The 70,108-nt window shown below is 50.5% G+C and overlaps 2 protein-coding genes across 2 annotated transcripts; one reads left to right on the plus strand and one right to left on the minus strand.

Annotated features, from left to right (window-relative positions):
- Positions 1-14,019: 14,019 nt before the first annotated feature.
- Positions 14,020-32,381, plus strand: STRIP1 (striatin interacting protein 1). Its single transcript, XM_059927456.1, has 21 exons — positions 14,020-14,216; positions 16,683-16,752; positions 17,479-17,553; positions 18,022-18,156; positions 18,254-18,374; positions 19,155-19,223; positions 20,227-20,333; positions 20,442-20,569; positions 21,824-22,006; positions 22,396-22,613; positions 23,931-23,996; positions 24,098-24,161; positions 25,300-25,371; positions 25,860-25,934; positions 26,132-26,229; positions 27,529-27,655; positions 27,868-27,968; positions 28,730-28,796; positions 29,339-29,443; positions 30,090-30,294; positions 31,483-32,381. The coding sequence occupies exons 1-21, from the start codon at positions 14,037-14,039 to the stop codon at positions 31,728-31,730; spliced, it is 2,514 nt and encodes an 837-aa protein (XP_059783439.1). The 5' UTR covers positions 14,020-14,036; the 3' UTR covers positions 31,731-32,381.
- A 4,940-nt stretch (positions 32,382-37,321) lies between these two features.
- Positions 37,322-46,835, minus strand: ALX3 (ALX homeobox 3). The gene is made up of 4 exons (XM_059900867.1): positions 46,559-46,835; positions 41,043-41,359; positions 38,039-38,167; positions 37,322-37,630 (listed from the first exon to the last, which is right to left on the minus strand). The coding sequence occupies exons 1-4, from the start codon at positions 46,833-46,835 to the stop codon at positions 37,322-37,324; spliced, it is 1,032 nt and encodes a 343-aa protein (XP_059756850.1).
- Positions 46,836-70,108: the final 23,273 nt, after the last annotated feature.

Below are 70,108 nucleotides of genomic sequence, written 5' to 3' on the forward strand. Positions count from 1 at the left end.
CTCCCGTTTACCATTGCAACAAAAAGAATAAAATATCTAGGAATAAACCTACCTAAGGAGACAAAAGACCTGTATGCAGAAAATTATAAGACACTGATGAAAGAAATTAAAGATGATACAAATAGATGGAGAGATATACCATGTTCTTGGATTGGAAGAATCAACATTGTGAAAATTACTCTACTACCCAAAGCAATCTACAGATTCAATGCAATCCCTATCAAACTACCACAGGCATTTTTCACAGAACTAGAACAAAAAATTTCACAATTTGTATGGAGACACAAAAGACCCCGAATAGCCAAAGCAATCTTGAGAACGAAAAATGGAGCTGGAGGAATCAGGCTCCCTGACTTCAGACTATATTACAACGCTACAGTAATCAAGACAGTTTGGTACTGGCACAAAAACAGAAATATAGATCAATGGAACAGGATAGAAAGCCCAGAGATAAACCCACGCACATATGGTCACCTTATCTTTGATAAAGGAGGCAAGCATATACAGTGGAGAAAAGACAGTCTCTTCAATAAGTGGTGCTGGGAAAATTGGACAGGTACATGTAAAAGTATGAAACTAGAACACTCCTTGACACCATACACAAAAATAAACTCAAAATGGATTAAAGACCTAAATGTTAAGCCAGACACTATCAAACTCTTAGAGGAAAACATAGGCAGAACACTCTATGACATAAATCGCAGTAAGATCCTTTTTGACCCAGCTCCTAGAGAAATGGAAATAAAAACACAAAGAAACAAATGGGACCTAATGAAACTTAAAAGCTTTTGCACAGCAAATGAAACCATAAACAAGACGAAAAGACAACCCTCAGAATGGGAGAAAATATTTGCAAATGAAGCAACTGACAAAGGATTAATCTCCAAGATTTACAAGCAGCTCATGCAGCTCAATAACAAAAAAACAAACAACCCAATCCAAAAATGGGCAGAAGACCTAAATAGACATTTCTCCAAAGAAGATATACAGATGGCCAACAGACACATGAAAGAATGCTCAACATCCTTAATCATTAGAGAAATGCAAATCAAAACTACAATGAGGTATCATCTCACACCGGTCAGAATGGCCATCATCAAAAAATCTAGAAACAATAAATGCTGGAGAGGGTGTGGAGAAAAGGGAACTCTCTTGCACTGTTGGTGGGAATGTAAATTGATACAGCCACTATGGAGAACAGTATGGAAGTTCCTTAAAAAACTAAAAATAGAACTACCATACGACCCAGCAATCCCACTACTGGGCATATACCCTGAGAAAACCATAATTCAAAAAGAGTCATGTACCAAAATGTTCATTGCAGCTCTATTTACAATAGCCAGGACATGGAAGCAACCTAAGTGTCCATCATCAGATGAATGGATAAAGAAGATGTGGCACATATATACAATGGAATATTACTCAGCCATAAAAAGAAATGAAATGGAGGTATTTGTAATGAGGTGGATGGAGTTAGAGTCTGTCATACAGAGTGAAGTAAGTCAGAAAGAGAAAAACAAATACAGTATGCTAACACATATATATGGAATCTAAGGGGAAAAAAAAAAAAGGCCATGAAGAACCTAGTGGCAAGATGGGAATAAAGACACAGACCTACTAAAGAATGGACTTGAGGATATGGGGAGGGGGAGGGGTGAGATGTGACAGGGTGAGAGAGTGTCATGGACATATATACACTACCAAACGTAAAATAGATAGCTAGTGGGAAGCAACCGCATAGCACAGAGAGATCAGCTCGGTGCTTTGTGACCACCTAGAGGGGTGGGATAGGGAGGGTGGGAGGGAGGGAGATGCAAGAGGGAAGAGATATGGGAACATATGTATATGTATAACTGATTCACTTTGTTTTAAAGCAGAAACTAACACACCATTGTAAAGCAATTATACTTCAATAAAGATGTTAAAAAAAAAAAAAATGAGTCAAGAGACTTCCCTGTTGGCGCAGTGGTTAGGAATCCGCCTGCCAATGCAGGGGACACAGGTTTGAGCCCTGGTCCAGGAAAATCCCACAGCCGCGAAGCAGCTAAGCCTGTGCACCACAACTACTGAGCCTGTGCTCTCGAGTCTGCGAGCCACAACTACTGAGCCTACGTGCCATAACTAGTGAAGCCCGCGCACCTAGAGCCCGTGCTCCGCAACAAGAGAAGCCACCGCAGTGAGAAGCCCGCGCACCACAACAAAGAGTAGCCCCTGCTCACCACAACTAGAAAAAGCCTGCGCACAGCAAGGAAGACCCAACACAGCCAAAAATAAATAAATAAAATAAATTAATTAAAAATAAAAATAAGTCAAAAAAGGGGAAGTTTGCCACAAATATGACAAAATTTTCATTATCAATATAAAAATTCAAAAACTGATTTAAAATATACTAAGTTGCCAATAGAAAAATGGGCAATGGATATAGACAAGTCATAGAAGATAGTTAGTAGGTAACTAATAAACATATATTCCAAGTTTAATATCAAGAAAAATCCAAGAAGTGGAAACCAAAAATATTGGCATGGTATGAAAAAGCACTCACGTGCTGCTCATGGAAATGTAAATCGGGGTCACCTTTCTGGAAAAAATTTGGCAATATGCTTTGATCTAATAATTACATTAGGAAATTATTTCAAAATTCAGAGAAAGATTTGTGTAGGAAAATGACATGACATTATTTTCTTTCTGCACAGAAAAATACTGGATAAAAATGTTCTTTATGTTAACAGCAGTTGTCTCTGGGTGGTAGACTACGGATGATGTTTACTTTCTTCTTTATAACAGCAAATTAACTTTAGTCCAAAAAAAATTAAAGTTACTTTTCAGAATTCCTTTAAACAAATATCACCCAGCTCTTTTTATAGAAACAAATAATAAGTGTTTGCTATTTCTAGTCCAAATGGACAGGGCTCCTATTTTAATTCTGGATATTTACCTCCCACTCACCAAAAACCCCCATAGGAGCACAACCAGAAAGGCACTCTAGTCAGAGAGAGATCTAAGTTCAAATCCTAGAAACACCATTTACGGCTGTGTTACTTTGGGCAACTTTTCTAAATCTCAGTGCATTCTTAAATAAGATTACACAATTTTAGAGATTAAGATAGCTACAATACCACAGAGGGCAGCTCAGAAAGGGTATAAAGATGAAGGTGCAATTTTGCAGGGAGGGAATAGGCTGGGACTATAAAATGAAATTATAAGAATACAGTTTGGGATTCATCCCAAAGAAAGTCATGGTGACATATGATCTGACATGATAAGCATGAGACTAAAAGAGTAAGTTTTTCTTCATTCTTCTGTACTGAACACTTCCTATGTGTTGTACACTAGGGACACAGCAGTGAACAGTATAAGCAGCAAAACAGTATAAACAAGATCCCTGATTCCTGACCACACATTCTATGGTGTCAGGGATGGAGGGTAAGGTGGGGGTGGAAGCCAGGCAGAAATAGACAAATCCGATTAGTGGTATGTGCCATAAATTTAAAAAGGTAATAAGATAGATGGGGGAAGGGTGCTTTTTAAATAGGGTGGTCAGGGAAGGCTCCCTGCAAAAGGTGAGCTGAGACTTGAAGGAAGAGGAGCCACGGAAGATCTTGGGTCTGAGGGCAGAGCAAGTGCAAAGTCAAAGATGGGAACAAACCTGACAGTGTTCACAGACAGCAAGACCACTGTATAAGGAGATGAGACTGAAGTTAGGAGGGATCAGATTTTATGGGGCTGTATGATGAAAAGGAATTTGGATTTTATTTTCATTGTGATAAGAACCCATTGATGTTTTCAGCAGAGTAGCATGATCTGGTTGCGTTTTAAAAATTACTTCGGGGAGTTCCCTGATCGTCTAGTGGTTAGGATTCGGTGCTTTCACTGCAGAGGCCCAGGTTCAATCCCTGGTCAGGGAACTGAGATCCCGCAAGCTGTGCGGCACAGCCAAAATAAGAAAATAAAAATACAAATTACTTTGACTGATCTGTGGTGAAAGAATTCTAGTAACAGGTTGCTACATACCTTGAACTAGTTAGGGGTGATAGCACTAGTGGTGGCAGAATCAAGCAGAATTCCCACAGAGGTTGATTTCAGCTCTTTCTTTCAAACAAAGCATAAAGGTCTCTTGTAAAACCGTCCCTGGTTCTCCCAGCTCCACTGTGCCACCACTGAACTTCATACACAATCCTAATCAAGTACTGCAATGATGTATTTACATAGCTGTCTTTCCTGATGGACACATTCTAGGAATGGAGGCAGGAAGCATGTTTTATTTATCTTTGATATACCTAGCCAAGTGCCTGGCACATAAAGAGTGCTCCTTAAACATCTGCTGATTGCAGTAGCGAACAAATACATTTAAAACATTCGAAGCCATTTGTATTAGTCTCCTAGGGCTGCTGTAACAAAGTACCACCAGCTGGGTGGCTTAAAACAACAGATATTTATTCTCTCTCAGTTCTGGAGGCTAGAAGTCCAAAATCAAGGTGTTGGCAGGGCTGTGCTCCTTCTGAATGAAGGCTTTAGGGAAGAATCCTTCCTTGCATCTCGGTAGTTTCTGGTATATCTCAGCAATCTTTGGGGTTCCTGGCTTGTACCTGCATCACTCCAATCTCTGCTCCCTCTTCAAATGGCCTTCTTTCTTGTGTGTGTCAGAGGCTCTGTGTGTCCTCTCCTCTTCTTAGACAGACTTCAGTCATTGGACTTAGGGCTTGCCCTAATCCATATGACCTCATCTTGATTGTATTTGCAAAGATCCTCATTCCAAATAAGGTCACCTTCTGAGGTTCCAAGTAGACATGAATTTTTGGTGGACACTATTCAGCCCATTACAGCTTTCAACACCAAAATGGATTGCCTTCTAAAGTGGAAATCTTCTCATTCCAAAAATGGTCAAGCAAAAACTGAGTAGCCAAAATCAGGATGTTCAACAGAAGAGACTTCTGGATTGCCCAGTGTGTCCTTTAACCTCCTTGGTTTCAGTTTACTTATCTGGATGTTGAGGGGGCTGACTTCCACAGACTCTTCTAACATTGATGTTCTATGATTCCAGGTCATAAATATTATAGCAGAAAGCTTATCTTCTCAGCTCTGAAATAGGCAAAATATTTTTTGTAAACCATCTGCCTCCAAACTCACTTCATTTTTCCATTAAAAATGCAGTGCATTCCTCCACTATAATTCCATTTTAATAAACCACTTTGAATACCTACTATGTGTCAGTGAATAACTCTTTCTGACCAACGTATAATAAATTATTAGCTAACTAGACCTAAGTTTCTTCATAATTTTATTTCTACTTAAATGATATTCCACCTGAGAATGTAAGTTACTTTTTTTTTAACATCTTTATTGGAGCATAATTGCTTCACAATGGTGTGTCAGTTTCTGCTTTATAACAGAGTGAATCAGCTATACATATACATATATCCCCATATCTCACCCCTCTTGCGTCTCCCTCCCACCCTCCCTATCCCACCCCTCTAGGTGGTCACAAAGCACCGAGCTGATCTCCCTGTGCTATGCGGCTGCTTCCCACTAGCTATATATTTTACATTTGGTAGTGTATATATGTCCATGCCACTCTCTCACTTCGTCCCAGCTTACCCTTCCCCCTCCCCGTGTCCTCAAGTCCATTGTCTACGTCTGCATCTTTATTCCTGTCCTGCCCCTATGTTCTTCAGAACCTTTTTTTTTACCGTTAGCATACGGTATTTGTTTTTCTCTTTCAGCTCCAGCTCTATGCTTTTCGGCTGCCCCAATCCACGGCAGCTCTCACAGCTGTGTGGCTGACAGGGTCTTGGTGCTCTGACTGGGTGTCAGGCCTGTGCCTCTGAGGTGGGAGAGCCAAGTTCAGGACATTGGTCCACCAGAGACCTCCCGGCTCCACGTAATATCAAATGGCAAAAGCTCTCCCAGAGATCTCCATCTCAACACTAAAACCCAGCTCCACTCAACAAACAGAAAGCTACAGTACTGGACACCCTATGCCAAACAACTAGCAAGACAGGAACACAACCCCACCCATTAGCAGAGAGGCTGCCTAAAATCATAATAAGGTCACAGACACCCCAAAACACACCACCAGACGTGGTCCTGCCCACCAGAAAGACAAGATCCAGCCTCATCTACCAGAACATAGGCACCAGTCCCCTCCACCAGGAATCCTACACAACTCACTGAACCAACCTTAGCCACTGGGGGTAGACACCAAAAACAATGGGAACTACGAATGTGCAGCCTGCGAAAAGGAGACCCCAAACACAGAAGTTTAGCAAAATGAAAAGAGAGAGAAACACAGCAGATGAAGGAGCAAGGTAAAAACCCGCCAGACGAAACAAATGAAGAGGAAATAGGCAGTCTACCCGAAAAAGAATTCAGGGTAATGATAGTAAAGATGATCCAAAATCTTGGAAATAGAATGAAGAAAATACAAGAAACGTTTAACAAGGACCTAGAAGAACTAAAGAGCAAACAAACAATGATGAACAACACAATAAATGAAATTTAAAATTCTCTAAGAGGAATCAATAGCAGAATAACTGAGGCAGAAGGACGCAAAGTGACCTGGAAGATAAAATAGTGGAAATAACTACCACAGAGTAGAATAAAGAAAAAAGAATGAAAAGAATTGAGGACAGTCTCAGAGACCTCTGGGATAACATTAAATGCACAAACATTCGAATTATAGGGGTCCCAGAAGAAGAAGAGAAAAAGAAAGGGACTGAGAAAATATTTGAAGAGATTATAGTTGAAAACTTCCCTAATATGGGAAAGGAAATAGTTAATCAACTCCAGGAAGTGCAGAGAGTCCCCTACAGGAAAAATCCAAGGAGAAACACGCCAAGACACACGTTAATCAAACAATCAAAAATTAAATACAAAGAAAAAATATTAAAAGCAGCAAGGGAAAAACAACAAATAACATACAAGGGAATCCCCATAAGGTTAACAGCTGATCTTTCAGCAGAAACTCTGCAAGCCAGAAGGGAGTGGCAGGACATATTTAAAGTGACGAAAGGGAAAAATCTACAACCAAGATTACTCTACCCAGCAAGGATCTCATTCAGATTCGACAGAGAAATTAAAACCTTTACAGACAAGCAAAAGCTAAGAGAATTCAGCACCACCAAACCAGCTTTACAACAAATGCTAAAGGAACTTCTCTAGGCAGGAAACACAAGGGAAGGAAAAGACCTACAATAACAAACCCAAAACAATTAAGAAAATGGTAATAGGAACATACATATTGATAACTACCTTAAATGTAAATGGATTAAATGCTCCCACCAAAAGACATAGACTGGCTGAATGGATACAAAAATAAGACCTGTATATATGCTGTCTACAAGAGACCCACTTCAGACCTAGGGACACATACAGACTGAAAATAAGGGGATGGAAAAAGATATTCCATGCAAATGGCAATCAAAAGAAAGCTGGAGTAGCAATTCTCATATCAGAAAAAATAGACTTTAAAATAAAGACTAATACAAGAGACAAAGAAGGACACTACATAATGATCAAAGGATCAATCCAAGAAGAAGATACAACAATTGTAAATATTTATGCACCCAACATAGGAGCACCTCAATACATAAGGCAAATGCTAACAGCCATAAAAGGGGAAATCGACAGTAACACAATCACAGTAGGGGACTTTAACACACCACTTTCACCAATGGACAGATCATCCAAAATGAGAATTCATAAGGAAACACAAGCTTTAAATGATACATTAAACAAGACGGACTTAATTGATATTTATAGGACATTCTATCCAAAAACAACAGAATACACTTTCTTCTCAAGTGCTCATGGAACATTCTGCAGGATGATCATATCTTGGGTCACAAATCAAGCCTCAGTAAATTTAAGAAAACTGAAATCATATCAAGTATCTTTTCTAACCACAATGCTATGAGACTAGATATCAATTACAGGAAAAACTCTGTAAAAAATACAAACACATAGAGGCTAAACAATACACTACTAAATAACTAAGAGATCACTGAAGAAATCAAAGAGGAAATAAAAAATACCTAGAAACAAATGACAATGGAAACACGACAACCCAAAACCTATGGGATGCAGCAAAAGCAGTTCTAAGAGGGAAATTTATAGCAATACAATCCTATCTCAAGAAACAAGAAACATCTCAAATGAACAACCTAACCTTACACCTAAAGCAATTCGTGTAATTAAACACCTAAAGAAAGAAGAACAAAAGAGAAAGAAGAACAAAAAAACCCCAAAGTTAGCAGAAGGAAAGAAATCATAAAGATCAGATCAGAAATAAATGAAAAAGAAATGAAGGAAACAATAGCAAAAATCAATGAAACTAAAAGCTGGTTCTTTGAGAAGATAAACAAAACTGATAAACCATTAGCCAGACTCATCAAGAAAAAAAGGGAGAAGACTCAAATCAACAGAATTAGAAATGAAAAAGGAGAAGTAACACATGACACTGCAGAAATACAAAGGATCATGAGGGATTACTATAAGCAACTATATGCCAATAAAATGGACAACCTGGAAGAAATGGACAAATTCTTAGAAAAGCACAACGCTCCAAGACTGAACCAGGAAGAAATAGAAAATATAAACAGACCAATCACAAGCACTGAAATTGAGACTGTGATTAAAAATCTTCCAACAAACAAAAGCCCAGGACCAGATGGCTTCACAGGAGAATTCTATCAAACAATTAGAGAAGAGCTAACACCTATCCTTCTCAAACTCTTCCAAAATATAGCAGAGGGAGGAACACTCTCAAACTCTTTCTACAAGGCCACCATCACCCTGATACCAAAACCAGACAAAGATGTCACAGAGAAAGAAAACTACAGGCCAATATCACTGGTGAACATAGATGCAAAAATCCTCAATAAAATACTAGCAAACAGAATCCAACAGCACATTAAAAGGATCATACACCATGATCAAGTGGGGTTTATCCCAGGAATGCAAGGATTCTTCAATATATGCAAATCAATCAATGTGATAAACCATATTAACAAATTGAAGGAGAAAACCATATGATCATCTCAACAGAGGCAGAGAAAGCTTTCGACAAAAATCAACACCCATTTATGATAAAAACCCTCCAGAATGTAGGCATAGAGGGAACTTACCTCAACATAATAAAGGCCATATATGACAAACCCACAGCCAACATCATTCTCAATGGTGAAAAATTGAAACCATTTCCTCTAAGAGCAGGAACAAGACAAGGTTGTCCACTCTCACCACTATTATTCAACATAGTTTTGGAAGTTTTAGCCACAGCAATCAAAGAAGAAAAGGAAATACAAGGAATCCAAACCAGAAAAGAAGAAGTAAAGCTGTCACTGTTTGCAGATGACATGATACTATACATAGAGAATCATAAAAATGCCACCAGAAAACTACTAGAGCTAATCAATGAATTTGGTAAACTAGCAGGATAAAAAATTTATGCACAGAAATCTCTTGCATTCCTATACACTAATGATGAAAAATCTGAAAAAGAAATTAAGGAAACACTCCCATTTACCACTGCAACAAAAAGAATAAAATACCTAGGAATAAGCCCACCTAAGGAGACAAAAGACCTGCATGCAGAAAACTGTAAGACACTGATGAAAGAAATTAAAGATGATACAAAGAGATGGAGAGATATACCATGTTCTTGGATTGGAAGAGTCAACATTGTGAAAATGACTCTACTACCCAAAGCAATCTACAGATTCAATGCAATCCCTATCAAACTACCAGTGGCATTCTTCACAGAACTAGAACAAAAAATTTCACAATTTGTATGGAAAAACAAAAGACCCTGAATAGCCAAAGCAATCTTGAGAAAGAAAAACGGAGCTGGAGGAATCAGGCTCCTGGACTTCAGACTATACTACCAAGCTACAGTAATCAAGACAGTATGGTACTGGCACAAAAACAGAAATATAGATCAATGGAACAGGATAGAAAGCCCAGAAATAAACCCACGCACATATAGTCACCTTATTTTTGATAAAGGAGGCAAGAATATACAATGGAGAAAAGACAGCCTCTTCAATAAGTGGTGCTGGGAAAACTGGACAGCTACGTGTAAAAGAATGAAATTAGAACACTCCCTAACACCACACACGAAAATAAACTCAAAATGGACTAAAGACCTAAATGTAACACCAGACACTATAAAACTCTTAGAGGAAAACATAGGCAGAACACTCTATGATATAAATCACAGCAAGATCCTTTTTGACCCACCTCCTAGAGAAATGGAAATAAAAACAAAAATAAACAAATGGGACCTAATGAAACTTCAAAGCTTTTGCACAGCAAAGGAAACCATAAACAAGACGAAAAGACAACCCTCAGAATGGGAGAAAATATTTGCCAATGAAGCAACTGACAAAGGATTAATCTCCAAAATTTACAAGCAGCTCATGCAGCTCAATATCAAAACAACAAACAACCCAATACAAAAGTGGGCAGAAGACCTAAATAGACATTTCTCCAAAGAAGATATACAGATTGCCAACAAACACATGAAAGGATGCTCAACATCACTAATCATTAGAGAAATGCAAATCAAAACTACAATGAGGTATCACCTCACACCAGTCAGAATGGCCATCATCAAAAAATCTACAAACAATAAATGCTGGAGAGGGTTGGAGAAAAGTGAACCCTCTTGCACTGTTGGTGGGAATGTAAATTGATACAGCCACTATGGAGAACAGTATGGAAGTTCCTTAAAAAACTAAAAATAGAACTACCATACGACCCAACAATCCCACTACTTGGCATATACCCTGAGAAAACCATAATTCAAAAAGAGTCATGTACCACAATATTCATTGCAGTTCTATTTACAATAGCTAGGACATGGAAGCAACCTAAGTGTCCATCATCGGATGAATGGATAAAGAAGATGTGGCACATATATACAATGAAATATTACTCAGCCATAAAGAGAAATGAAATTGAGTTATTTGTAGTGAGGTGGATGGATCTAGACTCTGTCATACAGAGTGAAGTAAGTCAGAAAGAGGATGGCTGAGGACGTGTTCTCTACCGTGTTTTTAGTACAGCTCCTGCAATGCTGTTGTGGCTCAAATATGAAATTTCATTTCCTCTGGTCTCTTTTTTGTTTTTTGTGTTTTGGCTACGAGGCTTGTGGTATCCTAGTTCCCCTACCAGGGATCGAACCTGGGTCCCCTGCAGTGCAAGCGCAAAGTCCTAAGCACTGGACCACCAGGGAATTCCCTTCCTCTGTTGTCTCTCTCTCTGTTTTTTAAAAAATATTTATTTATTTATTTTATTTATTTGGCTGCGCCAGTCTTAGTTGCGGCAGGAGGAATCTTTAGTTGCGGCGTGCGGGATCTAGTTCCCTGACCAGGGATGGAACCCGGGCCCCCTGCATTGGGAATGCAAAGTCTTAACCTTTGGAACACCATGGAAGTCCCCCCTTCCTCTGGTCTCTTGAACCATGTTTGCTTCTGGCAAAGGAGGGGCCTTCTCATCATAGGCTTCACCCCTTGGTAATAATAATAATTCTCTTTTCGAAAACAATGATTTATAGTTTTTAAAATGATTCCCCATAAATTAGTTTATTTGATCCATAGCCTCAAAGAGAGGTGGGATTATCCTCATTTTACAGGTGAGGAAAGAAGAAAGAAAAGAGAAATGCATGAAGGCACTTCTACAACTTCCACCTTCTACTGGGTTGTAATTTTCTGAAAGTTTCTTAGCCAATCTGGGGTGGGGGGGGAGCGAGGGGAGTGGGGAGGTGGGGAGTGAGTTCTTCAGCTGTGCTTCAGCTCCCTCACATCTGGGATTCCTCTTCCTACCAGGTGCCACATGGAATACAGTTCAAGGAGTTTTTGCCAGGGTGAAGTGAGGACTCTCTGGAACTCAAAAGTGGTGCCAATTTAAGTAGCTCTCCTATTTAGAATTCTTGAGGTGGTCACAACTTGGACACCTTGCATTTCATTCAGGAAAGATTTCCACACAAGCTGAGACAATTCTTATAAAAAAGGCATGTTACTTCCTGATATTAAGTTTGAACAAGTGAGAACAACTGGAAACAACCCACATGTCTATCAACAGGTGACTGGATAAACAATGGAATACTATTTCTGTACTATTTTTTAAATAAATTTATTTATTTTATTTTTGGCTGTGCTGGGTGATAGAACCTGTGGTAGTCAGTCTTAGAACTTGACCAAAGCTTCTAAGCTTTTGGTCAGCCTTAGAACTTGACCAAACTGTGGTCACTGAAACTAGATGTCAGGTGTTGGGCTGTGTGGGATTTGTTGGTATTATCTAAGAAGCCTCTCAGTATTGGTCTTTTTCCTGCAAATTCCTTAGTTTTTCCTATCAGCTTGACTCAGCCCAGCTTGGATGAAATGTTAATTTATAAAGTGTATTATTGGATTTGAGAAGGAACAGGGGCAAAAGACAGGAGGATAGGTAGGAGGAAGTGCCAGCACAGCAGCTTTGGGCTTACTCATTATTTTGCAACAAAGACTTTTAAAGCACCTACTAGGTGGAACCTTGGCAGAAATCATGCAAGAGTTGCATCACAATGACTTTACAAGAATTGAGCTGGGAGTGTGGAGCAGCCAAAATGTAGTTCTGGAGAGACAAAGATGAATAAAATGCCTTTAAGGATTTCACAACATAGTGACAGGTAATTATTACACATCACCTCTATGATGTCAAATGGGCATCTCAAACATGACAAGTCCAAAACAGACATCTTGGTCTTCCCCCTAAACCCGTTTTTCTTTCTCCCAGACTTCTCTATTTTAATAAGCAATACAACCACCCACCCAGTGCTCAAGCCAAAAATCTAGGACTCATCCTTTATTCCTTTCTATCCTGCTGATAGGATTCCAGTCTTTCAGCAAATCCTGTTGAATCTACCTACACAATATAGAAATACCATATCAACCCAATGATCTGCCCTGGTGTAAAACACCATCATTTCCACCTATATAGTCTCTTAACCTGTCTACCCCCACCTATTCTGGCACCTACTCTCCCAATCCCTTCTCTAAAAGCAGCCAGATTGGTCTTTTAAATATCAGACCATTACACCTGCCTGGTTAACACCTTCTGCTGGTTTTCCATTTCACTTAGAATAAAATCCAAACTCCGATCCATGCCTTTCAAGCCTCTATATTTATCTGGCCCCTGCATTTACATGGCCCTCATCTCCTACTATTCTTCCCCTGGCTCACTCAGTTCCTGCCACAGCACCTCGGAGCTTCTGCAGTTAGCTGGTCCTTCTGCCTGTGTTGCTTCCATGCATCTTGGTGTGGCTCTCCCTCACTTGAGAACTCATTCAAAATCGCACTCTCAGGCCTGCCTTCCCTGAGCAGCCTATCTAATATAGCCCTGCCGCACCTCCCCCGCCCCCATCACTGTCACCTTCCAATCCCTTACACTTCTTTTCATTTCTTCTCAGCACTTATTTGTCTAATTGTGACCGCATTGTCTGTCTCTCCCACTAGGCTCTATGTTATGTACCATTAGTGCAGGAACTTGATTTTGTCCCCCATTCTATCGCACTGCCTGGAGCCTAGGAGGCATTCATTAAATGTTTGTTGAATGAATGATTAATTAATGTTAAAACTGTAATTGTTTCATTGATTTACTCATTTGTTTCCCACATCGCCCCCACGTGAATGTAATCTTCGTGAAGACTGGGATCGTGTCCATTTTGTTCACTACAATACCCCCGACAGGGCTGTAAAAGTGACAAGTGCAAAGCAATGTTAAAGGAAGGGGAGGGGCATTAAACTGACTGAAGGGGCTAAGGGAACCTTCACAGATAAAACGACCTCTAAACTGGAAAAGAAACAGGGTAGAAACTAAAAAGACGTAGAAGGACTAGAGTCCACAGAGGAAATCTCGCGAGGTGTTGGGCAGCCAAGATGGCTCTGCCGCTTGCCGCCACACTTAATATGGCGACAAGGGAACGTTCCAGGAGGAAATCACGCGAGAGTTGCATCACCGCTACAGTCTGTGAATTGAGCCGGGGGTGTGGAGCAGCCAAGATGGAGCCGGCGGTCGGCACTCCCGGCCTGCTGATCATGAACAACAAGCAGCCCCAGCCGCCGCCACCTCCGCCGCCCGCAACGGCGCAGCCTCCTGCTGGGGCACCGCGGACCGCTGGGAGCCTCCTGCCCGGGGGCAAAGCACGAGAGTTCAACCGCAACCAGCGCAAAGACTCGGAGGTCAGGAGCTTCGGGGGGCGAGGCTAACACCAGGCAGGCGGCGGCGGGGGGTCCAGGCCCGGGGCCACTTTCGGGTCCAGGCTGGGTTTCCCGGAGGGTTCGGCAGGGGAGTTGTCATTTACAGCGAAAAGAGCAGGAAGCAAGGCTGGCATTCCCCGAGGCCGGAGGCGTGAAGGCGGGGTCCCCTCCCGGAGCTTCGCAGCCCAGGAGATCCTCCCCGAGCCGGTGTCCGCTCGTTCGCTCCTCTGCGGCCGGGGCTGTGAGCACGACCTCCGGGTCCCAGCCCCTGGGGAATCCGCCCTCTGCCTCAGTTCAGGGGTGAAGAGTCAGTGGTCTGCGTGCGCTCCAGAGGGCGGGGCGGCTGCACCCCCAGACCCCCTAGTCATCTCCGGCTTCTGGTCGCGTGGGTTCCGCGGCGGACGGCGTGTCTGGGCAGGGAGGGACTGGCGAGGGTTGGGAAGGCACCTGGAAGACGGACGGAGCTAATTAGCACTAATAGTATACCCTGTGCGCCTCGAGGTTGCGAGAGTAGGAGGGGGAGCAGTTCTGTTCTCTCTGACCTTAGCCACTGCGGGTTCAGGCCACGGTTTGACAGTGCCCGGTGGTTGGTGTGCCCAGTGCGCCCGATGCTGAACTGTTAAAGATTAGAAATATATATTAAACATGCGTTAGGGCTCAGCATCCCTCTTCTCTTGCTAGTGGGCTGTTCCTCCCATTCCGGAGACACAGTAGTCTGGAGCTGACTAGTCACCTCACCCCGAGTTAAAGAATTACTCCCACTGCCTCCCTTGTAGAATTCATGAATGAAGACACGCACGTCGCAGCGCTTTAGGGCTTCTTAATCACCATGTTCCCAGAGCACTTACTGTGAGGTTTTCTTCACCTGAGAGGACTCCGAGGCTGATTAGCAGTCAGGTGCTTATTAATGAGAGGGAATTCCTCATTGTCCAGACATAATGTACCAGGTCATACCAAAGAGTGATGATGCCGTCTTTAGACATGTGAAATCAGTTCCTCTCAAGCTTTTGGGTTTTTGTTGGCAAGAGCAAACCTCTGATAAAACATCAAAATTTGGCAAGTTCCAATCAGATACACTTTGAGCTTGAAGTGAATTATTTGAAAAAGCAATGAAACTGACTTTTTAGTAGCCCTTGCATGGTGGGCTTATTGCACATCAGTGGCGACTTCTTAGTAATTTTTCAAGTATGGAGGATTATGAAAGTGGTAGGGGTGAATCCACTTTCATCATGAGAGGAGTCCTAGTTCTAAAATAGTTTAAAAGTTTCCTAAGTGGCCATTAAATGCACGTGCTCTTTCTGCCCTTTAATTTCTATATAGACCCAACACGTGGAAGGTCAGTCAGAGAACACATTTAAGCTGAGAGACCTGCTTAAATCTGTTTTCTTACAGATACTGATGTGGCTCTTTTTTGAGTCATAGCTGAAATCAGTAGGCTGGGAGCATGAGGAATGCCTGCAGGACAGGGAGGCAGATATTTGATGAGAGTCCACTGTGTGCTACACAGTTTTGATTAGTCCTTAAAAACCTTCAAGATAGATTTCTGTCATCCTCATTCCATAAATGAAGAAACTGAAGCTCAGGAACTTATGAAAGTGTGCACTCTGTTGAGTCGAATAAGGAGTAGAGTTCTTCATGTTATTCACTGTTTGTGGGTATGTTGTATCATTTTGTGGGTGGTCTTTGTCTTCCCAAGTAAATTGTAATTAAGTTCGAGGACTACCTTTCTCTTCGCCTCTTCTCTTTTCCCAGAACAAGGCTTCCAAAATGGTGCGTTCTCAGTACTCACCTATCCCCAGCAGTAAAAAGATTCTCTTTATCATAGTCTCTCCTCTGTGTGGGAGGGAACCCATTTCTGTTCAGCCGCTGCCTTCTCTGTCAGTTCTCACTGAAATTTGAGAGAAGGGCAGGAAGGCTGAGGGTGTCAATACTCATTTTGTTCTGAGCTATTGATAGCCCACTAGCCAGAAAGAAATGAGGCTTCCAAAATCTTAGCACCATGTGGAATGGTCATTTCACTGCACAGAAAACATGGAAGCTTTAGTGTTCATTCATCCAACAAGTATTTATTTGAGTATAAGCTATTCATTCATTTAGTCATTCATGCCAAGTAGTGTGCTGGGCATTGTGGAATCATTGGTGAGCAAAATGGACAAAATTCCCACTCTCAGGAAACTTGGCAGTCTCATGGAGAGGCAGACACTAAACAGATACACATGCGCATATATGATTATGAATTATGATAAGTGCTGTGAAGGAGCAGTGCAAGGTGCTCTGAGAGGGCTTGTTAGGGAGACCTGAACTTCCCAGGAGACAAAATACTGCGATACAACATTAGAAAAGTGGAGGCAAGGACGTCCTGTAACACAACAGTGTCTCTGGAGGCATATGTGTTTGTTCCTTTGGAAAACGCAGTGATCTTTTGCATAACTCTCCTTTTCTCAACAGGGCTATTCCGAGTCTCCAGACCTGGAGTTTGAGTATGCTGACACAGACAAGTGGGCTGCAGAGCTCTCAGGTAAAGCACAGGCCTCCCTATTATTGGGGGGTGCTTTTTTTCCTTATTGGTCTTTAATAAAATTAGGAGTGAGTGTCATTTTGGAGTTCATTTTTTCCCCCTAGATAGTCCTAGTAGTGATGTGTATATGTAAAACATGTTAATTATTGGATTCAAGCCCTTTGTATCTCATAACTTCGGCTTGTCCTTTACTTTTATGAAGTGTCTCTGCATGATCAGCTTACTTGGCTGTGGCCCAGTCCCAGTGTGGACACTGATGTTCCTTGGCCATATGCAATCCCCCTGACAGTGGTCTCTCCTAGAGCAGGGGTCCTGAGGAGTGCCAGCAAGTGTGCCTGCACCTGTGCCCATCTGTCGCTGCCACTGCTGCTCACGTGTAATATGAAGTCAGCCTGAGCTGATTCTCATGCCTCCATAGCACAGGCCCTATTCTCAAGCCACTTGACAGACACACGTTCACGGTGGCGGTCAGCCTCTGGCATGGCATGGTGGGGTTGATGCACATCGGACTGGAAATGCCTGGCTTTATGCCTAACTGGCATCTGGTTATCGGCTGCAAGGGAAGTCAGCATTCTCTCCTTTGTGCACATCAGAGCACTAAGACCCCGTTAGTAATTAGACAGCATAGTCCAGGAGTCACTATGCCTAGAAGCATACCTTCTCTGCTACATGTGACACCTGCTGTAGGACGTGGACAAGGAGATGATGACACTTTGTTCTTGACAGAGCTTTACAGCTATACAGAAGGGCCAGAATTCCTGATGAATCGAAAATGCTTTGAGGAGGACTTCTGGATGCACGGTGAGACGATTCCCCCTGCTTCTTGGCTCTTTCAGCTTGCATCATGAGAGCTCTGCAGGGCTTCTCTTAGTCATCTGAATGACCTAAGTCATCCTGGAGTGGCCTAAGAAACCTGCTGAACCATGATTATTCAAGGCCAGATGTGACATTTAGGGTGGGCTGGCAGGTACTCTGGTGGGGCCTTTTCAGAATGTGAGTATTGGGGGGAAAAAACTTTTATGTGATTAAAATTGCACCCAAAAAAGCAGTGTTTCAGTCTGGAAATTCAAATTCATAGGGCAGCAGTGTTTCAGTCTGGAAATTCAAATTCATAGGGCAGCAGTGTGTCCTCATCCCTTATATAGAGAGTAATTTATCTTCCTGAGTGTTCTGGTTCTGTGGCAGTCCTGAATTTGATGGGTTAACATGGTGTCTGCCCCACGGTGAGGATTTTTTGGGCTCCAGTGTAAGTTGTCTCTTGCCCGGCAGTGACAGATAAGAAGTGGACTGAGCTGGACACCAGCCAGCACCGCACCCATGCTATGAGGCTCCTGGACGGCTTGGAGGTCACTGCCAGGGAGAAGAGGCTGAAGGTGGCTCGAGCGATTCTCTACGTTGCCCAAGGTCTGAGTGGACACCCAGGGACCCTGGCACCCACTTCAGTGATGCTGCCCAGTCAGATATGGACAGGGGCTCAGTGAGCTGTGCCCTGTGTTTGCAGGCACCTTCGGGGAGTGTAGCTCGGAGGCAGAGGTGCAGTCCTGGATGCGCTACAACATCTTTCTGCTCCTGGAGGTGGGCACATTCAACGCTTTGGTGGAGCTTCTGAACATGGAAATAGAGTGAGTTCTTCTGAGGGGCTGAAGTAGGGAAAGGGCAGCGGAGGGACAGAGCTCGCAGAATTGGTTTTCAGAGGGTTATATGCGCCACATGGGGTTCTGTTCTAACCAGCCAGGTTGAATAACGGGAGATGCTCACCCAAACGTTGAAGACCAGTGAGGGGCCTCGCAGCCCGCTAACACCAGAGAGCTCGCCAGACACTGCAGCTCTTGCCCAGGCCCACAGTGCCCCTCAGAAAAATAAAAAAGCCTTCTCGTTTTGAACCTTCAGACTCCATTGTGTTTGACCGCAAGTTTCCCCTGAGCAGGAGACCAGGCACAAGTCTGACACATGGGCTTAAACAAAGCCTGCTCTAGCCTGTGTCTCCACTAGTCCTTTGTTTGGTGGACAGGTCAGCTGCTGCTCATCTGAGGAAAACACCATCAATAATAAAAGCACTCATTGCGTGCTTATATGTCCCAGGCATTGTTCTAAGGACACTACATGTACTAATTCATGTTAATGAATTAGCTGCTATTACCGTCCCTATTTTGCAGATGAGGAAACTATGGCACCGAGAAGTTGAGTGCCCAAGGGCACATAACTAGTAAGTGTTAGAGCCAAGATTCAAACCTTGGCAGTCTGGTCTCGGGCTTGAGTCCTTACCCTCTGGGTCCTGTGGGTTCTTCTGCAATCTAAGCGCATAGCATAGGGTTTTATCCCCCTGTTGGGCGGCACTTATCGGGGGAGCCACTTCTCTTCCTTCCTGGGGGAAGGCACTGACTCTCGCATCTCTCCTGCAGCAACAGTGCCGCCTGCAGCAGTGCGGTGAGGAAGCCGGCCATCTCCCTGGCTGATAGCACAGACCTGAGGTGAGGCGAGCAGCAAGCCCGGACTCCCTGAGCTCTAGCTGGAGAGCGAGGGCAGGGCAGGGCATGGGCGGGCACCTTTGAGTTTCCTCGCTGTGTGTGCTCACCCTCTAATTTGCAGGCGTGATGGACTCAATGTGATCAGTGCGCCCTACTGAGGGCTCTCCCTAGGTGGGGCCCTGGGTTGAGACTCCCAGCGGAAATCCAGGGTGAAGATGCTTAATAGAGCCACAGTGAAATGTGGCCTCCTGCCCACACCGCTGCTGGGAAACCCGGTGGAGTGGCATTTTGTATTTGGACAAAGCACATGAGGTGGCTCCTTCTGCTTCTGCCTTTCCGTGCACAGCTTGATGCCTGTCTGTGTGGGGTTAGTCCTGACAACTTCATGACGTTTCCTGGCTGTGCTGGAAGTAATAGCAACTGCTAAACAACAAGATCACCTTCCCATTTTTGTGAGGATTAGAATCTGACTCTTTTTGTGAATGTGGAAGTTTTCAGGTTAGATGTTGGTGGTGTTCCCCACTGTAGTTAGGGTCCCTGGCCGTCGCCCTGCTCGCTCCTGATTTCCCCTCCGTCATGGTAAACACTTCCTTGCTCTCACCTTGATCATCCACTGCTTTGTCTCATCCAACACTGGCTTGCATAGCTCACGCCTTGCCTCTGTGTTTTTCTCATTCCGGGAAGCTTAGGGTAGTAAGTGCTTTTGGCCATTCTTGTTCATATCCATCCATTCAGCAGCCACTTATTAAGCACCTGCTTTGAGCAAGCACTTTGCTAGAAACGGAAGACGATCTGGTCCCAACCTTAGCTCCAGAGATAGAGAAGGAAGCACCGCAAGGTGCTCTGTGGGACTCTTGAGTTTTTAGTTTTTTCTACATTACAGCCCTCCCCCCCAGCCAGCCTTGGTGCGCAGGCCTTTCTCGTGTCGTGTGGGATGTGAGGAAGCCAGGGGGTGCTCCCTTGACCCCCCCCATCCTGCTTCATTATAGCTGGCTCTTGTCGCCAGGGTCTTGCTAAACATCATGTACCTGATTGTGGAGACCGTTCACCAGGAATGTGAGGGTGATAAGGCCGAATGGAGGACAATGCGACAGACCTTCAGGGCTGAGCTGGGTAGGACTCTGGGGATCCTGGCTCGAGGCCCTGCCTGGGAATTGAGGCTGGAGGGCTTTGGGAGGGTCCTGTTCCTGCCTGTGGTCCTGATACCTTTGTGTACCCCAGGTTCCCCTCTGTACAACAGCGAGCCATTTGCCATCATGCTATTTGGGATGGTGACCAAATTTTGCAGTGGCCATGCCCCTCACTTCCCCATGAAGAAGGTTCTCTTGCTGCTCTGGAAGACAGTACTGGTGAGTGCGTCCTTGAAGGGGAATTCCCGTGCTAGGGGACAGGACAGGAGGGAGAGTTGTCACTGTATATCCTTTTGAATATTGAATTATATGAATATATAACTGCTTCGGTTAAAAAAAAATTCTGAAAGAAGATTCCTGAAAGGCGATGACAAAAAAAGTGTCACTTTGGCCTCACTGCAGCCAAAGGGGGCTTGGCCTTTGAATCAGAATAGATTGTTGGCTCCCTGGTTCCTGGAAGCTGTTTTCCGCTGTCATAGGACACGTCTCTCCAGGCAAGCCACTCTTGAACCTGGAGTTTTAAAGTGATTTGAGGCAAAATTAGAGCTGGTATAATTGGGGCCCCCTCAGTCAGATGTCACTTGAAAGAAGAAAGAGTGAGACCTGTGCCTACATTTTCCTCAGGGTACGGTGTGAAAGCTGACTCTTTCTAGCTAGTGAAGGGGTGGGTCCAGGAGAGTGGGCCGGCTAGCACCCTTGGCCTGGGAGCCATTGTCAGCAGCCAGGCCCAGGCCAAACCAGGAGCCCTTCCCTCCAGGAGGAACGACCTGGGAAGACAGCGGAGCTGGAGTCTGGACTCCTGCTCTTCCTGAGACTCGCCTTCCCCTCTTTCAGAAGGGGCCAGCTCTGCGGAGCCAGGGCTCAGTGAGGTCAGGCCTCTTTAGAGTGCTCTACACATTTGATCTTGGCGGGATAAGCCTGTTGATTCCCCAGGAAGCCTCACTGAAGCCAGAGAGGAAAGCTGAATTGCTCAGAAACAGTGAAACTAAGCAGCCTAAAATTGCTGAACGCTGCTGAGGTTTTGCTTCTAGGGGGATGTTTAGATGAAGGTGGGTTTTTATTTTTTTTGTTGTTTTTTAATTTGAACATCCAACAGTGTATTCCCAATTCGGCTTTGAAAGACTGGCATGTACAGCTTTTGAAGCATTTGAGTCCCACCTACTTTTCTAGGAGCTTGAAGGGTTAAGCTCTTCAGATGGCCTTTGTCGCACTCGAGGGTCTGTTGTACACACGGAGCTAGGTGTACCTCTGCACTAGGCTCAGTCAGCCTGCGCGTCTCCACTCCTTGCCCCCTTTGCTCCTCCCCCATGCTGATGTCGCTCATTTCTCCTGGGGGTGCGTTCAGTCCCTTGTTCAGAGGTTGTGTGGGTCTCTGTAAAGATACGGGTCACGGTGTCACAGATGCTTTTGAGCCTGACACAGGGACCCGCTTACGGACATGTTGTCCCGGCTCCGCGCCTGTCTGTGACACAGTGCACGCTGGGCGGCTTTGAGGAGCTGCAGAGCATGAAGGCCGAGAAGCGTGCCATCCTGGGCCTCCCCCCGCTGCCTGAGGACAGCATCAAAGTCATCCGCAACATGAGGGCCGCCTCTCCGCCAGCCTCTGCCTCTGACCTGATCGAGCAGCAGCAGAAACGGGGCCGTCGGGAGCACAAGGTGAGGGCGACAAGGTCCCTACGACTCCTGAGAGTTCTCAGGGTGCACAGGTGCAGTGGCATAGTCACTGGATGCGCCCCAGGTTGTTGGAAGGTTGTTGAAGTCCCCTCTGATCAGCAAGTCAGAATGAATGCCTTTAGGGCAGGGACACTGTGTCCCCAGCCCAGGGCCCAGTTTATAGTGGGCACTCAGAATGTGGCACTTTTGAGGGACTTGGGCAAGGACTGATTTGTCACTTGGGCCCAACCTTGACTTCCTCTCAGGTTTTTCCACTGCTCATGGCTCTCTTCCTACCACCTTTCTGTGTGATCACTTCTTTAGCCTCCGTGCCCCTTTTTATCTAGTTCGTCAGTTGGCTCTCGTCTGCTCTCCCGTCCCTCTGCTCTCAGGCTCTGATAAAGCAGGACAACTTGGATGCCTTCAACGAGCGGGATCCCTACAAGGCTGATGACTCTCGAGAGGAGGAAGAGGAGAATGATGACGACAGCAGTCTGGAGGGGGAGACATTCCCCCTTGAGCGGGATGAGGTGATGCCTCCCCCACTGCAGCACCCCCAGACTGACAGGCTTACCTGCCCAAAGGGGCTCCCGTGGGCTCCCAAGGTCAGGTGAGTCTCAGACCTCCGCAACACTCTTTGCTCCTGAAACCAGTGTTGTCACATCCCCATGCCTGGCACCGGGCCTGAGTTGTCACATGAGGTCCTGTGCAGGGCCATGCTGGCCTTGGCTCTGCGATGAGCCTCTCTTAAAGTGCCCAGTGCTGGCCCTGGGGGTGTCAGGGTGCTGGCCTTGCACAGGGAGGCCCTTATATGGCTCTTGAGTCAGTAACGTGGGTTAGCTCTTTTTTTTTTTTTTTTTAATTTATTTATTTATTTATTTATTTATTTTTGGCTGTGTTGGGTCTTCATTTCTGTGCGAGGGCTTTCTCTAGTTGCGGCGAGCGGGCGCCACTCTTCATCGCGGTGCGCGGGCCTCTCACTGTCGTGGCCTCTCTTGTTGTGGAGCACAGGCTCCAGACGTGCAGGCTCAGTAGTTGTGGCTCACGGGTCTAGTTGCTCCGCAGCACGTGGGATCTTCCCAGACCAGGGCTCGAACCCGTGTCCCCTGCATTGGCAGGCCAATTCTCAACCACTGCGCCACCAGGGAAGCCCTGGGTTAGCTCTTGATTGGACGTGATACTAGTGAAAGGGAATGGGAAAAAATTAAAACAAGGACATTTAAGTGAACCCATCTCTACCCACCCTGGGGTTGTATATGATTTTTGACAGAAAATTATAGATTAAGGAAGAATTTCTTTAGAACCATAATTAAGATGTTTGAGATATATGTGCGTGAATCAGTGGATGTCAAGGTTCCTGGATGTATATAAATGGTATCTGTTTGAAAGGGCACCAACTTAAGAAATAGATGAACATGTGAAAAGATATAGGGGTCATTTTCTTGATCCAGGTTAAAGCCCCAGTTTTCAGTGATCTGTGATGGGAATACAAAACAAGTCATCAGAAAATGCAAGCTAGCCTGATTGTCTGAGACAGGACAGTGTGACTCATGAAAAAATCAGTAGCTTACAGCTCTAATTGTAAAAATTGTAAATATCTGAGAAATTCTGTTGTGACAAACTTGTTATTAATATCTGAATAAAGTATGCTTTTAAGTTTGATGTATCACCTTAATTTTATGAATAAACTAGTTACACATAATACATTTTTAGATTATTGATCCAACAGCATTATGAAGGACCTTAAAATAGTCTGAAGATTTCAGTTCTTTGTTTTTTTATTTTCTTTTTTCCAAAAAGAAAAACAATTGTGGGAGACTTTTTCTTTTGGCTTCACAGTTTCTGGACATTCTGTGTTTTCTGTGTTTTATTAACTATGATGCCTTGAGATAACATTTAAGAAAGCAGCAGTCTTTTCCTTTGGCAGAGAGAAGGACATCGAGGTGTTCCTCGAGTCCAGCCGCAGCAAGTTCATAGGTTACACTCTGGGCAGGTGAGTGTGATCCGAGTTCCTTTTGAAGAAAGGTAGTGGGGTCACCCAGCCTTTGGTGTTTGGGGACCCAGGCCTAACACAGGGCCTTTGTTATTCTCCAGTGACACGAACACAGTGGTGGGGCTGCCCAGGCCAATCCACGAAAGCATCAAGACTCTGAAGCAGGTAGGTGGCTTTGGGTGAGCTTTTGGCCTAGGTTGGTCCCAAGTGAGTAAAGTGAGACCAGCCCTTTGGGAGAAGCCTTTTTAGACATCTGTCCGCCTGAAGGAACTGGGGGTGGAGGAATAGGTGGACAGTGGCAGCATCCTTTAAAACAGTTTTTCATGCATTTTACTTTTTTTTTTTTTTTTTTTTTCATTTTACTTATTTTAACTGAGCTTTTGTTGGGCACTTAGTGGGGGTTCATGAAAGATTATATTACTTGACAGTTGGAGTTTTAAGGGGCTTAGTAAATAGCCTGCCTTTTCCTTGCCCAAGTCCTAAGGCAGTTGAGTTAGGGGAGTAGGCAGAGGGAGATTGAAATGCCAGCTTTATTGCCCATGGAGTGATTGGAGAATGAGGCATGAGAACACAACAGTAGGTGTCCGGATACCTCACTTCCAGAGTTAGGCAGACTCGCCTACCCAGACCAGGCAGTGCTAGAACCCTGCTGAGCCTGGTCAAGGAGCAGAAGAGTTTACAGGCTTTTCTTTTTTCTGAAGAGAGAAGAGAAAGGGGGGCTGAGACTGTCCTGTTCCTCCTCCCGTACTCGCCGGTCGCCAGTCCGGGAGGGGAGGAGTGAGTGTGGGGGAGGGGCGGGGAGGGACCAGGAGTGCTCTGTGCACTCGTGTCCCTCCACCTGGGAGGAAGCAGCACGAGTGGGGAAGAGGTGTGGCCCCTAATAGCATGTCTGGAATGTAAATGTTTATATGTTTTTGAAATACATTTTTGAAATTTGTAGTACCAAGTGGGCTTCATGCAGGGGCTTTTTGAGCATTTGAGTACTTGATTCTGAGTACTTGGGTGCTTGATTCTGCTTTTGTTTTCCTCCTGTCATTGTCACTGTCTGAAAACCCCCTTTTCTCCTTTAATTTGCTTTTTTTTCTGATCTACTGTGTGCTTTTTTACACTGGTTTTAAGAGGTAGGTGCCCACTTAGAAAAATATTTCAGGTTTGGGATTTCAGTTCGGGATCTGTATGGTGACTTAGCGCTCTTTGAGAAGATGGTGTTTGAAGAAAATTGTGTGGGGTCTTTGCCAGGTGTGGGCATTTGGCCAGAGAATGAGGGGTGTTTTCCCTAGCGCCTCTTTCCCTCTCTCTCCAGCACAAGTACACATCGATTGCAGAGGTCCAGGCACAGATGGAGGAGGAGTACCTTCGCTCTCCTCTCTCAGGGGTGAGTTGGAGGCCCTCCTCGCTCCGCAGGATCCCAGCTGTTCCCAGCACTGTGCTGGGCCTAGACCGCAAAATGCCCCAGGCCTGCCCTCCAAAAGCTCCCAGTCTGGCTCCCGCTGCAGGGCTGGTGAGTGTCAGGAACAGGGCTTAAGAGCACAGACTCTGGGCCAGCCACCTTCCTCTGAATCCTGGCTCCACCACTTAGTGGGTGGCGACCTAGGCAAGGTACTGGCTCTCCTTCTGCTTTCATTCCCTAGCCTGTTAAATGGGAATGACAATAGTACCTTCTCCATAGAGTTGTAGTAAGGATTAAATGTGTTTTTACAAGTAAAGTGTCTGGCATGTTGTATTATTCAAGGTTTGCTATCATTATCATCATTTACATCCATACTTACAGATTCTCCTCCAGCCAACCATCAAGCTGGCTCAGGAGAGCATCGTCAGGACCGGGCTTTGTATTTGTACCCATTGTACCCATTTTGTTGAAAGGGAGAAGAGGAAGTCGAGCAAGTCCCTGCAGAAACCCTCTACCAAGGCTTGCTCCCCAGCCTGCCGCAGTACATGGTGAGTGCACTTCTCCTGAGTGCTCGACCTGCCATGGGGTCCCCTCCCGACAACGCTGGCCTTGAGAGCGTGCCCGCCAGTGTCCTTTAACCCCTCCTTCTGCTGCCTGAGCACCTCCAGAAGGACCACCTCTCAGGGCCTAGTGCCGCCCCTGGCCCCTCTCACCCATGCCATCTGAACGGTCTGCTCCTCCCCAGATTGCGCTGCTGAAGATCCTGCTGGCCGCAGCCCCCACCTCAAAGGCCAAAACGGACTCAATCAACATCCTAGCAGATGTCCTGCCTGAGGAGATGCCGTGAGTATCAAGTCTTGAGTATTGAGTGTGTATGGTTCCTAGGAATGGAGCAGGTCAGGGGCAGAAGGGTAGAGGGGAAAGGGGAAGTGTTTGCCTTTTGGTCCCACTGGTTGCTAGCTTGTTTGCTGTTGTCATTCTTTGTTTTTGTTGTTGTTGCTGCTGCTGTTGTTTTGGCTCAGCTTCTCTGCAGATTAAGTTTAGGGTATTCCTGGCTCAGAAGAAAGAAAACATACTGGGTGAAATATTTAGTTTTACTGCTTGGGGAGGTGGCTTAATCTGGCTGGCCTGGATTCTAGTGTAGACTCTGCCACTGAGTGAATATCTGAGTGAATTGGTGAAAGTCACTTCCTCCTCTATAAAATGAATCGGACTGTTTGACATTTCCCCAAAGGCTCCCTTGAAAGCTATGTGATTGGGACATCCAGGACATACAGTTTTAGCTTCTGGACAAAAATCAGCCAACAGCTGGACCTGAGCTGGGTGTAGATTCTTTCCTATTTGCCAGTGAACTGGCATGCAGAATATTTTTGAATGTCTCAGGGTGATAGTAAAATCCTTAGGGGTTCTTCCTCCCTGGGGCACTGACCTCATCTTTTTGATGTGAGAGTACAAACCAAGATCACGTTGTGCTTTGAGAAGGACCTGGGCACTTGATCTCCTGCCTGCCTACCAGTACCACCCAGCTCTGAGGCCAGTTCCCTGGTGGGTGGGCCCCTTGCGTCTGGTGTGACAGCCAAGTGAGGGAGGAGGCAGGGTTGGCTAACACCAAAGGGAATGTCATGGAGCACCAGGCCATCGTGATGGTCCTTAGGAAAAGGACTCCACAGTCAAATATTGATCTCCTCTTATAAAGATTTATAGTGAGAGCTCCTAAATTTGCGAGAAACTGATTTAAGTAAATGCTTCCTAAATTTATCTGACTCCAAAACCCCTTTTCCCCATAATATGAAACATCTCAATATACTGGTATTCCACAGAACACACTCTGAGGAACACAGGTTCATATGGTGGCAGAAGCTTAGGGGAGATCTTGAGATGAGAAGTTCATTTTTGGAGGAAAAGCAAAGAAATAGGCTAAGAATGTGTTTGGGGCATCACAAGGAAGAAATCAATTGTGCTGAGCTAGATTGCTTGGAAGGTGGGTGGGTGGAGCTGGGCCTAACCTCTGAGATGTCCGTAGAGTGGGGGTGAGGTGGGAGCTTTGCCCAGGGAAGGCTCAGGAATCCCATCTCTCCTGGGACCACCAGAGAGGAGGGTGCTGCACCTGCTGGGGGCCCACCTGCGTGATTGTGCTTCTAGCACCACAGTGTTGCAGAGCATGAAGCTGGGAGTGGATGTGAACCGCCACAAAGAGGTCATTGTTAAGGCCATTTCTGCGGTCCTGCTGCTGCTGCTCAAGCACTTTAAGTTGAACCACATCTACCAGGTACCTGCAGCCCCTTCCTTCTGTCCACTGGGCGAGCGCCTCAGGCAGTGCTGCTCCTCTAGCCCCAAAGAACAGAGGCCTTGGCCTTCAAACCTCCTTGAGCTCTGCATGAATGTTCTGAGACACAGTCCTCCAACCAAGGCCTTTTATCACTGGAGGAAGGAGGGTGAGGTCCCACGGGGCATGCTTATATTTTTTCCCGTTGCTTGCAGTTTGAGTACATGGCACAGCACCTGGTGTTTGCCAACTGCATCCCTTTGATCCTGAAATTCTTCAATCAAAACATTATGTCTTACATCACTGCCAAGAACAGGTGATAAGGACCAGGGATCAGGAAGGGGTGGGTATGGCCAGATGGCAGGGCTCCCAGCTGGCCTCTCCCACTGAGCCCGTTCAGCACCCACAAGCCAGTGCTCTGCCAGGCATAGGACCCAAAGATGAATGAGACATGGTCCCTGCCTATAGAGAATGCCAGTTTGTCAAACCTGAGTCTAGCTAGTCTAGTGACAGGTGACTCAGTCTGTCTTTGCCTGGATGGGAGGGTTCTCATCCTGGGCTCCAATACTGCCCTCACTGCCCTTCTGTGCCCTTTTTTTTTTTTTTTGAGGAGACTGGCTGGGCGCTTGCTCTCAAAGGAGTTTGGCCCCGTGCACTGTAATGTCTTGTCCCCACCCCATCACCTGGCGCCAGCTGCACTTGACATTGATGGCTCCTCAGTGTGATACACCACAAGCTGAGCTGTTAGCCAGACACAGTCTCCAGTGGGGGCTTGGCATAAATTAATTGCCTTGAGAAGTCCGCCCCCCGCTCCAGATTTATTGTTGTGAGGGATAATGTGCTCTCTCCACCCCTTACAAGATTACGAGCTTGTCTCTGGCTACAGAGGGATCTTACGAGTTCACTAGTAGCAGGTATTTCCCCGTCTTAGAGCTGGGGAAACTGGGGTGTTGCGGACAAGGTCGGTTACTGCTTCTGCGCCGACGAGTGAGGGAGGGAGGCCAGGAGCCAGCGGCTGCTCCTCCAGACCCCAGCCCTTGCTCAGGGCGGGTGCCTGGGTTCTCTTGCCCTGTGCAGCATCTCTGTCCTAGACTACCCTCAGTGCGTGGTGCATGAGCTGCCAGAGCTGACTGCCGAGAGTCTGGTGAGTAGCTAGCCTCTTCCCCGGCGGTCCCTTTGGTGTGAGGGTTGTGGTGGAGAGCCTGCCTCCCCCTCACAGGGGTAGTGGTTCTTCACAGGTGCGGTCACTGTTGAGTGCCTGGCTTTTGAAGCACTGTAATTGCATAGAAGGGCTGAGGGGCGGACCTTGCAGAGTGGGAAGATTTGGATTTCGGGCTTATTTCAGAAGTGTGGTCTTCAGGTGCTGCCGACCCAGAGCTCACCTGGTCGGGTTTTTTCCCTCCGGGGCCACAGCTCTGAGGGAGCATGGGTGCCCCAGGTAGTGGGGGCCAAGGCCACAGCCCCCAATATCATGCTCCATGTTTCCTGCAGGAAAATTCTAGGGAGCACCCCTTACCCTCTGCCAGCTTCTGGGATGGAGGTCCCCCTGGGCTGAGGGGAGGAGGGGGTTTCTGGTACACGCGTGGAGAGACTGAGCAGTGCTGACGTCACAGATGGGAGGGCCTTAGAAACTGCGGAGCACCTGCAGCTGTGCAGGAGATGATTGTTCCTGGGTTTTCCCTGTAGGAAGCAGGTGACAATAACCAGTTTTGCTGGAGGAACCTCTTTTCTTGTATTAATCTGCTTCGGATCTTGAACAAGCTGACCAAATGGAAGCATTCGAGGACGATGGTGAGTCAGCGCGGTCAGCAGGCATGAATCTTGGAGCTCAAAGCAGCGTGCCACCCACTGTCTGGTCCCCTTCACGTTGGAGGCCAGGGGTCCCCAGGGTGGGCTTGCTGCTGCAGCCGCATCCTTCTCACCTAACTTTCCTATAGCCACATCCTTGCATTTTAAGGGCTGATCTCTGGTGCCTTGATGAGTTGAACTGGAAGCTGGAAGAGGCTCAGTCATGCGCTGAAACAAATCTACATATATAGAAGGAATTTTCTGTATCCTCTTAATCTCCACTGGTTCTCCACCAAGGTTCTGAGAGTCTCCTTAACCCTGAGTCTGTGGATACCTTTGGGGTGGGGAGGTCCATGAATCCTCTGAAATTGTGTGTATGTGCACATAGGGATATTTCTGGTGAAGGAATTCATAGCTTTCTTCAGATTCCAGAATGACCCATAATTAGGATGACCAACCATCCAGCTTTGCCTGGGACTCTCCTGGTTTTAGCAGTGGAAGTGTCCCAAGTCCCAGGAAACCCTTCAGTCTGGGGAAAACTGCAACAGTTGGTCACCCTGCCCTTAACCCCAGAAGGGATAGCAGCATGGTGGTGGTGCAGGCATTTATTTCTGCCCTCAACGTGGGCCTCCCTTGTAACCCTTCCCAGATGCTGGTGGTGTTCAAGTCAGCCCCCATCTTGAAGCGGGCCCTGAAGGTGAAACAGGCCATGATGCAGCTCTACGTGCTGAAGCTGCTCAAGGTGCAGACCAAGTATCTGGGGCGGCAGTGGCGAAAGAGCAACATGAAGACGATGTCTGCCATCTACCAGAAGGTGCGGCATCGGCTGAACGACGACTGGGCTTACGGCAACGGTGAGGCTCCCCACGAGGCAGGGCGGGGCGGGGCGGGGGTGGAGGGGCGCGGGGAGGTGACAGCTTTCCCGCTAAGCTTCCCTCTGAGTAACCTGGAAGAGCCCAGCTCCTGCTTCTGTAGCATCAGGATGGGAGCCCTGGGAAGGACTTGGAGAAGCTGCCAGGCTTGGCATCTGTGATCATACCCATTCCTCTCTGTGCCTCCCCTCTCCTTTTCCAGAAATTGTCACAAGACTTTCTCTGTCCTCTCGTCCTCTCTCCCCCCTGCAGCTGCCGTGGTTCTGGTCACTGAAATTCTCACAGCTCCTGATGGATTCCCTGCCAGTTCCTTTCTCTCCATCAGTGCCTCAGACTTTGCTGTAGTGATCTTTTTAAAATGCAGATCCAGTGGTGGTACCTCCCTGAGTAAAATCCTTCATTGGCTTCTGATTTCCCTAAGAATTAGTGCCAAACTCTTAACGTATTTAAGGCCCACACTTTGTCCCTCCCTGTCCTCATCTAATCTGTTCCAGCTTCCCCTCAGCCCAGCTTCCATCACACCTAGGGCTCTGGGCACAGTCAGTGCACATTGGCCATGCTTTCCCCCAGTTTTGTACTCTCTCCCGGCAGGGTACCTCCCCGTACCCCCTAGTTGTTCTGTATCTGCATGTGTTCCTCCCCTCCCCACCTTGGCCTCCCTGGCAGAGTGGGTCTTCCCGGTGTCCCCTGAGCATGCTACCGCACCCTTACAATTCCTGGCCGCAGCACCAGGACCATGTGGCTGCATCTGCACTCCCAACGCCCTGAATTTGTGCAGAGCCAAGGTGGCCCACAGCACCTGGTCAGGGAACTGAGAGAACAAGCAAATGAGGGGATCTGCAGGTTCCTGCCTCTGATCCCAGAGAGCCACGGAGAGCATGACTTTGAGAGAAGCATGTTGTACCCCTGGCTTTCCCTCACTGGATCCACATAAACTGCAGTGTAGCCTCTTTCTCCGTAGCTCTGGCTTTTCGCCTTTGACCTGACTTACCTGTGTGTCTAGGAAAGAAGTCCTGTCAGTTTTCCCGAGGATGGGGCTTGGAGGTTTCCTGCTCCTGGTTGACAATCAACATTCCAAGCCCAGGCCGGCGTGGCCCTAAGCTGCAGTGAACCCCAGGGGAGCTGCCACAAGGGCTTGGCTCCTAACCATGGCTTCCTGCTTTGTCCTAGATCTTGATGCCCGGCCTTGGGACTTCCAGGCAGAGGAGTGTGCCCTCCGTGCCAACATCGAGCGCTTCAACGCCCGGCGGTACGACCGGGTCCACAGCAACCCCGACTTCCTGCCTGTGGACAACTGCCTGCAAAGTGTCCTGGGCCAGCGGGTGGACCTCCCTGAGGACTTCCAGATGAACTACGACCTCTGGTTAGAAAGGGAGGTCTTCTCCAAGCCCATTTCCTGGGAAGAGCTGCTGCAGTGAGGCTCCTGGGCAAGAGACTGAAAATGAAAGAAGGGGTGATCTCCAGGTACCCCAGGGGCTGTCCTGGTTCCTTGCTGCAGTGCTCCCATCCCCCTCCAGGTGGCAGCACAGCCCCACTGTGCCCTTCCCAGCCAGCGCTGGGCTGGCTGGGGAGTCTGCATCTGACCTCTCATTGATTCCCAGCGTCCTGCTCGGGAGTGGTCATCTCTCTGCTTGGGATCCTCTCTTCCTTCACTCCTCCGCGCCCTCCTCTCTTGGACATAGTTGGTTGCAGCTCATTTGTCATTCCACCGAAGGCTGGGAAAACCTGGGATGGGCTGGGAACCCGCTGCATCTGAATTTCAGGGGTCATGCTGACTCTTCCTGAGACACACAAATCCTTGGCATGTCAGCTTGCCAAAGAGGAGGGCTTAGGATTAGAGCCAGGCCAGAAAGTCAGAATCTTGGTTTTGCTTTGGGGGGTTTCTGATGTCATTCCAGCCTCTTGCTAAGTTTCATCCAGAAGCAATTGCAGAGGCTCCTGCAGCTGCCTCAGCAGTTTGGTTTTGGACGGGGTTGGGACAGGAAGAGAAGCTTCCCTTAACCAGAGGTGCCATTTTTTTTTTCTTGGTGTGCAAGTTTCTGTAAATATATATGAATCTGCGTGTGTTCTCTTGTGTCATGTTGGGGTTTTTAATGTGTTTGTGTATTCTGTTTACATTAAAAGGAAGCAAAAACAATGCCCATTGCCTTGTCTGCAGGAAATATGGCCCCTGAATATCTCCTCCAGGTCTAGAAAGAGAGTTTTCTTGCCAGCATTGATAGGTCACCCCCTTGTCCCTGCCAAGCTGCCCACCTTTCTCATCTGAGGGGGAAGGGGAGGGGGAGTTGGCACTTACCCCAAGTGTTCTTTCCCCACATCAGTCTGGTTTTGCTCCAGGGCTCCCAGCCCCAGGGCTCTGGGTTGCTGGAGCTGTAAGTTGTCTGCACCCCTGGGTTAGAGGTATTACAGTAGGTGCCCCAGGTTTCTCTGGATCACACCCCTGAGCTGGACTCAGCCAAACCAATTTCAGTATTAGGGAGGGAGGGGCCAGGTCAGAGAGGAGGTCGACTGTGCTGGACCCTCACTGGGGCAGATGGGAACTGAGAGGAAACTTAAGTGCCCAGAGGCTGGGGAAGCAGACCATCAGGAGTCCTGGGAAAGGGAGTGTCGGGACGCCCAGGAGCCCGCGAGGCTGAGGGAGAAGCAACGAACACCTTTGTGGTCGGTGTCAGTTTGAGGCTTCCGGAGCCTGCATCTGGCCTTCAGATCCCTGGACATGTCTGCCTCCACCTTGCTCGATCTTGAGGCTCTGCTTCTGAGGATCTTACCATTCTGATGCTGAGAAAAGGAGTGTTCCCTTTTAGGAATTGCTTAAAGTTCCCTTATCTTACCTGTAGGCCACCTATAGGGGGCTTTAAGTCTCCAAAGGGTCTTGACTAAGAAAAGAAACGTATTCTGGGGGAAATCTCCCCTTTGTTGGCTCTTCCGTTCAGTACGTGTCCACTGAGCCTCAGTCCAGGCCCTGAGCTGGGCTTCTAGGACAGGCCTTTATGCGCCAGTGTGATTATGAGCAGCCGGGTAGGAGCCAGCAGTGTGCTCCGTATGTAAGTCACACAGCCTAGGAGATGGCAAGTCCCTGTGATTGGCCTTTGCCACAAAGTAACTTGCACAGGACAAGGGACTTTGACACAATTTATGTGTGCACAGTGGATTCTCTGCTGTTTCTTACTAGGGTCAATAGGAAGTACGCATCTTGAGGTGGCAGTTTGAGTAAGTTGGATTTTCACATTCTTGTTTGACCACGTAGCCTGGCTTACTGAAGCCGTCTGGCTGAGGCTTTGACCTCCTTCCCATCTTTTGATTTCCCCAAATCTCTCCTCTGAAGCTTCTCTGAAGCTTCACCTTAACTAGAGGTGCCATTTTCCCTCTTGGTTTGCAAATGTCTGTAAATATCTCTATATAAATCTGTGCAAAAAGAACACAGAATATCAAAGCTGCAAGGGCTGTAAAGCTTGGGCAGGTGGATCCTGCCTCTGTGGGCCCAGGGGCTGGCCCAGGAGGGGAAGTGCCTTACCATGGCCCCAGAGTGTACTCTGGGCAGATTGGCTGTTTGAAGCCTGGTCTTTGTACAGGAATATCTCTGGAGCATCAGCCCTGCCGTCATACCTTGGGGGCCTGTTCTGGGCCGGTCCCCGTTCTGGGTGCCCTGAGTGTCCAGGTGAATAGGACACCACACTCTTACTTTCCTTGACAAGCTCACAGCTGATGGAGAGCTGGCCATAAAAGCAAGTAAGAGCAGTAATGTGCTAGGTACTGAGACAGACATCTTCAGGGCTCCACAGGACCGTTGCTCCCAGCTGGTGCCCACCTCCTGGAGAAGGGACAGGGCGAGGGGAGGCTGCAGTTGTTGAGGGGAAGGCAAGGGGGCTCCAGCATCAGGAACAAGGGCTCCAAGAGCGGACGCTTTGTGCTCATGGCTGGGATGAGCCCGTGGCCAAGGCTGGAGCAGGTGTGAGGTATGTTCTCCCTCTGCCGGATACAGGAAATGCTCAGTTCCTGGGGATACTGGGCTCTGTTCCCGTCTGGAGCTACAGAGGGTCTGCACTTTGGGGTTGTAATTCAGGTTGATGTGTAAAGGACTGGGGGAGGCCGGGGCCGAAGACTGAATGCCTCTAATGAGAAGCATTTCCTGATGCTGGACTGAGGCTAGAAGCTGGGACTGAAGGGCCATCTGGCTAGGGCCCTCCTCTCCGGGCCTGGTGTCCGGGCCCCTGCCAGGACCAAGATTTAGGGCTTCTCTGGGTGGGCCTCACAGGAGCAGAGAGGAGCCTTAGCAAAGGGAGACCGAGCCTAGCACCTCTCTTAGGTTGAGATTTCAAGTGGGGCCACTTCCCTTTTCTTTTTCAGAGGGGCCGACCAGAGCCCCAGCCTGGCCTTGGGAAAACATCGGGCCTAGGCTGAGGGCTGAGGTTGCCTCTGGAGTGAGGCCATGGGGGCAGGGGCGTCTGGAGACCTGGGGGCTGTCTTAGGGGTGAGACGCCTAGGGTGTGGAGGAGGAGGGGAAGATGGAAGGACGGCTAATGGGAAGCAGGTGGAAGGGCTGCCTGAGTCCCAGCCAGGGGACAGGCTGGCTGGGATGGCCCAGTCAGTGGGAGAACCCGTCAACTCACAGATAATCCTAGGGAACAGGCTCCGGGATGCCCATTCATATTCATTATGTGTGAAGTGGGCGGTTGTAAAGTTAGCTTTCTCTTCATTTAGCTGTCACTAGACAGAAAAATATGAGCTGTGGGCAGATGCCCCTGGATGGGAGCCAGTAGCTGGTCTCTGGCCTCCCTGTGCCCTCCCCCACCAGGGCCTCCCTCCCGCACAGGGCCCGCTCTGGCCTCTGCCTGCCTCTCCTGCCGTTGCTGCACTGATCTCTGACTCAACTTTATTTTCTTCTCTTGTCTGTCTCTTCCCCACTTCTGCTTCCTTTGCTTTCACAGATTCTTTCCTCTTCCCTCTTTCTAAGCTGTGAGAGAGGGAATCACGGTTTTTCTTGACCATCACTCTATCTCTGGCACCCAGCACAATACCCAGCACAAGTGGGCACTCAATATTTGTAGAACAAACTAATCTTTCTGTCTGCATCTCTCTTAACTTTTGTGAGACAAAAAGTCCAAAATTTTGCTGGCCACTCCTTGGGTGAAGAAACTTCTAGTGCAGTTCTCTTAGCCCTGGAATTAGAAGTGTGGGTTTGTACCCCAGTTCATTATTGACCAGCTGGGCGAAGGTGGTTCTGTTCATCAGCAGTAGCTGGGGCTGCCTCTCCGTACTGCCCAGACTCTTCCCTTCCTGGTGCACATGGGGCTCACACCTGGACCTCAGAAGCCAGGCCCTCAAATGAAGGGAAGGGAAGAGAAGGAGGACACTGGTTTCCTCTGGGTGATGCTTGGGCCTTGTCACAGTGACTGTCTTGGCTGGTAAATCCGATCTGATGGATTTGCACTCTCCTTGGGAAGAAGCATGGCCCTGGCCACTGGAATCTTTGTGTGCTTGGGTTTCTCTGGGCCTGGAGGAGGAGGCCCGGGGTCGGGGAGCTGGGCTGCTAGCTGAGGCTGAGCTGCTCTGAGCAATGTGGTTGTGTTTACTGGGAGGGTGGGAGGGCCAGGCCTGCTTCTTTCCTGCCTTCCAGGAAGATAAGGCAGAAAGCGGGGATGAAGGATAGAATGGGTAATACTCTGAAACCACAAGAAAGAGTCCTGGCTTTCGTCTCTGCCCTACAGCTCAGACATGCTCCTGGGCGTCTGGGAGCAGGGAATGGCCACACCCCCACTACTCTGTGGTCCCAGCCTAGGGGAGCTCAGAACACTCGGTGGGCTTCCTGGACTTCCGTTCCATCTCCCCTCCAGTGTCAGTTCGGCCACAAGCTTATTTCAGCTCTCTCACTCCCCTTCCCATGCCGAATTTTCCCTTCCAGATGAGCCCAGCAACCCTAGAGCTGGGCTTTTCCCTTCCTCCTTGTACCAGCCGAAGCCACAGGGACCCCGAGCAGGTGACAGAGCCAGGCATGGCACACATTGAGGGCTGGCCGCAGGCCCATCTTCCCCTAGCCTCTAGGATCCCTGCTTGGACCCCAGGCACAGACCAGCCTTAGAGCAACCAAGTGCCAAACCCTGAGGATACACAATCACCTGGTATAAAAAATACTGCCACTTTTATTATTATGCTGGGCAGCACATTTTTTACAAAAGTACCTTTACAAAAGTGGGGTTTGGAATCTCAGGGGCTGAGTCTGTGGAAATCTGTTTTATTCTTACCAACAGCCAGTGAGTAAACCAAGGGAGCCTAAGGTTTCCATGGCATTGCTCTGGCCTGATCTCATGGAAGAGAATCCAAATATTTGGTGGTTTCTGGTGGAATTTCTGCCCCTTGGAGGGGGAAGAGGACTCCATAGCATGTTGCAGGAGGGGGCACATGTTGCAGGTCAAGAGTAGAGATGGCTGAGCAGGGGAGAAGGGGTACCTTTTACACTGACCTCCAGTTTACAGGCCCTTGTCAGTGCCAGACGCTGGGTGCACGCCCCCTTGTGGTGGGAGGGGGAAGTGAGGCCGGCCCTAGGTTGTCATACAAGACTGGTTTCCCCTAAGAGGCAGGGAGCGCCGCCCAGTTCAACCTGTTTCGTCCTCCCATTTTCCTGCATTCCCTGAATGAAGTGCCAGTTAAGTTGTTTCAGCTGGAGGGATGACAGTTAAACTCAGACAAAGTCTGAAGGAAACAGGGCAGTATCTTTTTCCCTCTGGCCCAGGGTTTGGGGGAGGGGACCCAGTGTGTGGTAGGAAGAGTCCTACCTGCTTTGAAGCCCCTTTTCTCCTGGGCAACCTCACCTTATTCTAACAGAAAAGATTCTGTAGCTTGTTCCCTGCGGAAGCCTGAGGGTCCCAGCTGCTCTGCCGGGGCCTCCAGGAACCATCTGGGCCTTGGAGGCAGAGGTGTGTCCTCTCTGGCATCCAGGCCGGGGTGGGGTGGGAGCAGCTGGAAACAGAAACGGGGTTGGGCAGCTCAGTCTGCATGTCCACGTGACAGATCATGTGGTCCAGTTCAGCAGGCTGGGTGGCTCCTTGGACTTCACCCTGAGTGAGATGAGGCTTGGAGACTTATAGTCGCCATCCGGGGAGGGCTCAAAGCTGGGGCCCCCTAGGGCAGGGGAAAAGCCATGGATGGAGTAGATGCCAGGGTGGGCTCCAGGAGAGGCTGGTACCCCCATGAAGCCAGCCACATTCCCATGAGAGTGGGAGTATGGAGACATGCATGGGGAGGGGATGCCCTCTGGAGACATAAGGCAGGGCCCCCTGGGGCTCCCAGACCCTGGACTGGGCCACAGGGAGTTCTGCAGCTGAAAAGAGAGAGAGAAAAAGAAAGCCCATGAATCAGGAGCCTGGGGGGCCTCCTTACCTAGGGACTCTCTCATTGCCCTTATGGCTCCAGAAACTTTACAAGAAAACTCCACTTGGTCCCGGTCTAGAATCTGCTCCCTCCTACCCCCAACACTTGCAGTGGCATCTCAGAAGGCCCCTGCCATTACATCTCAAAATGAGATTTCCTCTAGTGATTCCTTTGTACCAACTGCTCTGCATACATCATGAGACTGGTAAAAGCCCATTTTGCAGAGGAAGAAGGGATTTACCCACAATCACTTGGAGCCCTAATGCTGCTCCAGGTCTCCCTGGGGCCACAGTTCACACTCTTGCTGGCTTCCCCATGGAATTGCCAGGCCCCGAGTCTGGGTGGGGAGGGGTCTCACCTGGGGATGGCTGTCGGTTCGGGGCAGCATGGAGATGTCATAGGCAGACGTGAAGGGGTTCCGCCCCTCCTGGATCTTCCCATAACGCTCACGCTTCCGCCACTTGGCTCTGCGGTTCTGAAACCAGACCTGGGGGCAGGTTGGGAGAGGTTGAGGGGGTGATAAAGCAGCCCTGAGGCGTGGAGCCCACTGGGGAGAGAGTTGATGGTTGCATCCTCCTGTGTGGTGGTGGGGAGCTGGCTCCAGGCTGGAGGATCTTGAGTTGCAGGAACTTATAAATTCACATCATCCTCAGGGCCAGGGAGGGAGCTGGGATGGGGCCTAAGAGAGGCCCAAGCCCAGAGCGGGTTTATTGGCCCCATGGGCCCTCCCCCACTCCCGGGGCTGAGTCACTCTCTGGTTCTCCAGACTGGCTGTGTCTGGTAAGGGTATCATTGGGGTCCGTGGCCTCAGAGGCCCTGGACCAGTACACATATGTTGGGTTTCTAGCCCCCCTGCCTCATCTCTTTCCCAGTGGTCCCACCTTACCGCATCTGAGAAATCTTAAAGATATTTCTGTTCGGGTCCTGTCCTGCTTCTGCTTAAACTCTCAGTGGTTCCCGGGAGACCTCGGCCTAGAGCCCAGCTCCTTCACAAGGCCCCTTGGCACTGACCCCTGCCCCTCCCCACAGCCTCAACTCCTGTCAGGCAACAACACTCAATTCTTCTCAATTCTTCTTAGCTGCCTCTCACCCCAGCTCGCCTCTAAAACACTCTGCTATCTTGCTCCTCCTGCCTTTGCCCACGTTTTCCCTGCCTGCGCTACCCATCCCCCCCATACATCTGAGCTGGGCACCCTCCACTGGACTTCCTAAATACCCCAGCATTGCTCTCATTATACTTACCACATCCCACTACCATTATCTGTTTTGGAATCTGCCTTTCCCATTCATTTGTGAGCTCTTGGCGGGTGGGATGGCATACCCGTGTGCTGTGCACATATCTGGGGTGGATTTGTCATCTGGTATGTGCCCTATGCGTATTGGTGCACGTATTGTGTATTTCTATCATATAATAAACTTTTATGTGTCAGGCTCTAGGCTGGACATTGGCAATATCAAAACCAAACCAAACCCAAAAAATCCTCCTGCTTTCCAGGGATTTAGCTGGGAGCCACAACAAAAGAAGCTGCGAGCGTGTAAAAGTAACCCTACCTGAGTCCCTCACTCCCCACACCGCCTCTCATGCAAGCAGGATCCCAGAGCAGGCCTGGGGCGAGGCTGAGGAAGGACCCGCAACCGGCTCTCCTTTCCCTACTCTCCCTCCCCTGCAGGAGATGAAAGAGCCTGGAGTTGCTGATCACTTTTCTGGGAATTCTTCCCTGTCACCACCCGCTCTCCCCTCCTCGCTCTGAACCTGCCCCCTGCACTGTCCCGTGTGGTCCCCTTATTCCTCCCAACGGGGTGAGGTCTATGGGTGGTGTCATGCGTCTGCCAAGCATCCCTACTCTTGGGCTTCAGTCATCACGGAAGCTTCTAGACTAGGTCTGGGGGGCCTTGTGGCCACGCCTCCACGCTTTTAGGGTTGAAAAGGCCTAGAAGAGCAGTGGGGGGAGCGTGCTCCGCTTCCCCAAAGCAGTTGCACCGGGGCAGCTATTCAGAGTCCCCCCACCCCCACTAAGGCCCGCTGGGGTGTCTGGATAGGTGACATTTGGACTTCTACGGCTTATGTGGTCTGGGGTTACCTTGAATGCTGGGCCTCTTACCCTGATGGCCCCAGGCCCTGAGGAGCCCTGGGGAACAGTTCTGGAAGTCTGTTTTGGGTTCCACCTGGTAGGAACATGGAAGCAGGAAGACCCAGCAGAGAAGGCGAAACAGCCCAACTCCCTCTGATCCGATGTTGAATCCAGCTGCAGGGCCTTCTCTGCTAGGCCGCAGCTGGCCCCTTTATAGACTGACTGCTGGTTCCCACATTCTGCCAGAGCTGGCCCCTGCCCCAGTGCCCTCGGAGCCTCTGGAGGGGCCCCACCCAGATTGTGATAAGCGTGAGCTCTGCCCCTACTGAGTCTCCTCTGCCGGGAGAGGGACTGTCCTCTGCTTAGAGGTCACCTCCTCACCTTTCCCAAGAGGCCCAAACCCAACCCTTCTCCCGGTGCCTCTTATTTGGCGTCAGGGAGCCTGCTGCATATCAAGCAGGTTCAGAGCAAGGCAGCAGTGACCATCTTCCTCTTGGGCCAGACTCTTATTGAAGCCTCCTTTTCCATCCCCACCTCCTGTCTGCCACCTTCATGTTCTTGCTCACTTCCAGCATGCCTTGGACATGGATTCCCTTCCCTTCTTCCTTTCCCAGCATTCCTCCATCCTCCCACCCCATCTACACAGGCTGGGCTCCACCCTAGTGAAGCTGGCAACAGCCCCATCCCGCCCCGGGGGCCTGATTTCTGTTGGGGAAGAGTTTGTTGTGGGCAGGGGCTCCCGGACAGGCTCTCCCAGCCACAGTCTGGGAGTTGGCAGGACTGAGGTCACTGGTTCAGGATGGCTTTAAGCATCACCGATCCTGAGACCCCCGGCAGGGACCCTCCCCACTCTGGGCAGCTACCTTGGGAGAAGCCCTGATTCGTGTTTTAGCATTTCACGTCTTCCAAAATGCACACATCTGTGATCCTCAAAGATTCTCCTTATGCAGGTAGTACTATCATTCCCTTTTCTTAAATTGGGAAACCAAGACGGAGATTCAGTGACATGCCCCAAGTCACCTGGTCACCTAGAAGTGGCAGAGTTAGGACTCCCATACAGGTCTTTTGACTCCAGGAGCCTGTCACCCCCATCCCATGCAGGAGCCTCAACTTGGGCCGCAAGCCTGTGGCTGCAGCAGAGCAGGGCGTGGAGGGGAGCCCAGGAGGGCCGCCGGGGGCAGGCCGACTCTGTGTGGTGCCAGCGTCCACCTCTCCCAGCCCCTCCGTGGCCCGGCTTATGGTCTGGATGGTTGAGGCAGCCAGAGAGCCCTGTGGCCGGAGTGCCCTCACCTGTACCCGGGCCTCGGTGAGGTCCGTGCGCAGAGCCAGCTGCTCCCGGGCATACACATCAGGGTAGTGGGTTTTCTGGAAGACTTTCTCCAGCTCCTCCAGCTGGAACGTGCTGAAGGTCGTGCGGTTACGGCGCTTCTTGCTCTTGTTCTTGGCCAACTCCATGGAGTCAGGGAGTCCCGGGGACAGAGGGACACGCAGGCTGGCCAGGCAGGGGCCTGGGGAGCCTGGCAAGTTAGAGGGCCCGTCTCGGGGGCCCCCTCGGCAGTCCAAGGGCAGCTGGGGGAAGCTGGCAGCTTTGGAGGCCTTCTCCTCAGCTGCAATGGAAAACACAAAAAGGAGGATGGAAACCGAACCGGGGGGTTTTGTGGGTGGAATAGAGGGAGGGGGAAGAACGTTGACGCTTCAGTCCCCGCCTCCCCCTTCCTTTTTCCTCCCGTCCTCCTGGCAGCCACCCTTCAAGGGAGCCTGGCATTCGGAGGCCTGCCTGCTGAGCCTCCAGCTGGGGAGGGGGCCCTGGGGAACCATGTGCTCTGTGGTCTGGGCGGATCTGCTGGGGACGGAGGGGGGTTCATTTCGGGGAAGTATTCTGTGGTGGCGCGTCCCACAGGGCGTGGAGGTGCCAGGATTGATGCCATGGCAGGGCCTAGCACAGGGGCGGGAAGAGGGGGTGGCCTCCTTGCCCCTGACTCTGCAGGCCTTGGCTCCCATGCCCACGCCTCTGCTCCAGGACTGGATAGGGACAGGAATACTCAGACCACCTTTGGCTGATCTGGCTGGGCCTTATTCTCTGAACCCCAAGTCTCAGGACAATGTCAAATCCCCCTGCCCTGGGGTGTGAAAGGCAAGATGGGGCAAAGAAGCTTCAAGAAGGATTGTCAGATTCCTCTGAAAATACTGATGTTTGGGCAAGGACTTAAGCTCCAGCATTAGAGAGCAGGAGATAGGAGACAGGCTATGCTCGGAGAAGGAGAGGTAGGGGACAGTGTGGAAACAGGGCACAGTTCCATAGCCCATCATTCGTGTCATCGTCTGCCCCTCCCCTCCCCAGGAGTTTCTGACGGCTCCCCCATTGCCCACGATTAACAAGCAGCCCCACTCTGACGTGCTAGCCCTCACTCAGGAAACTTGATGGAGCTCTACCACGACTGGGGCATGGTGAAAAATAGGTCACCCTGATCACCCCGCCCTCTCCCTCTGGCAAGGACCCCCAGCAGCGTCGCCATGAAATCTCTTCTTAACAGTCCTCTGGGATGGCAGAAGCAGCGCCACAAAGATGCCCCACTGATTCACACAGCCTCTTCCCTGGCCCCAGGCCCATCCCCAGTGGGGGCCTGGCCCCCAGGAGGCCCAGGGAGCTGGCACCAAGAGGCAGTTTCTTTCCCAGGACTTAGTGTTGGGATCACAGCTTGGGGGGTGGGGGGTGGGGGGCGGGGATAGAACTGGAGAGATGGGCTCTGGGGTTCTGGGTCTGACGGGTTCCTGTCTGCCTGTGGAGGACAAGTTGGGCGAGGTCCCCCCAGGCTGGAAGGTGGTGGGTGACCTCCCAGGACCACCCAGGCTGTGAAATAAGCTACGCTTCACGAGTGTGTCCTGGAGGCTGGGGAGAGTCAGGGAGGGCCTGCCCTCAGGCCGGTGCATAGTGACAGCCCAGACACCAGGCTTCTTTCATAATTCAGGTGGAGCATAGGTGGGGAAAATGCTTCAGTCCCTGACTTCTATTCATGGGCAACACATTTTGGTTCTGGGGTAGTTCCACCTGGTAGGACCTGGGGAAGGAGGACTCAATGGAAGTTGAACCAAATAATTTTAAATGGTCAGGAAGACCAGGGAGACTGGGAGGGGGCACTGTACACACAGCAGGCCTGAGAGGGAGGGGTCTCGGTATCTTGGATTCAGAGGGAGGGACAGCTGGACTCCAGGCAGAAAAGGGCAAGGGTGGCTCAGGGACGGGGTCAGAGGAGCACTGATGTCACTGCAGAGGGCTCCCCAAAGCTCTGGGGCTTGCTCATCTGCCTCTTGGGCCCTCAGTGACTGTCTCAATAGGATCTGCCCAGATTGGAAGTGATCAGACCTGGAGCTCTGGGACTTGCCTTCTTGACCTTAAGCCACCCAGCTACCAGGGTAAAGGATGAAAATGCAGCAGGCCGTCTCAGAATAGCTATCCAAAAAAAGAGCCAAGCCTGCCGGCCCCTGCTGGCCTCCTGGGAGTCGGCCTCCCAGGACTGCCCATTCTGCAGCCCTCTCAGAGGACCACAGAACTTCTTCCCTTTTCATTGCCATTGTCCTGGAACCTCCATCCGCCTGGAGGACTCCAGTGTAAGGGCAGCAACCCCCCACTTTGGAGACAGGGGCATGCCTCATAGAACACCAAGCAGCCTCCTGAGGAGCAAGGCCCAGAGGAGAAAAGAGATGGAGGTGGGCTAAACGAAGGGCAGCGATCAAAGAAAGGCAGAGCAGCAATAGAAGCCAGCAGTTGGAATCTAAGCTTATCAGGGGAAAGATGCACTGTAAGCCCGGAGCGTGTTTAAGATGTGCACAGGCTCTGTACAGGAGTCACTTGCGCCTGGTGGGGACACTGGGTGATTAAGAGGGTAGTGCTCCTGTTGGAGATAGGAAGCCTCGGAGCTCAGCACTGGGGTGTCCGTGGCCTGCACAACCGCGGAACCGCAGCAGCAGTCTGTTGGGCCTGAAAGACAAGAGTCAGGAGGAGCACCAGCAGAGCTCTGTCCCTGACTCGGCTCTCACACCCCGTGCACTCCCCCACGCGGGGGGCTGCCAGAGCCCCTAGCGGCTGCCTCGAAGCCTTGGCAGGTCGGGAGCCGCACAGCTCGGGCTGCCTACCGGGAGCCCCGCTGGCCCCATGGATGGCGTCCATCGACGCCGCAGGACCAGCCATCCGGCTTTCAGCTTTCGCGGCAGCCTTGCTCCGCGCGCGCGCCCTTTCCCAAGCGACCCGCAGAGCTCTCTGAAGCCTGGGCTTCCGCTGCTCCGGCTGAATATCCGAAGCTGGTGTGGACCTACACGCCGTTTGTAAACCCCCAGTGGGGCCTTGGTGCTCTCCCTCGAGGTTCCCAGTCTTGCCCTAGAGGCCTCAGCCGGGGCCAACGGCTGAGGACTCTTCTCGAAGTCCGCGGCCGGCCCGGAGACCACGGTCAGCCTGGTTATCTGGCTCAGGGCCTCAGCGGCGGCGGGCGCGTTCCGAGATCAAGAAGCCAAGCTAGGGGACAGACCCCGGCAGAGCAGGAAGAGCCAGGCACTTCTCCGTCCCTCTGAGCAGCCACGCGCTGAGGGCGCGAAGATGGCTGGCGCCGCCAGGACGCGACCGCGGGGCAGACCGGGGCTGGGCGCTCTCCGCACAGGGCGGCCAAGGGCTGGAGAGGAGCGCCGTGCCAGGCTCTCGAGCGCGCAATTGCCCGGCCTCGCAAGGATCGCGCAGCAGATGGGCGCAGCTGCGCGCTCACTGGTCTGAACTGGAAACGCTCGGAGCTCGTTATTTTAAAAGCCAAGAAATTAAGCGGGTTCCCCCTTTGACCAACATTTCCCACCAAGCAGACCGCGCGGCCCCAGTCCCCGGGGCTGTCCCTCCCTAGCAGCCCAGCTCTGCCACAGGGACGCAGGCCACCCGCCCGCCTGCCGAGTTCAGGCCAGGGCACTGGGGAGGCCAGTGGCGGCCGGGGTCTCTACCCAGTCTCGGCTCGCACCCGCCGCGCCTCCTTTTCGTTTGGTCTGTCCTCTGCTCAATTGGAATCGTTAATTTCCTTCTCCCACTTGTTCCCATTTTGCTATTTTCTACTCTTTCAGGATGTCCTTTTTTTCTTTCGTATTGTCTGTCTGCTGCTTCTCTCTTCCTCCGTTCCCTCCTTCTCCATTTACCCGCTTCGTTCGATCCTCCCCTTGCTTTCTTTTTTTCATTCGTTCGTTTATTCCTTTCCGTTCTGCCCAGTTCGCCGACCGCCTTTTAGCTCTCCTTCTTTCCTCTCTCCTCTGTTGTTTTGTCCAATTTCCTTTTCCCTCTTTTTGGTGGTTGTTTACACTTTTTGGGTTTCTTTCCACGCATTTCGTTGTTAACACCCTCGCCGTCGCTAGATTCCTCCCCGCCGCTCGTTCTGCTCCAGCGCTCTCCGTAGTTTGCTCGGCGCCGGGGCCGGGGCCGGTCGCGATCCTGGCGGTCCGTGCGGGATCCGTCGCGCCCAGCAGGGACGCGGACCTGCAGGGTGGGTCCTGCCGGACGCGGCGCGCCAAGCCAGGCCGGGTACCTGTCCCCGGCGGTGCTCACGGCGCTGCGCGGCCGCCGCCGTCTGGCTGGGATCAGAGGAGCCAGGCCAACTGCTTCTCATTAAGTCCCAACTGTGGTTTTTATCAGGAGAGCCTCTTTCAAAGGGCACAGACACGAAGCTCCGCGGACTCGCTCATTTCCTCCGCTGACCCCCACACACCTCCCAGCCCTCCCCTACACATTCCCACCGCCCCGACTGGGCGAAGGCCCGAGCTGCCTGGCCTCTCCGAGGAGGCCCGCGAGGCGCCAGCGGGGCGGAGGCGGGTTGCAGCCGATCTCGGAGGATCCAGCTCTGGGCCTAAGCTGCGGGATGTGGCAGCAAAGATGAGGCGGGCGCGGGCACCGACATTTCCACAGGTCAGCCGGTGCAGCGGGCGGCAGCGGGGTTGCGAACCCGCCCGCCAGGCCCCGGAGTTCAGGCGCGTTCTTGGGAGACGGCGCGGTCCAACTGGCCTTAGCGAATAGGGCACCGGCCCAGGAGCCGGAGGCACCCAGGGGTTAGGCCCGCTCCCGACGGCCCCGCGGTGACGATCCAGTGCGAGGAAGCCAAGACTGCGAGAAGGGCGGCCATCGCCGTGCATAACGACGGGGAGGCCAGGTTAGTCTGGGAAATAAGAACACAGTTATTCCGTATTGAGAACGGCCCCGGCACTGCGGCACTAGCCGCGGCCACTGCGCCGAGCGCCTAAGGCGCAGGCAGCAGCGCCTTTCCCGGGGAGGCCAGGCCGCAGCCCTCGGCTGAGTCCCGGCGTGGCCAATGTAGGTCGGGGCCCGCCTCAGGGCCCTCAGCGGGCGCCAGACACAAAAGCCGCGCTTCTCTCCCCGCATCGGGGCCAAGAGTTAAGTGTAGCGCCCGGGCCCTGGGCCCGGTCCGGGCTTCGGGGTCGGTGTCAGTTCCAGCCTAACTCCGGCCAAGCACGATCTCTCTTTCCCGGTTCCGGCCGCCTTCGGGCCCGAGTGGGCCCCGGGCCGTCGCCACTCCACCCTCTCTCGACCTCCCGCCTCCCATTCCCGCCACCAGAGGCACGCGTGGCTCTGCCTCCCGCACCGCGCTGGCTTTCGCCCGGCCGGGACCAGCGCCGGTCCGGCTTCAGAGGGAGCCGTGGCGAAGGGCGAGAGAGGTAAAAAGTTAAGAATAGGCGAGCGGGAGAGGGAAGCGGGGAGGCCCCTGCGGGCCCGGGGGTGGAAGACGGAGAGCTGGTAGGGGCTGCGCGCTACGCCCCGCGCCGCGCTTTACCTTCCGCGGGGCCCTCGTAGAAGTGGCCGCCGTTGAGCGCCGGGCTGGGGCCGAGGTCCTGCAGGTACTTGGCGGGCGGCTTGGCCGGCTCCGGGAGGTAGGGCTCCAGGGGCCCGCAGGCCGGAAAGCGGGTCAGCCGCGGGCCGCGGGGTGGCGCGGGGTGCAGGTGAGGCGCGGCGGCCGGGGTTCCCTGGGGGCCCGGAGGCTCATCCCCGGCGGCCGCGTAGGGGCGAGGCCCGGGCCCCACGCCGAAAGGCGCGCAGCTCTCCGGGTCCATGCCGGCTCGGGGCGCACAGGCCGCCGGGGGCTCCGGGGCTCGCGCTGCCCGCGCGGCCTGTGAGCGCCCGCCAAGGGGGAGGGACCTGGGCGCGGGGGCGCGGAGCCCCCGGGAGCGGCGCGCGCCGCGGGGGGCGGGGGACAGGGGAGGGGGCCGCACTCTGACTTAATGCTGGAACCATCCACGTCACGTGCGGCCCCGCGCGGGTTAACCCCTCGGAGCCCGGGAGCCCCCTGATTCACTCCAGTCGCGGTATCAGAAGCAGTTGGAGAGGGGGAGGAAAGCACCCCCTCTCGAGGGCAGGGTCCCTTTTGTCTGCCCATCTTGGTGAGTCCCTTGTTTAGAACAGCACCCTTGGCCCTGATATCTGGCCCGGAGGCTCTTGACCCTGGAGGGGTGAGGCAGTTCGGGGGTAGAGACCACCTCCACCCCCAACAAATACTTTTAGGCCTGGTCTCCTGACATTAGCCTGGGATAATGGCCAGGCAGCAGGTAGGGGCTGGGCTGGGACTTTATCTAACTCTCTTTACTGGGAGTTGGAAAAACTTGCCTCCAGCAAAAACACCTCCGTTAGAGAGCTCTTGTTTCGGGAAGAGGAGTCATTGGGAGTGTTGTGTGGAAACAGCTCTTATCTGGCAATGGGGGCTGGGAGCTGGGCACGATCATTACTTAGCTGTGGAGGCTTGAACTAGCCACTTAGTGTCCTCATCTGACTGTGGAGGTTGGACAGAGTCAATCCTCATAGTCTTTCTGTATATTCCTGGTGGGTTTCAGAAGCAGAGGCAGGGCCAGAGCAGACAGGGGGGCCCCCAGAGGCAGCTCAGGACTGAACAGAGTCCAGCAGAGGTCACCTTAGGAGCAGGTGGAGGAATACCTAGAGGGTTTTGTGTTTGAACAGCAGGCAGGGAGTGAATGACTTTTCGTGGGCAAATGATCTGGAAGTGCCTGGGGAACCACTGGAGAGAGGCTGTCTGCAGCTCAGACCTTGGGGCTCTGCTGTTCCAGGCCTGCCACTTTGGAAGGAGGCCAAGGTAGGAACCACGTCTCCTAAGAGTTGGGTCTCCCTAGCCAAAAGGAAGCAGAGGACTAAAGCAGTAGCTTAGAATTTCCGAAAAGTGAAACAACCTCCACCCTACCTAAGATCTGGGAAGAAATACCCAAGGGCCCTAGGACCCTGCTTACTTCAGTGGATTGAGGAGTCCCTAGGTCTGGTTACACGGATTTTTATTTTCAATGCCTCCAGAGACTACCAAGAGGGGTGGGGAGTCAAACATCATTTGTATTTCATTTGAATTCTCAATTTTTAAAGGAATCCAAGGGCCCTGGTGTGAACACCTCCCTCTTCCGCTGGGGGCTTAGAGGGGGTTTCTTGGCTGTCCTCAGCCAGAGTTGGGCTGTAAATCAAGGCCAAACAGGAACCAGAAGCCTTGCATCTCACAAGTAGTCATTAAGCCATTATTAAACGTACCATAACTTCTCTGAAGCCTTATTGGTTTAAACACCACATTGGAGGCATTATGGCCATTAGGGCCCCTAATCACAGACTGCAGACTGGGGTAGTGAGATGGGAGCACCTGGGGCTGCTATTTCCAGCCAAGAGGGAGGCTTAGCTTGGAATTAAGCTTCCTCTCTGGCCTCACCAGGCGGATCCATTCTCTAGGATCCAGTGGATCCCAGCTCTGGGCAACCAACTTGTATTGATCACTTTTGCCCATTAATAAGGGTTTTTCAATAGTTATTGGGTTAGTAAGTCAACTATACCTCAATTTAAAAAATAACAGATATTGGGTCAGGGCTGTAGATATTGTTGACTTTTTTAGGAGCATGTTAATGTCAATTCAGGACACCTCTTCTGTTTAACAAAGTAATCAAGCAGCTTACTGTGGAAGATGGAAGTATGACACAGGAAAAACATCGTCAACAGTCTAAACAAGGCAGCTTAGCTTAAATGCCAAGTGTTTTGCCTCCGGTGATAACCGTTCTGAGGCTCAGTCTACTCATCATAAAAATGGGCCACACACATGGACGAGGGATATTTGAGAAGCACTTATCTTGATGGCTGTGATGAGCTGTGTTCATTTAAGAGCTTATTATTATCATTAAGCGATCCAGAAACTGCAGCCCAGATTTCTGGGTTACATCACTGAATTGGTGGAAGGCTCCTGACCCCAGATGGAAGGGGCCAGAATCTGGGGCTGAGCAGAGAGACCTAGGGACCTGCACCCCTTCCCAAGCCCAGAAGTTCCTCCTGCCATTCTCCCGCTCTTTGAACAGAACCAGTTTCCATGCTGAGATGGTGTTGCCAATTGAACTGAGGTGGCAGGAAATCACAGATTACATTTAAGTTGGGTTAGGTAGATGGGGTTGCCCCTCTGGGAGGGTTTTCTTCCAGGACCATGCAAAACAGAGTACTGAGAGGAGCCTTTCCTTCTCTCCTTTTAAACCACTAGTGCAAACTCTTACCTTTATCCATATATGGTCCGGGCAGGTGCATAGAAAAAACAAAAATGCAACCTCAGAGTTATTAAGTTTTCCCTTCTTAGGAGGGCTGAGAGATCATGAAGTATAGGGGCCCTCATTTTACAGATAAAAACAACAGCTAACACATAGTATGTACAGTGTGCCAGGCACTATCTAATGTATCCTCTCTATATTGATTTACTTAACCCTCACAACAACCCCAGGAAGGAGGCACGGTTATTATCCCCGTTTTACAGAGAGAGACTGAGGCCACAGAAGGGAGCCATCTGTCTAGCGTAGATACAGCCACTTAGTGGCAGAACCAAAATTTACGCTCACACCCATGGTTTCCCACCTGATACCAGCTGTCTCTCAGTCGTTCTTCAGCTAACGTAACAAAGCTGGAATCATTCGATGCACACCCTCCTTCTCCCAGAGGAAGGTCAGAACTTCTTCCTGAGAGGGAATTTGAGGCCAGAGTGGATGGAGACAGTCAGTCCAAGATGGAGCCGTGCTGCTGCTTTTCTGATCACCAAGTGACAGTTTATTGAGACTCGCTATACCCAGCTGTGGTGGCCAGGACAGTAGTAGGTGGAGGGTGGTTTCTGCTAAGCTGAGACCAAATGAAACAGAGCATCTAACACCTGAGAGGTTTTACGACCCACCAACACAGCCAGATGTGGGGCAGAGTTTTAAGAGAATTTGTGAGTTCACCATTCGTGCTATTTAATAACCAGCTGAATTACAATAGCATTTTGTCACTGATGTAGTGTCCAAAGACTCAGTGAGATGAGCTGATAGGATGATCCAGACAATTCTGGGTCCTATCATGTAAAAAAAATGTCTCCACCTGCTGAGGAAAACCTACTTTTAAAATGGGAATGAAGGACTTCCCTGGTGGTGCAGTGGTTAAGAATCCGCCTGCCAATGCAGGGGACACGGGTTCGAGCCCCGGCCCGGGAAGATCCCACGTGCCGCGGAGCAACTAAACCCCTGCACAACTACTGAGCCTGTGCTCTAGGGCCCGCGAGCCACAACTACTGAGACTGTGTGCCACAACTACTGAAGCCCGCATGCCTAGAGCCCATGCCCCGCAACAAGAGAAGCCACCGCAATGAGAAGCCCGCGTACCGCAACAAAGACCCAATGCAGCCAAAAAATAAATTAAAAAAAAAAAAAAGGAAATGATACTTATTGGCTGTTTCTAGGCAACTGTTTTACAGTGACTGATTGTTTCATTCATTCATTCATTTAATAGGAGGACCTATTATGTGACAGGCATCTGCTGGCAGTGGGATACAGCAGAGAGCAAGACAGACATGACCCCTGCTTTCATGGAGTGTAAACTTTGCTGGAATGGAAATGTCTCCTCCACAATGAAAAAAAAAAATCGTCATTTGGATGTGAATGAGAATGGAATCTGGTCTCCAGAGCAGAGTTCCTGGCTTCTAGGCTCAACTGTAAGGTCAGTTCTTGAACTAGGGAAACATCAGTCCCAACTTCAGCTTTCCTTTCCTTTTTGACTTCTCTCAGCCTACACCACACGAAGGCGAATGTGCTCCTTTCTCTCCCAGTGGATGTCCAAAAGCGGTCAGAACAACGGGAAAGATGGAACCTCAGATCTGACATTTGTTTGACATATACAAAACTTCCTTCCAGACAGGAAAAACTCAGTTGCTTTTTTTTTTTTTCTTTGAAGGCAAGACAGTCAGTATTACCCTTGTCCTGTTTAGACTTTGAAATCCTAAATTGATCCCTATGAAAATTCTGGTTTGGGGAGCCCAAGTAGATTGTTTCTCATTAGTGACATTCTTCCTGGAAGGTCAGGCTAAGGAATGGTAAATAAACCTTCAGATCCGGTACTTCCTCCTCATCCATGATATTTAAAAGAAAGAAAGGAAGGGTGGGGCGGGGGGCGGGGGAAGAAAGCAGCAGCTTTGTACTGTGGATACCCAGAATCCTTGGCTTTCATTCGGACAATCCAGGCTGAAGTCTGTGCTTTGGGGTAAAATTTCTGGGAAGTTAGAGAACTAGTTTTTCCTCTTCTCTTGATTTGATCTCTTTCATTGGGAGAGCCAGTTAACCTGTCTGTACCTCAGTTTCTCCCCTGGAAAATTGAGAGGAATGATTCCATAGTTCAGCTTTTCTGGAATGAATGAAACAGTATTCATAGAGATGTTTCTTGAGCCTGAGTCCCCCCAAACCTGTATTTGTCTGCTCATTTTCTCCACCCACCTCCCTCGGGTCGGGTTGGAATGGGGCAGGGGCCAGCGAGGTGGAGCTATGTCTGGGATGTGGCAGTGTCCCAAGGGTCTGGTTTGCCCTGATGTGTGCCTTACTGTCTTTGAGTGAAGGTGAATGGGTTCTGAGGCAAGTGCCGGCACGGACCAGTGGAAGTCATTTTGTGAGGGTGTTTTTGATGGACTCTTTCTTGGTGTGAAACAGAGGGGGGCAGGTTTAGACTTCTTGGCAATTTTCACACTTTGATCAATTGATTTTATGTATTCGTTTAGTCATCAAGCATTTGTTGAATGCCTGCCATGTGCCAGACAGTGGGGCTGTGCGGTGGGGATAGACTCAGAGACACAGACCACTTTTTCTCAGGGCTTTTCCACACCAGCAGGAGAGACACTGAGCGACAGACACGTAATATAGCAGGGTATGTTGTGCTGAGGCAGGAGAGCACAGGGGGCTATGGGGGCCATGAGACGGGCACTGTCCCAGCCTTGGGCTGGGGGCAGCTGGCCATGGAACACTTCCAGGTTGAACCCTGAAAGTTGAGTGAGGGTCAACCAGGGGAAGGTGTATTCCAGAGAGAACAGCCCAGAGGTGAGAAAGAGGAAGCCAAGTTTGGGGAACTTGGATTTGTTGAATATTGCTGGGGCCTGGGCAGGCAGAGAGTTTGGGAAGGGTGGGGTGGGAGGAAGACAGACAAAGGCAGAGGAGTCCACAGGAATCAAGGGAAGGCCTGGGGGGAGGGCAGGCTGGCACCTCAGGTGTCAGTCCCTAGCATCTGCCAAGCCCAGCTGCAAGCACTGGATTGGCTAGTGGGAGACGTAGAGGAGGAAGCCCCAGGCCCTAAAGGCCTCCCTATGCTAAGCGGGAATGCAGGAGCCACACCCAGAGGGCGGATATTAAGAAAACATGAAAACAACAGCAACAAAAAAGCACACCTGCTCCCGGAGCCGTGAGGTGGAGAGCTGAGCGGAGGGGCAGAGGAACTGAGGGATGTGGGCAGACAGGTGGTTTGCAAGACCTCGTGGGGCAGGGCTCTTACCGGGAATGCTGGTCAGGGCACCCCTTGAACTCATTTCAGCAGGAAATCCATTGGTTCCAGAGTGTAGATTCCAGATTTGTTATTTTACAGGGCTAACAAGTATGTAATTATCACATTTGGGGCCCTTCAAAGGAAATGCAAACACACACCACTGAACACCCTTAGAAATGTGAGCAGAACCCACCCCAGAGTTCTGGATGGAGCTCACCACCATGTCACACATACATCCACTCCAGCCCAGGGTCTGCTCCTGCGTTGGAGGAAGAGAGAATATGAAGGCCGGGCCTGAATCTTACAAGGGACTGGGAGAAAAGCAAGTGAAAGGGATGGAAGGGCCTCTGCCCAGCCTCTTCTGGAGTCTCCTGGGAAGGAGAGGGAGCAGGATGGGTAATAATAATAGTATCCACCACTCACAGAGCAACTACAGTGTGCCAGGCACACACCATCTCCTATCCTCTTTAACTGTGTTATAAAGTCGGTATTAATATTCCCATTTTACAGAATGAAGAAGCTGAGATTGGTCTGTGTATTAGTTATCTAATGCTGCATAACAAATCACTCCAAAACTTAGTGGCTTAAAACAGCAATAGTCAGTGACTGTGGGTCAGGGATCCAGGAGCATCTTGGCTGAGTGGTCTGTCTCGGGGTGCCTCATGACCCCTTGTCAGACATTGGCCAGGCTATGGAGGATTTGCTTCCAAGGTGGCCCGCTCACATTGTTGGCAGGTTGGTGTTGACTGTTGACGGGAGGCCTCAATTCCGCCCCATGTGGTGGGCCTTTCCACGTGGCTGCTTGCGTGTCCTCATACCCTGGCATCTGGCTTGCCCCACAGAGAATGAGCCAAGAGACCAAGGTAGAAGCTGAGATGCCGTTTATGGCCCAGCCTCGGAACTCACACACCATTACTGCTGCCATATTCTACTGGCCACACAAATCAGTCCCGATTTTGCGTAGGAGAGGATCACACACTGCGGCTCCTTGGGTGCCACTGTGTATCCCACCATTGCTGAGTGCTGATCAGGTTCCAACCCAAGTTGCCTGACCCTGAAGGCAAGGCTCTAATGCCGGATGTTGGGTCAGGAGGAGTGGCTGCATTGATGGGTTAAGAAGGGGACTTCAAGGGGCATGATGGGGTGCCTGGCAGGCAAGTGGTAAAGCCCACTGGGCAGTGAGAGGCACGCTGACTGTCCTGAGGGAGACTGGGGAGATCCCCAAATGGGACCATACATGTTTGTGTACTCTGAGTGTTCAGCTGTCACAGCAGGCAAACTCCTAGGGGGCTCCCTCAGTACTGTGAGCTGATATCAGGCCTCCACGGGGGCTCTTTGTTCACATGGGTGAAGGAAGGAAGCAGACTCACCTTTCATCTGAGAAGCATATTCAGATTCCCTGTTTGCCTTGCTGTCAGCTTAGCAGAGGGAACCCTGGCCTTAGAGTTTGAGCTGAGCGATGGGGAGGGGAAATAGTGTTGAGAGCCCATTGTGAGGTCGGTCTGAACTAGGCACTCTACATTTTAAAATTTCATATAATCTGCTCTGGAGGTAGCTATTATAACTTCTACTTTACAGATGACAATATAGAACTCAGAGAAATGAAGTAAGTTGCCCAAGGTGCCACATACTTTCTAAATGACAGAACCGGGAGGCCCCCAGGCAGGTGGCCTGGTCAGCTTGCACCATCTCCAGCAGGCACACTGCCTGAGTCTTCGAAGACAGACAAGGGCCGCACCTGCCCCAGCCATTCAGCAGATCTGAACATTCGGTGAGGCAGAGACCGTGCTGGGCAGAATTGCAGGCCGGGGGGATGCACCCCGACTCCAAAGCCAGAGTGGGTCCTTCTTCTGAGATTTTTTTTCTCCTGGGGAGATGAGATTTGGACACGTGAACAGTAGTCCTCTAAGATAACTGCTAAGGGTGAGACAGGCTGCCCTTGCTGAGGAACAGACGTGAGCAGGGAGGGGCTGCTGCACTCCCAGGTCACTTCCAGGTGCAGAAGGACACCACTCGGTGGTCATGAGCACATTAGCACCGAACCCTGGACTCCCAACTGCACACCCCGAGGACCAAGGCAAAGGATCATTCCCCCTCTCAGGGAATCCTGGGAGATCTCTGAGCAGCCCAGGAAAATGTGAAGGGCCAGGAAAATGTGGGCTGATGGAGAGGAGGGTAGCTGCTGAGCGTGGGTCAAGTGGGCAGGGTGCATCTGGGCACAGGGAGCTCGGCTGCCTCCTGCAGGGGGTTTTGTGAAGGAGTAGCAGACATGACAACACATAGGCTGGGCAGCACCAGAAGGTGGCACATGCAGAATATGGAGCCTACTTTCTTTTGGGCAGTGGGGAGGGTATTGAGAGGCACTTGGAGCAGGGCCTGGCCCATAATAAGTGTTCAGTAAGTGTTAGTATTATTACCGTTGTCATCGTCGTTGTTGTTATTTAGCAGGAGAATGAGAGCTGTGCTTTGGGAATATAATTTCGGTAGCTTGAGCAGAACAATAATAGTAACGATGGTACCTGACATTTATTGAACACCTGCTGTGAGCCAGGTCTTTTAAGTACATTGTCTTATGTAATTCCTTATGAGGCAGGTACCATTGTTTCTCCAGATGAGAAAACTAGGGCACACAGAGTGTAAGTAACTTGCCCAAAGTAGCCAGGGGACATACGAGAAAGGGACATAGTCAGCATGTAGGAAAGTGGTCCAGGCATGAGGTGACTAAGGCCTGACTGGGGTGTGGCCGAGGAAACGAAGAGGGACGGCTGAAGGGAAGAGGTAGTTAGTGGGAAGGAGTGACCAGACTTATTGCCACATGGGTGGTGGGGTGTATGGATGATCGGCAGCCCAGAGAATGGGGGCTGCAGAGACAGGGCACAGAGACATGGCTTCAGGGGACATTGTGAACCTCTGAGCCAGATTTCCATCCTGAAAGGGGTCCTTCACTCAGTACACGTTGTCAACTGTAAAGCCAGTGCATCTACAAAGCCCCAGGCTACCCGCTGGACGTTGGGGATCTCCTTAAGGGGCAGAGGGAGCAGGGCACCGAGTGGACTTTCTGGACTCTGGAACCCTGTGATCAGTGCCATCCTGGTGACTGCACGGGGCATCCCAGGTGCTGAGTGAGAGTGGGCCTGGCTACTGACTCTCTTGCTTTTCCAAGAGCCCTGGCTTCGAGGCTGCAGGGGCTGTCGGAGGTAGGGAGCCCAGCCCGGGGGATGATTCCTGGGAAGCAAGCAGGATGATTGAGGTGGGGGGAGAGCAGCGGAGGAGACCTTGTTCTGAGTCGAAACCTTGGTGCCTTTAAGTGGGTGGAGAGGGCCTGAGCCCTCAGCCGCGGGAGAGGTGGTTCCCTCCACCAAACTCCCAAACTTCAGGACTGAGATGACAGTGGTGATTTTAGAAGCAGCTCCGTCCTTTGGGGCTGGGGGTGCTCTGCCAGGCCTGGGGAGGGGGCACGGGGGTGAGGTGCCGGGTTGTGAGTCCGCTGTGGGCGGCTGAGGCTCTGCTGGTGGATGTGAGCATAGCGCGTGCGCGTGTGGAGTACGGGTGGCTGGGTCTCCCTATTCGGGAAGATGCCGCGAAGCCCTGTGTTTGCTCTGGGGGCCCCTTGCAGCATAAGTAGGCAAGCCCTGGATTTCGTGGGGTCCTCAGAGGAGAGGGTATCTATAACCACACACAGACCCCAGGGCATCTGGGGAAAGGCAGCTCTGTAGGCACATTCACACCAGATCCATTGGACAAAGAGACCGGATATTTTGCTGTTTGATAAACTTCGTAAAACAGTGGAGCTGAGTGATTTTGCTGCTGCCTGAATGGAAGTATTCTAAGAACCCATGCCAAGAAGATAAATAAGGCCCTGGCTCCAGGAGAGGAGCTGAAACAAATGTGCGGCGAGAGGTACATCAAAGTAAAACTAGTTCTCCTGACGACCGGGGTTCTCTGTGTGACGGAGTGTGCGCATGTGTGTGTCGGGCCAAGTGTTTGGCAGATACTAGGCTACATCGAGGGGCCTGAAGATGTACCCTGGGCTCTTGCCAACCCCTCTGAAGGCCTGCTTGAGATTTAGCTAGGATTAGGCCCAGCCCTGCTTGGTACAAAGGGAAAGAAGCATTAGCCACTGTTGGAGATTCAGGCCCTGCAGTCAGCCAGCTGGGGTTAATTCAAACTGGAATATGTGTACTGAGAAGGCAGGGATTCCTCAGTGGGCAGGGTGACCAGTCCCTATTGGCCAGCGAGAGATTTATCCTGCACTGATGACAGGGGATACAAGCTTGAGTGCGAAAACATCAGCCCTCTCTTATGTGGCTCCAAACACCTCAAGGGATGAGGGGGAGATACAGGGGCATGGGGATAGAGTGTTAGATCTGGATGGGAGTTTAAACATCATCTAGCCCAAAGGTTATCAAAGTATAGTCCTCAGGCCAGCAGCAGTAGCATCTAGGAACTTGGGAGAAAGGCAGATTATTGATGCTCCCTGAGACCTACTAAGTCAGAAACTGTTGGGGTGGAACCAGCAATTTTTGTTTTAACAGTTTTTTTCCGGGTGATACAGATGCAGACTAAAGCTTGAGAATCACTGATCTAGGTTGTCATCTTCATTTAGAAATGAGGGAACTGAGGCCTAAAGAGGGAACTTTTGCCAGGAGCAGAGAGCTAATTAGGACACAGCCACTTTCCCCCTCACCCATATGGTCTCAGCTATTTATCTTGCAAATAACACGGGGGGATTTTAATAAGTTTTTTCTTAGAGGCAATTGTTATGTGTTTATATATTTTCCATTTGTTAATAAACTATTTAGATCAGCAGTGTCGCTGGGGCCCAGACCTTGGAGTTATTGGTTGTAAAGTTTAAGCTCGGGGAAATGGACTCTCCTTCCAGTTTGGCCCCAAGTCCAGGCAGCCAGGTCCCATTCCTGCAGCTGCCCCCAAGTCACCAGCACCTTCTTCCCCTGTCTATCCCCAGTTGCTTTCTCTGTAACTGCACCACCAGCCCCATAGGCTCTCTCTATGTGCGGATGTTTTGGTCAATAATCCCTCCCTCAATTTGCAGGGCCAAGCAAGGGTGGACGTGGTGGGATTAGTTTCGCCCACTGGCCTTCTCTGCCTTCCTGAGAAGACCTGCCTCTGCTTCCGGCTCTCACAGTGGGCCCAGCATGTTTCCAATATTGCATCAGTGTTTTCCCCAACAGAGTAACGCTTTAATGGGGCAGATTTGTTCTCTGTACGGGAAACATGTGGGCCCTTGTCAGACGCCGCCGTGGGAGCGAGTTGCCCTCCACCATGGCCATCGGGTCACCTCTTGGGGCTCCCGTACCTGTGCTCAGGAGAAGGGCAATTTCCTAGATCTGGTGGTGCGAGGAGGATGAGGGGCCCTTCAAGACTTTGGGGTGAGTAACTCCTCTAAAAGAGCAGAACCATGATAGATAGCATGTTTACATCAGCCCAGATTCCTGGGAAATTCATACAAAAATTCTGTTGCGGTCTAAATTTCCTAGCAAAAGCGGAAAGAACCAGTTTGCTTTGTCCAGTGTAAACTGGACCTTACTGAAGAATTTTAAATTGGAGTGGGGTGGGGTAGGAAGGGAGAAACCCACTCCCTTCCTCCTCCAAAGGCCTAGATGGAGATGGTTTGCAAGAGGGTGAGGGGAGGAAGCCCGGGGGAAGGACAGAGCCCCTGGCCTCTCTTGTTAGAGAGCCCTCCCCAGCCCCAAACGTTAATAAACTAAGACGCTGCCCTCCTGGGAACTTGACTTTCTTTTCCCGAGCCTGGGATTCTTTCCTGAGCCCTGAAATCTCTGAAGCTGGCATTTCTCACCTTCAGGGAGCTGTGACACCCAGGGGTGTGTTATTTGATTCACCTACCTTCTCCCCTGCTTTTCCTGCCAATCAGGGGTCCATAACCTGCAGTTAAATAATTCAAGTTAATTAAAGTTTATTTCATTTTGAGCGTTTCACAAAGCCCTGGAGATTATTGGAGTTTCCCTAGAGTGCTGCAAAACCAGGTTTGGAAATCTCAGATCAAGAGGACATTGGGCAATGGATGATGGAGACAAAGGAGGAGAAAAGAGAGCAAGAGGTGGGGGTTGGGGGCGGGGGGTGGGGTGGGGAGAGGCAGAACCTTTTGTTTCCACTGGGTCTCCTGTCTGGGCTGGAGGGCTCTAGTTAGTAAAACAGTGATTCAGTCCAAAAATGGTTGATTCCGTTCTGATGTACCGGGAACAGAGAGAGAAAAGACACAGACAAGGAGCGACGGAAAGAGACAAAGAGAGGGGCTCTCCGGGTCCCCCAACACAGCCACTGACAGTATCATCCCAGGAAGAGACCTCTATTCTCGACTCCCTCGCGTCCCCCAACCGTAGGGATTTTAGGGAAGACCCTCTTTACAAATGCGAAGTCTGCTGATTTGAATTAGGCCCCTGAAAACTTGCCTCCTGCCCCGGAAGATTTATTTTATTAAGTGGTCCACACCTGAAAGTAATTGAGTGTCTCGGCATGGGTACAGGGGCTGCGGAGGGAGAACGGAGTGACGGCGGCGGCGGCGGCGGCGGCGGCGGCTCCCAGTTCCTCTCCGGCCCTATGCTCTGCGCCTCTCCGAGCCCCGGTCTCTCCGCCGCGCCTCAACCCTGCTCGGCCTCCCGCGCCGGCGTTGCGGAGAGAGTGGCCTGGCGCGCGAGTGGGAGGAAGGAGGGATACGTGGGGCGATCGGGAGTTGCGTGTGAAGGTGGGTAGATGGCTGCGCCCAGCGTCGCCCTCGCGCCGACATGCCATCGGGCCCGCTGACCCCGGTGCCCTAGTCCCAACCGCGCGCCCTCGCCAGCCCTTAGACATTGTCGCGCTGGCACAGGAGTCCCCGCCCAAAGTAGGAATAAGAGAGAGATTGAAATAGATAAAAGCATTCGAAGTTTAATGTCAGCATCAAATCTCTATAAAACCAGATCAAAGAGAACAGGCGCTTGGTTTCTTCCGGGATCGCCGGGGGCCTTGGGGCTCAGGGGGCCCCGGGGGTCGAGCTCGCGGCCGCCCGGTGCGTTCTTCTCTCCACCCGGGGCCGAGGATTCCAGCACCGCAGCCCGGGGCCTGAGCCCGGCCGGGGCGCACGCGAGCGGAACCGGGGCGGCGCCCGTGAACTTGGGGCCTGGTGAATTAAGAGCGGCCCGCAGGTTGTCCGCCGCGCGTCGAGGTTCTCCGGGAGCCGAGCTGGAGGCGGCGGGCAGAGGAAACGCGCGAGCCGGGAGCGCGGCGCGCGGGGCCCGCGACCCGCGACGGGCAGACGGCACGACGGGCGGGTGGCAGACAGGAGGGCGGGTGCCGGCTGCTCCGAACCCGCCGCTGCAGCTCGCGTCCCGCTCTCTTCCGGGCCGCAGGCCGTGGCGAGCGGCCCGGCAGCTAATTGCCACTTTCCGTCGGTTGTGCGCGCCGAGCCGCGCCGGCTCCCGCGCCTTCCCTGGGCTCCTGCGGCGCGGACTGTGCGTTTGCTTTCGTTTTCTCCGTTACGTTCTTCCATAAACATACGTGTGTTTCCCTTTGCGTCCCCAAAACGATTCTTCTAGGGTGAATGACTAAATGGAGCTTTCTTCTAGTGCTTAGTCACCGACAACTTTTGCAGGGTGGAATGAAACTCCCCGGTGTTTCCAATGAGACGTGCAAATTGAGCTCTTTTCTAATTATAAACCTGCAATCTCATAGAGGCTTCAAAGTTATGACCACAAGAAATATGAATGAAGATAAACCCTCACATCTTGAGGATAAATATGGAGAACTTTATTAGTAGCAAAATTATAGTCTCTTTCTCTCACTCCACATAAAAAAGAATTGTAAATTACCGACGTTCTCTGCCTGTATCAATTTTATGTGCTGTAGCATTCCACCCCTCCGGACATAAATTTACATGTCTGCAGAGCCTGCTCATAGGTAAAACCACATGTCTATTTTGTGTGCCTGTGTATGCTGGCACAGTAGTCTTGCCGCCATGGACAGTTCATGGCGATGGACGTTGGGACAAGAGTCCTTCGATGAGCATGCATGGAGCACTCTTTGTGTTTGGACACTTGGGAGAAATACCCAGGACTCATAATGGTAAATACACCAGCCAAAGAGGATTTCCTCTCATACATAGCCTGAAATGACAGGAAATCCACAAGCAGAAAAAGGGCAGAAAAATTAAAGAGAGGCTGAAGAAAAGAGGTTGTTGCTGTGAAAGAAAGAAAAAGAAAGAGAGAGAGAAAGAGAGAGACAGAGAGAGAGAAAGAAAGAGAGAGAAAGAACGAGAGAGACAGAGAGAGAAAGAGAAAGAAAGAAAGAAAAAGAAAGAAAGAAAAGACAAAATGTAAAGAGACAGATGCAGTGCTGAAAGACAAAAGGGATAGAAATTCACAACAAAGGGATGGAAATGTCACAAAAAGACAGATTTTGAGAGGGAAACAGAGGGGGAAAGGAGAGAGGTAGAACATTGTTAGGACAAGAAATATATAAAGAGAGATGGAAGGAGAAGAGGGACAGATGGAAGGAGAAAGGGTAGGCACAAATAGATGTAGAAGAAAGGCATCAAGAAGGATGGAGAGACAAAGAGCGGAGCCCAGAATGGGGGTGGGGTGGGCTGGAGAGGAGAAGATAGAAGCCTTGGAAGCTGGGAGCCTTCCCAGGGCTAGGCGCCTCCCCAGGGCCTCACTTCTCAGATTTCCTCAATGCAAGGGAAATCCAGGGAAGCCTTTGTGGGCGCCGTTTGTTTGCTCCAGACCCGGATCTGATGATGCCGTTGATTTGGTTTTTAAACAGTGGGTTTGCAGCCTTCTGGGCTGGGGCAGGGGTCTGCTAGCCATCCTTAAACCTGCAGATTGGATTGAATTTCGACCACTTTGATGGTCCTGTAATCGTCTCCCAGTTTTCCAATTTCCAATCCCCTCCACCCGGCTGGGGGTTGAAAGGAACTTTAAAGACGCCTTTGATAACGTCTCACGGTTACATATTTCCATAACAATTTTCTTTACCAGATCGTTATGTCTGATGCAGCCCCAGATGTTCTGGGGGAGAAAAAGGGAACCAGTTCCCCTGTCCCAGCCTGTCAGGCACTGGAGACGGGCGTGGGGAGGCGAACTCAAGTGCCTCAGGACCCAGGACCCTCCTCCAGCCCTTCTCTCCTCTTGTGGCCCCTTCCTCCAGCTCTTCCATGGCCACATTTTTCGAATCTCTCTCAGGGCCAGGGACCCATCCTCTGCACACAGCTCAGGCACTAGTGCGGCTGTAGGTGTCTCTTTTCCACCCAAACTTGCCTATTTTGGATCTCCTTCCATGCTCTCTGCTTGGTGACAGTTTGTGAAGTGGAGAAACCACTTCATGCTCGTGTCTCAGTAGGTCAAATTGATTCCAGGTGCCTTTCTTGAGAACTTTAACGGGCCTTTCTGGAGACACAGTGTCCTTAGGAGTATCAGGAGACTTCCTTCTTCCTCAAACAAATGTATTGAATATTACTGTTCGAAGGCACTGAGATGGAAGCAAATGTCAATCAAACGTGTCCTACCTTTAAGGAGTGCAGCATCTGCACCGTTGGGGAAAGGAGACATGTATGCAAATAACTTGGGCTGAGGGCTGAGTGAGTGTGAAGAATGCAGGAAAGAAGTGTAATAAAGTGGCCCCAGTGTTCAAAGGCAGCAAGATGACTCTGGCTGGAGACATCTGGGAAGGCTTCACGGGGGAGGTAGCGTCTGCCCTGGGTCCTGGAGAACATGCAGGGTTAGACTGCGTGGTAATGCGGAACAGTAGGCACTGTGGTAGGCTGATGGGGGAGACATTTGGAGGCAGAGGCACTTTTTGGTGCCCTCTCTCCAAATCAGACCTGGGCAGTTATTAGAGCAAGCTTCTCTCATTCAATTCATTTCACCCAACATTTGTTGAAACCGGGCACCGAGCTGGGCATGTGCTGGGCACTGGGGCATAGGAATGAAGGAGACAGGTTTCTGCCGTCCTGGCATAGATCGATCATGTTGCTATAGATCATGTTCCACAGAACTCTGAGGGGCTCCTCAGGGCCGTTGGGGCAGTGAAAGGGAGGCCAAGCAGCCAGCAGCCAGCCTCCACTGCGGCCAGGGCAGTTCCACTTTTTATATACCGGGGTTCCTGTGAAATTTCCTTTAGAAGAAAAGCGGGGCTCTACCGCTTAAAAAGAAAGAAAGAAAATCCCTAGTTCATAGGTACTTATGAATTATGAAAAATAACTAAGTGAATAGTTAACTAAATGAAAGCATGAGTGTGTGTTTGCCAAAGACTGTGATAATCTAATTCTGGACACCTAAGTTTTGATTTAAAAGATCCAAGGTCCCTTCTGTGCTTTCACTGTCTGTCTGTGGTCTGTGGATAGAGTGTGTATCAGGTCCCAGGCTGCTGTTTTCTCTAAAGTTGTCTTCCCACATCCTCCTCTTTTCTCCCACTCCTCAGCTGGTTGGGAGTGGCTAGGTTCCAGCTATTCCTAGAACACTCAGAGGGTCTTATCCTAATGATATCCCAAGACCCGGCTCCCCAAACTGGGAGTACAGTGGGCTGAACGCAGCCGATCAGAAATTCTACCCCTTGCTTTTTGTTGTATCTCATGAGTTGCAATATGATAAAACGCCACCAGGGGGCAGGACAGAAACGTGGGGTGCTGCTCTCTAAGGGCGTTGTCCATGGACAGTGTGGAGAGTCCATAGCCCATCTAAGCACTGCCCTTCAGGGTAGACTAAGATGAGTGCACATAGCCCCTGCCTGCAAGAAACTTACAGTCCCATGGTGACTTCAGTAATATAGTTCCCTACTCCTTAAGTGGGCAGAGGAGTTAGTCGGAGTTGTAGCTGGAACCCCTAGCCTCTTCCAGCACCGCCCCCTACCCCAGCAGTCCCTGCTGTGCCCCAGAGGCCTGGCCTCCGCTCAGGGTCCCCGCTGGTTTCTCCAGCTGCAAGAACCAAGGCCAAGGGAGCCTCGGCTTGGCTCTGCCTTCCCGTGATGACCCCAGACATACGTGGGGTACATTGACTATTGTGGGCTCCTTGCAGGTGGGGCCCCTGAGGGAACAGGATGCTGGAGCCCGAGGCTAAGACCTCGCAGCTAGGGGAAAACAAGCCAGCTCTGGACCCCTCATCTAGGGGACCACCTTCCCCTAACCTAGGCTGGCGTCTGCCTACAGGCCTGCGTGTGTCCTCTTCCACCTTCCCAGCTGAGAGGGGTGGGTGCCCTCTGTGCTGGGTCAGGAAGAATGTCGCTCAAAGACTAGGTGGGCCCGTGTGCATAGGTGCGTGTGCTTGTGGGCTGGTGTGGGTGAGAGGCTGTGGGCATTCACCGATTGCCGAAGTGTCCCCACTTCCAGCCTGCCCTCGGTGCCTTAGCCCCTCAAGCCAGAGACATGTATTCAGCACCTGTCCTACTCAGGGCCCAGGGCCAGCTCAGTGGGAGGTGGAGCCATGAGCTAGACGCAGTCCCCATGTTCAGGGGCCTGAGCTGTAAGGGAGGCCCAGTCTGCGGACTTCAATGGCCAGGTCATGCCTGTGCTTTCACTGCTGAGCCCCCTGTGCCTGGCAGCAGGCCTGGCACAGAGGGGACATTTCATTATTTGTTGCATGGATAAAGGGAGGGGGAGAAGTAAGAAGGCATTCCAACAGGGTGGCATGGTGAGTCCCTAGCCAGGACTACTCCTCGGGTGACCAACCATACAGGTTTTAAACCTGGAAGTCTTGTCTCTCAGGAAGCCCTTCGGTCCCAGGCAAACCTGGAGGGTTGGCCACCCTAGCTTCTGCCCCCCCAACCCCTTGGGAAAGGGCCAAGCAGCTGGTTCCTCCTTGGCCCTCCTCTAGTCTCCCACCCCTTTCTCCTTTTCCCCCCACCCGGCAGGGTCTCCTCTTAGGTCTCCTGGGTCTTACCCTGCCCCAGCCATGACCCCCCAGCCTGACCTCCAGGGCTACCCACTTCCCTTTCCCTCGGCCATTCCTGATAAGGAGACTAGAAGCAGGTTTGCCCTTTCACCTCTGCATATCTCTCCACGGAGCCCCCGGGTCCCCACATCCTATGTCACATCCTCCAAGTCCTGCAGCTCCCCCAGGCTGCAGGTTTTAGGTGGGAGAGGACTGCGGGGATGAGGGGGCTGCAAAGGCCACAGCCCTTGGGACACGAGCCTCTCCCTATCCTGGCCGAGGACGGTCCAGGCGCCTGCTCCCAGGACACAAGAGCTGCTGGGCAGGATGGCTGAGCTGACCGAGTCCTGCGCTGCATTTTGACTGACATTCTTGGTGGAATTGGCCGGATGTTTCTCCTTCGCAAGAGACACAGCCTCGGGCAAGACAGCTGTGCCTCCCTCAGCCTAGCTGCACAGCTGGGGGTGCTGAGAACCCAGGACCCACAATTCCTACTTTTGGGATAACATCACTGGGCCAAGAGGTCTCCAGGGAAGGGGTGTGGTGGCTTCTTTGGGGTCCTAAGAGGTCAGCAGGACTTGCATCTGAATATCTTCTGTTCTTGTTCTTCCCGAGCTCTGTTCTCTACCTGGGTCTATGGACCGCACGTGGACACTGTCATCTGACTTGGGCAGGCAATGCGGTGCAGGGACCACCTGATACACAGACCTGAGGTCTGGTCTAGGCCAGGCCCTGCTCAAGGCCCTGAGTCATGCCCAAACCCACTCCTTATTTTTGGTAAGTGCATCATTTGGGGACGTTTTGGTCCAGAACTTCCATCCCCATGAATTAGAAGTGTGATCAGATGCAGCTGTTATTTAAAGGGCACATAATAATCTTTGCTGATTCAGAAGGCATTTCGTAAGTTTGCAGCGTTTGGGGAAATAACATTGGTAACATCAAATTCGTGGCCTTGAGATGGTGAGAATTCTATATGCGGAGAATTTTTGCCTTTGGTGAAATCTAGCCACAGCAAATACCAAAAGCAACATTGAAGAGAAAAAGTTATCCACCTGCAGCCTGCCAGGGCTACAAAGGGAAAGGAAAATGCTCTCGCCCTTGATCTTGGGTGATTTGGGAGATTATGAGCTTTGTGTATGAATATGAGGCTCAGTGCTCTTATTTCCATTTCTTTTTCTTTTTTTTAATAAACTTATTTATTTATTTATTTATTTATTTATTGGCTGCATTGGGTCTTCGTTGCTGCGCGTGGACTTTCTCTAGTTGCGGTGAGCAGGGGCTACTCTTCGTTGCGGTGTGCGGGCTTCTCACTGCGGTGGCTTCTCTTGTTGTGGAGCACGGGCTCTAGGCGTGCAGGCTTCAGTAGTTGTGGTGCACGGGCTCAGTAGTTGTGGCTCGCGGGCTTAAGTAGTTGTGGCTCGCGGGCTCTAGAGCACAGGCTCAGAAGTTGTGGCACACGGGCCTAGTTGCTCCACAGCATGTGGGATCTTCCCGGACCAGGGCTCGAACCCGTGTCCCTTGCATTGGCAGGCGGATTCTTAACCACTGCACCATCAGGGAAGCCCTCTTATTTCCATTTCTGCATCTTTTATAGCCATGGTTTTTCAGGCTATAGTCATATGAGTAGCATCTTCATGATTTTGGCCACATATGAGTGCCACTTGTACTGTTAACATTTTTCTTTAAATTAACTGACTACACACACACACACACACACACACACACACACACATGCATGCACACATACACACAAATATCTTTCAAAAGGACATTGTACATTCTTAACTCCAAATGGGACACCTGTAGCACTTGTCTTAAACAGAGGGTAGCCAGAAAAGTAAATAAAACTAAAGCATAGAATGTGATTACATTGTAGCTAGAGTTGCCTTTGGAAGGCTTTGAGTCTAAGGTTTGCTTTCTTCCCTTAAACAGGAATGTCAGCAAGTGTTAGCGGCAGTTAAAGTCCCATCGGCCACAGTTTTAGTGACCAGATGCAGCTATTATTCTAAGGTCACATTGTGATCAGGTCCGAGAGAGAATTGGACCGGAATGATTGTTTCACTGTCTCTTCAGGGCACCATCTAAGATTGTCTCCAGTTCTGCCCAGAGCACTGAGTGGTTCTGCCCAGGAGGTATTTTTCTCTGGCCACTGGCCCAGAGCATCCCTCTCAGCTGATTTCCTGACCACACCTTTCCTGGAGCTCCTGCTGATGGAGTTGCTGGAGACAAGGGGTGCCGGTCTCCCCTTCTCTGATGTTGCGCAGAATATTCCAGCCTTAATGAGACAACCCTAGAAAGAATGTTTCCACTTTTCTTAGCAGAGCTACAGGCAATTTTCCATGATTATGAGAAAACCCCAAGCGTGAGAACAGGCAGGTCATTTGAGCTCGACTTCCTGCTGCTGCTGATTCCCAGTGGTATTTCCCGCTCTTCCTGCTCCCTTGAGTTCTAGACTGGTATGTCCAGCTGTCCGTGTGTCCTCTCCACTTGCAGGCCTAAAAGGCGTCTCAACAAAGCAGAACTCTCCACTCCGCCGCAAACCAGCTTCTCTCGCAGGCGCCCCCCCTTCAGCTACAGGCACTGCCCCTCCCCAGTTGCTCAGGCCAAAGACCCACGTGACCCCTTTCCTCACACCCCAGATCCAGTCCATCCCTCATCCTGTTGGCTCCACCTTCCAAAAGTATCCAGAATCCAATGACTCTCCCCACCCCCTCTGCCCCCGTCCTGCTCCGTGTCCCCACCATCTCTTGCCTGGACTCTGCCCCGTACCTGGTCTCCCTTCTCCTCCCCGTTCTCCACACACCAAGGCCAAGAGTGATCTTTGGAAGTGAGAGGACTTATTGTATCACCACTCAGCTCAGACTCCTCCAGTGGCTTCTCCTGGCACTCAGAACCAAACTCAAACTCCTCCCGTGACCCGGGCCCTGGGCCTTTCCTTCTTCACTGCACCCTCTGCCCTGGGCTCGTCATGCTCCAGCAGTGCTGCCTTCATTCTACTTCTCCAACACCCCACCCACCTCGGGGCCGTGGCCCCTGCTGTTCTCTCTGCCGGGCGCTCTCATTCCTGATCCTCACACGGCTCCTGCTTTGCTCCTTCCCTTTATTCAGGTCTCCATGGAAATGGCACCTCCTTTGGGAGATGCCCTGACCTCTCTGAGACGGCACCTGCCCTTTATGCTGCTTTCTTTTTCCTCACGGCATTTACCACTGTTGACATCGCTTGCCTGAGAAAGTCTATTTCTCTTTCACGTTTCAGAGATAATTTCACGGGATACAGAATTCTTTCCGCACGTGAAATATTTCACTCCCCTTTCATCTTGTTTGCATGATGAAGAGTCTGAGGAGAAGTCTGATGTAGTTCTTACCTCGTTCCTCTGTGGGTAAAGCATTTTTTTTCCTTCTGACTTCTTTCGAGATTTGCTATTTGTCTTGATTTTCTGCCATTTCAGTGTGGTGTGGCTTTGTGTAGATTTTTTGGTATTTATCCTGCTTGGTGTCCTCTGTTGATGCTGTATTATATATTTACTTGATTATTTCTGTCCTGACTGTCTCCCACATGAGAATGTAAATTCATGAGGACAGGGACTTTGTCTAATTCACTGCTTTATTCCGCTGTCTGGAATAGTTTTGGAAGCTAGTGTCATTCAATAAATATTTCTTGAGTAATGAATGAGCAATCAAATATAGAGCCTCTAATAAGTTTGTGTAAGAAAGCAGTATCATGTAATGTAATTCATACTATAAAATGTCACTTTATGTTTTCTTAATTTGAGGTTGTTTAATCTATTTTTATATTTCAGCATGAAGTTGGCAGCTGCACTTTCTTGGAATAATATTAATAACAATGACTAGCACTTACCGAGTGATTACTACATGGCAAACACTTTGATGGGCTTCGCATGTATTAACTCAGTTAACCCTCACAAGAACTCTTTAAAGTATAATTATTATCCTCATTTAGAGATGAGGAAACTGAGGCACAGAGAGGTTAAGTAATTTGTTCAAAGTCACACAGATACCAAGAAGTGGAGCTAGAATTTGAACTCATGAAGCGTGGCCCCAAGTCCATGAGCTTCCATGAACCTAATGTCCGACTTCTGTCTCTATTTGCTCTTTTCATTGAGGTATAACTTACGTGGGCCAAGTGCACTAACCAAGAGTACAAATCAACAAATTTCCATGTACTCCCAGATCTGGAACTAGTACTTGCCTAGTGCCCCCCAGGCCTCCTGGTGTCCCTTTGATTCAGTTCCCCACAAAGTAACCCTTAGTCTAACCTCTATCACTAACTGATATTGGGAAAAACTGTCTTTTATCCTCTTTAGTTTTTTAAAAAAGTGTTAAAATACTTTTCTTTTGTCTGTTCTTTAATATCCTTACTTGATTAAATGAAAAGTAAGAACATTGAATAATAATTTCAAGCAAGTTAGACACCACCCCCTGCCTTCCCCCGCCCGGCGCTGCTCTCAGGTGCCTCCCTGAGTCTCCTAGATTGAGGAAGAGATAGGCCTTTTCGAGAAAATTCTGCTTGTTTGTCACTGTGTCAGGCCTATGGCAGGTATTTAAAACACCTGCTGATGGGTGGACAGATGGATTGGTCATCTGCAGAGATGCTCTATCCCTGCCCTTGAGGGGTTCCTGGAGAGAGACCTGTCTTTGGGGTGAAGGCTCCAAGCTGCCAGCTGGTAAGGTCGAAGGCTGCCAGCCTGGTACCAGGACCTGTCCATCACCTTCTGGGGTCCCCTGGCTGGACTCCCACACTCCCACCCTGTACTCACATGGCTAGAGTCCCCCTCAGACCTATAGCTGACTCCCCTGCTCCAGCCCCATCTAATGCCTGCTCAGAACTCACCGACTTCACAATCCCTAGCCTCTCTACTCCCGGGGCCCTTCCCTGAGTGTCAGCAGCAATTTCCTGGCAGGCCTGGTGACAGTAGCCTGAGCCAGCCCAGGGGAAACCCAATGCCATGGTGTCAGCAGCGGGTGTCCCTTGGTGTCTGGGGAATGGGGCTGAGACTGTGCAGAGCTGAGCCGCCCGAGGGGGTGGAAGAGCTACGACCACCCTGCCCCCACGGCTCCCTGTTCCTTCCATACTCAGTGCAGACATCTGTGCCCACTTGCCCTGCACCCAAGGACCCTGGCAAAGACACCTCTTTCCTGCTTCACAACTGGACCAAGGCTAAAAAGTCACCCACACGCCGGAGACAGTGCCTGGGGTGACAGTGCCTGGCTCTGGGCCGGCACACGTCCTTTTTAATCTTGCTCCGGCATTCAGAGAGAGGGCTGCATCCCAGGCCCCATGGATGGCCAACAGTCCGTGCCTTCTGCCTCTGCTTTTACCTTGTTGCTGGGTCTGTGCACGACAGCCACCTTTTCTGTTGTCCAGAATTCTCGTTAGGGGAGGACTGGGTCTCCTCTCTCCTCTGTATCCCCCTCAGGTCAGTAGGGTTATTTTCCGAGGACTGGTCCTTGAGTGTGGAGAATGCTCGTATTTTGTTTAGTCTAATTGCCTCTTAACACAATTGGATACTTACGAATTCTTCTATTCTAAATTTAACTGATGTGGCACTACTGCATGCACCGTTTTCCTGGATAATGTGTGTGTCCCCTGCCCTTGGCACAGAGCAGGGGCTAAGTGGAGGCTGGCTGCATTGGACTAGATCCAC

This window comes from Balaenoptera ricei, chromosome 1, assembly GCF_028023285.1.
Source record: "Balaenoptera ricei isolate mBalRic1 chromosome 1, mBalRic1.hap2, whole genome shotgun sequence".
In the NCBI taxonomy this organism is placed as follows: Eukaryota; Metazoa; Chordata; class Mammalia; order Artiodactyla; family Balaenopteridae; genus Balaenoptera; species Balaenoptera ricei.

Bases quoted from the DNA above. Each gene is read 5' to 3' on its own strand.
- ALX3 (XM_059900867.1), bottom strand. From the start codon at position 46,835: ATGGACCCGGAGAGCTGCGCGCCTTTCGGCGTGGGGCCCGGGCCTCGC. The intron at 38,168-41,042 runs GTGAGGGCACTC...ACCTGCCCCCAG, and splicing joins TCACCGAGGCCCGGGTACAG to GTCTGGTTTCAGAACCGCAG. The intron at 37,631-38,038 runs GTGAGACCCCTC...CTCTCTTTTCAG, and splicing joins GAACCGACAGCCATCCCCAG to CTGCAGAACTCCCTGTGGCC.
- STRIP1 (XM_059927456.1), top strand. From the start codon at position 14,037: ATGGAGCCGGCGGTCGGCACTCCCGGCCTGCTGATCATGAACAACAAG. The intron at 22,614-23,930 runs GTGAGTCTCAGA...TTCCTTTGGCAG, and splicing joins CCGTGGGCTCCCAAGGTCAG to AGAGAAGGACATCGAGGTGT. The intron at 23,997-24,097 runs GTGAGTGTGATC...GTTATTCTCCAG, and splicing joins ATAGGTTACACTCTGGGCAG to TGACACGAACACAGTGGTGG.